This window comes from Oryza glaberrima, chromosome 12 (assembly GCF_000147395.1).
Source record: "Oryza glaberrima chromosome 12, OglaRS2, whole genome shotgun sequence".
In the NCBI taxonomy this organism is placed as follows: Eukaryota; Viridiplantae; Streptophyta; class Magnoliopsida; order Poales; family Poaceae; genus Oryza; species Oryza glaberrima.
Genome location: NC_068337.1, coordinates 9,658,372 through 9,730,083, shown reverse-complemented (window position 1 = coordinate 9,730,083; position 71,712 = coordinate 9,658,372). Strand labels below are relative to the sequence as shown.

Here is a 71,712-nt window from a genome sequence, read left to right as displayed (position 1 = left end):
TACTCTTTTCTTTTCACTTGTACCATGTTCGTCGGGTTTGTATTCTTTGATACATTTTTACTTAAAATCAATAAAGGTGCATTTTATTTCCTTTTCGCTTTTTTTGCATTGTCACTTCGCGTGCTTTCGTTGGGTCGAAACGTGTCGGCCCCTTTGCGTATATTAGCGAAATAGGTTTTGACTTTTCAGCTTTCGGCTTCCGTTTTCGATCAGCTTTGTTCTACGTTGTAGGAAGCACTCATGCTTTTCTTTTGATCGAGTGTAACGGTGTTTGGCTAGTTGTTTCCCGAAACAAGCTGTTTCGGTTTCAACGTTCGCCGAGTGATGCTTCGGCCGATTCGTTTCGCCCCCCTGGCATTTTTCGCTGATCAGGCATTTGCCTTGGGGTTTTTCCACAAATTATCAATCACACAAACAAACAAAAAGAAGGCGGAGGACACAGAGATTTTATACTGGTTCGGGCCTCCGTAGTGGATAATAGCTCTACATCCAGTTTTTTTTGTCTTTTTTCATTTTTCCTCTTTTGTTTCTTTTTCTTTCTTGCCGAAAGGCTTACATAGTGTCGAAGGGCTTACATAACGATATATACATTTTTACAAGTTGGCGATTTGGGTGCCACCCGTTCTAGACATAAAAACGCTTGAGAGAGGCAGCGTTCCAGGAATGGTCGAACTCTTCGCCTTCCAGTGTCGCCAGCGAAAGGACCCCGTCCTGGACCTGTGCTTGATGAGGTACGGTCCTTCCTACTTCGATTCAAGCTTGCCGACGGCTATCGGATTCGCCTTCTTCCTTAGGACAAGATGACCAGGCAATAGCTCCGTCGGTCGAACTTTTTTGTTGTAAGTTGCCGAAGTGCCTGTGGCATACTTGCGCATGTGCTCGAGTGCTTCGACTCTTACCCCCTCCAAGAGTTCGAGCGACACCTCGCGCCCCTCTTCGCCCCTAGAGAACATCACCCTTGGTGAGTTAGCCCCTAGCTCTGTCGGGGTCATTGCCTCATCGCTATAAAGAAGCATGAACGGGCTGAACTTGGTTGGTCTTGTGGGGGTCGTCCGAAGGGCCCAGAGAACAGATAGCATTTCCTCTGGCCATTTGCCCTTCGCTGCCCCCTCAAGCCTTTTCTTTAGTGCTTCTAGGATCTTACCATTTGTGCGTTCGGCCGCCCCATTTTTCACTCTCCCCGTGCTCTCCCCTTTTTACCGCTTGACACGTTCTGTGCTCTCTTCGCTCTCCTGTTTTTTAGCTTTTTCGCCATCGTCGTGCTCATAGCCTTTCGGCTTTTTACCTCTCTTTCCTGTGCTACGAGCCCAATGGCTCCCTGCAAGCCTACCAAGGCCGGATCAACTGGAGAAGATCCTGAAAGCCTTGGCGAAGGATGGTCGTGCTTCCTTGACAAATCACTTGTCAAAGAGGCCGACTTAGGGCGAACTGGTACCATCGGGTTCTCTCATAGAGGGCCAAGGATCATGCGGGGGCGAGGCCGTTGTTCCCTCGCCTAGGGATGGGCGAACGGTTGTCTTCGCCGCATACTTCGCTGCTGGGCTTCGCCTCCCAAGCGACAACTTCTTGCCTTCGGTGCTTTCGATGTATGAGGTTAGGCTTCCCCAGCTTAACCCGTCGGCGTTCCCGAAGCTGGCAGTTTTCGCTTGGATGTGCCGGACCTGTGGGTTCGCCCCTTTCGCCGAGCTATTCGCCTAGCAACACGCAGTGCTTCGGAGCTCAGCGGTAGGGGCGAACCCACAGGTCCGGCACATCCAAGCGAAAACCGCCAGCTTCAGGAACGCCAACGGGCTAAGCTGGGGAAGCCTAACCTCATACATCGAAAGCACCGAAGGCAAGAAGTTGCCGCATGTGAGGCGAAGCCCAGCAGCGAAGTATGTGGCGAAGACAACCGTTCGCCCATCCCCAGGCGAGGGAACAACGGCCTCGCCCCCGCATGATCCTTGGCCCTCTGTGAGAGAACCGGATGATACCAGTTCGCCCAAGTCGACCTCTTTGACAAGTGATTTGGCAAGGAAGCACGACCATCCTTCGCCAAGGCTTCCAGGATCTTCGCTAGTTGATCTGGCCTTGGTAGGCTTGCGGGGAGCCATTGGGCTCGTAGCACAGGAAAGAGAGGTAAAAGGCCGAAAGGCTAGGAGCACGACGATGGCGAAAAAGCTAAAAAACAAGAGAGCGAAGAGAGCACGGAACGTGTCAAGCGGTAAAAAGGGGAGAGCACGGGGAGAGTGAAAAATGGCAGGCCGTTTTGGGGGTATATATAACCCCATAGCGAGACCGTTCGCCTACCAACCAATCGAGCTCTGACACGTGTCAAAGGGCAGACGAAACGGTAAATTCCCATCGGGACGGTGCCGAACAGTAAAAAGCCCGATTACGGAGAAGGAAAAGCCCACAGGGCCCATTACTATTCATAGTAATAAAAGAGACTAAATAACCCCCCTTCGACGCTTTGCAACGAATGCGAAGAGGAGATTTTTATCAAAGAAATTTTTTCTAAGCGTAGAAACAAACAAACTTTACTTGCAGGAACGATATAGGTTTCGGCAGGAGCATCGGTCGAAAGGGGGTACCACATACCATACCACATGGTTTGTACGGTCTCGGCCGAAGCTCCTATCTCACGGTACTTAAAATTGCTGATAATGTGGTTTCTTACACGTCTTGCTTTATAGGAGTATATAGGAAGATATGATATGATAGGGGTTGGTTGGGTCGGATGGGTGGATTGAGGAGAAACAATTGGATCTGGTTAAGCATACACGAAGAAAAGTACAACCTCCTGCTCACAGGGTGAGAGGAAAGAAAGGAGGATTGTGCCTTTAAAATGGTAGGGATAATTTATTTAAGTTGATTTTTACTCTATGTTCTAAAAACAAAATACTCCATCTGTATCAAAAGGACTCGATTTCTGACAACTAATTTTATTTAAGAAAACCGATTTTGACAGCATGTAAATTGACAGGTTTTATCCTTTAATAACGCTTACTCTACCTACTACACCTAACAAAGCTATAACTTTGTAGTGGTCTTTTCCATCTAGTCTTTTGGAATTGAGGGATTAGTAACTATTATCACCGTCCTAAAATAAGTTATGTTTCACCCATCCTACACACTAAAAACAAAAGTATACTTTGATTTTGTCAAATATCAATGCAATTGTTTTTCGTCAATTTATCTACTTTCAATGTATTTATCCTCTACTTTTACAATATCCAATATAACGATTGATAAAAATGTTTTAGGACAAAAGTTAGGAGGCAAAAATAATCTTTTTTGGGACGGTATGAAATGTACTTCTTCCTCCTGACCGTGCAGGCTCCAGCTCGTACTGATTGGCTTTGGTGCCTCCTCTTGTCTCCTTGTCGCTTGTCCTCCTTGATCCCCGATCTCTGCTTTTGCTGTAGTGCTTACAAAACAAATGCTAATGGCTGTTCTCTCAACGTCTTAATCGTCGTGGTCGAGGTTAGTTATTAATTAGCGTAGAGTGTGCTTGCATTAATGGATTGTGGATGGATCTGCTTTGCTTTATTTGATATTTATCTGTTCTGTGATCTGATCCTTGATCTGGATTACGGAGGGCCTCTTGGGTTGCGTTCAGCTAGGCTAGATCGCATGAGTCATCCTAGCTGTGGTTTGGTCTTGGCTAGGAAGATGCAAAGTAGTTGTGTTTGTTTCATTGAATGGAAAGCACGATAAGATTGTTGCACAATCAATTCTGGGCGATGGCACTAGTACCAAATTGGTTTTTCATAGCGACACCATTTTTTTTTTCGCTGGTAGCCTTGTGTGCACTCCGCCAGCGAAATTGTAACGAGGGGTGAGGAGCTAATAATCGCAAGCGAAAACAACTCTTTTCTAGCGGTTGGGTTACGTAGACCGCCAGCGAATGGCCCGCTTAAACAACCGCCAACGAAAATCAATTTTTGTTAGCTAAAGTGCACTGCTTGCATAGTTATTAGGAAAAATTTGCAATAGGACAACATGACTTCACGGTTTAGCTATAGGATACCGCACGAAGTGACTTTAGGGGGAAAACACTCTATAAACGTGGTAATTAGCCAGCAGACACTACACCAATTAAAATAATAATTTTCGGTTGAAGGGGGAGAAAAATCGTGTGAAATATCAGAAATACCCCTGGACCCACATGTCAGCCCTCACATCTCTCTTCTCTCTCTATCCCTGAAAGTGCATCTAGGCCCCTAATGATTTTGGTGATTAATTACAATACGATTAGAGAGGACTAACATTTTTATTTAAGCAAATGTGTAGGTTGTTATGTCCTCAATGAGTTAGTATAATGCATATCCCGCCAAATTCATTGACGTGATGTGATGCGGCAAATGAGCCAATGGTATATTGTACCTTTTCTTTTCCTTTGAGTCAATAGGAAAGCCGCACTATTAAGAGGGATGATGCATTGACATACGAGGAGTGATCAAAGTGCTCAAAATCAATTTTTAAAAGTGTTTCTCCTCAGATTTTAGTGTTCTGGAGTTTTTCGGAGTTTTCCGAAAGTCATTTTCGGACTTTCCGAAAATGCACAGAACCAGTTTTCGCTTCTGAAAATTTTCGGATATGTCCGAAAGTGATTTTCGGACTTTCCGAAAATGACTGCGAGGGCAAAAGTGGTTCTGTATATTTTCGGACTTGTCCGAAACTGATTTTCGGTTTTTCCGAAAATCCTCAGTAGAGTCAAAATCGCTTCTGTGTTTTTTCGGACTTCCCGAAAACGTACAGAAGGTTGTTTTCGGACTTGTCCGAGAAGTTTTCAGAATGTCCGAAAAATCTTTAGTTGACTTTGCTGTTGGTGCTGAGCTGGAATTTTTTGACATATCCAAAAATCTTTCAGAATATCCGAAAATCACAATTATTGTGCATAACGGGTAAATTTTGGGCTATGGCTATAAATAGCTCCCTCCCCTCACTCGTGAGGGTTGCTGGTCACATTGGATATTCTTATGCCCTTGGCTTGCTCTTGTTGAGATTCACTTTTGAGACTTGCTTTCTTGTTTCCCCTCTCACCTGTGTTCAATTCGGATTTGGTGTGTGTGAGAGAGTTGTGGATTCGAGTTTGTGTGAGTGCTTGTTGTTGACTTCGTGAAGATTTGTAAGAACTTGCATCATCTCAGGGAGTTCATTGCATCATTTGTTACTCTTAGAGGTTGAGGACTCCTAGGCGGCTAGGTGTCACTCCCGAGCCACCGATCTACTTGTGATTGGTCGGGAGAAGTTTGTGAAGGTCGGATCTCACCTCCGAAAGGGAAGAGATACCTTAGTGGAAGGAGGAGCGCTTAGTGCAACCTCTTGAGGAAAGGGTTAGCTAAGCCTCGGCTCTTAGCGAGCTCCTTAACGGAGAGTAGAATCCCCTCAAGGATTCGAACTTCGGGAACAACTTCGTGAGCTTCATCCTTGGTGACTTTACTTCTTCCCTCTCCACTAGCTTTGCTTGTTTGAGCCGCTATAGGTCTAGTTGCTGTTTGTGCTAGCATATTCTTGTTATAGGCAACTAGATCTAGGATTTACTTTGTGTTTGTGCTGACTCCGAAAATTTTCGGATATATCCGAAAATTATTGCTTCCGCTTTTAATTGAATTTTTGAATTAGCCTATTCAGCCCCCCCCTCTAGGCCTACTTGACACTTTCAATCCCTTCTATTAGTGTCGTGGCCACCCTCGCCCCCACGACAGTCTCCACGCTGGCACTGGTGACTTGCACGCCCTTAGCCTTGGCGAAGAATGGATGGATGGTGATGAGCTCTCTAGTGAAGGCAACGCTCCACCGCTCGTGGGCGCGCTCCGGCGCTACGGCATTCGGCGGAGATGGCGCTCGGTGGCGCATGGAGGCAAACTCGTGGCACCACACCGAGCTCTGAAACAGTGGGAAGGCGGCGCTCGATGATGGGTGACATCGGCCGGAGTTGAGGAAGAGAGAGAGGGAAGCGACAGCGCGAAAAGAGAAGGCTTCGGCCTCGGAGCTTACCGGCAGCGGCAGCAACGACATGAAGTAGCGGCGCGTGGCTTGGGCCAGCTTGGGTCAGGTTGGGTCGGCGAGGTGTGGGCCTGGGGGCGACAGTGCGGACTCAGGCATGGCCTCCTCAACCTACAGCTTGAGGGAGAGAGGAGCTTTAGCTCCCTGTCCCAAGGTGGAAGAAGATGGAGCCGGTGCCACGTTGGGGAGGGTAGGGGAGGGGAGAGGAAGAAAGAGAGAAGAGAGATGGGGGACTAGCATGTGGGTCCAGGGGTATTTCTGACATTTCACGTGATTTTCTTCTCCCCTTTTACCGAAAATTATTAAAATAATAGGTGCAGTGTACGCTGGTAAATTACCGCGTTCATAGAGTGTTCTCCCCAAAAGTCATTTTGTGCATTGTCCTATAGATAAAACCGTGAAATCACGATGTCCTGTAGCAAAATTTGCCTTAGTTATTATCCTAAATAAATAGAAGACAATGGCCCACCAGGCCACCACCCACCCACCCACCTTGGTCCCTCCACCTCTGTTGACTACTGTTAAGTACCAAATTCACACCGTCAATACTTACATAAAACATCTAAATAGTGGAAGGGTATATTTCTAACAATTTCCACGAGTGTTGGTGTATATTTGGATGCATGTGACAAACTACCAAAGTTGAGAGGAAATATACATCAAGAAGGAGGAGAATAAAACTCATATCCAAACTTATAGAGTTTTGGACTAAAAACCCAATTAAACACCTCCAAATGGGCCTGTTGACGGTCGTTATCAATCAGTTTCGACCGTCAATATTACCAAAATAGAGGAGAACTAGTGATGCTTGCAACGCATATATCTATTAGAATAATAAACTTCCACTAGTATTAGGTATACTAACCTTTTGCAGAGAATGAAGTGGAGGAGAATCGACATCAACTCAGACGATAAATCAATCGGACGATGTCGAGAACCAGACTTGTGTATGAAAAGGGCCAAGAACTCAGAATTGACACGATGAATTGGGCCAAAATTCACAAGTCTGCAGAGAAGAGAAGTCCAGGAGGCCACCAGCCAAATTGTGGGCTGGTTGGGTCGGCCCCAGGTTCGGCCGAACCAGAACCCATTTCTCCACTGTTGGATGTGGGGTTTGGCAGGGACGCTCCAGATATTCTCCTGATAGCGGTTGCGGGGTACTTCGGACAATTCCCCTTCCACAACCGTCATAACTACCTCTATATAAGGAGCTCACTCTCTTCACTTCAACACACACCTCAAGCAATAGCTCTCTCATTTTTCTCAAGTTTAGTTTAGTAGTATCTAGCTAGTGGAATAGGAATAGAGTAGAAATCAGGAGTCCGGAAGCCTTCGAAAGAGTTCGGGTATGGCTCTATCAGCTTTCCTTTCCTCTTTTGTAAGCTTTGTACTTTTATTAGAATACTCTTTTAAATACATTTATGGTATTGAAATACTTTCCGAGTATATGAGTACCTACTTTACATTATGTTCATGTTATACTGAATATACGGCTAGCTTATCTGGGAGATGCTTTGGTGCGGGTATAATGTTTGCATATGCAACTACTCTATGTCATGACGATAATATTAGAGTAGTATCTGGTAGTTTAGACGTGGTGTCTAGATTACGGGATATCATTATTTGGGGTTATATATTGCGGATGAGAGGTGGGCCGCTGATGGTGACAGCTCAGTACGGGTATTCCTCTGCGCGGTATATAATCCTAAGTTAATTTCCTAGGGAGGATATTCCTCCGTATTTAGCCCCGGTTGTATGGTCATGACGGGCTGTCGTAAGGAACTCAGCAGTCAGAGGTGGCTTCTCGAAGTACCAGGACGGCATCGGATAGAGGGTATTAGCTATTATATCAGTTAACTAGAATGTATGTATACTATGTATATTAGAAATATAGGAATAGATTTTCTTTCTCTTTTCTTTCCACTTAGCTTAGATGATTTATTATGAGAATGAGTAGTTAATGCTTGTGTGTCACTCTACCCTTGGATTATCTTAACCCCTGTTTAGAATATGATTATCACAAGTAATATATAAATTATTAGTTGAGTTCTCTCTACATGATCTTCCCACGGGATAAAATAAATACGATACCCTTGGAATACTCTCGGGTGAAATGCTACAATGGTATATCCGTGCGCTTGCGGATAAACTCTGTAACCATAATATACCAGGAGTATTTCTGCGTCATTGCTGGGAATTATATTTCTAGTAATGTCGTTAAGAAATACCAACAGGGCCCAACTGCCATGGCAATGGATTGAGGGCTCCAAAATGAGTGTCCAGGCCGAAAACCGAGGCCAACGGAGCCGGCCAGGGTTCGGCCGAACTGTGACAGAGGCCGCTAACCCAGGCCCAGATTGCGTTCGGTAGATAACGACCTCCCAATGACGGTTGTGACCATTTCCGGCGCTCTAACCGTCATCAGAAGAGACACTTGGCACTAGGAGGATGAAGATGCTCATTGGATGCTTGGAAGAAACTCTATCCTCCCAAGGCATTTCCACCTATAAATACCCTTCCTCATCCTTCATTCTAAACACACAAAAAACATGAGCTAAATTGCAGGAGGCTCTATTGTACTCTATTGTATACTAGAATTGGGGAGAGAGTAGAGTAGAAGAAGTCGGAGGAATTCCGGAGTTGTCAGTAATCCTCTCTCATTTCTTATACTTTGTTAATTACAATGCTTTAATAGAATTATCATTATGAGTAATTAAGATTTTATCGGTGAGAATTAATTCTTGGTTAGTTCTTAATTAGCGTGCGGGGTCATTGATCACTATAGTCTAGTAAAATATAGTGATTTCTTTAGTGTTTGGCCGGCACTAGAGTAGTTATTAATTGTGTAGACGCGCTGTCTGGTTAATAAATTTCTGGTGTTTGCTCCGTATCTCACAGTAGGTTTGAGGTGGGTGTAGAGGTGGTGATAGCCCTCAAGTACACTAAAGTCCTCCCTGTCCGGGTACGCAGTAGAGCGACATCTGCGAGCAGCGGGCTGGCCAGTGCCTGAAGTATCGCGTTAGCATTAAATTGAGATTTTCGTACACTGTTTCTCACTAATAAATCATCTCTATCATTTGCCTACCTTTGCTTCGTGTCCTTGGATGAACCTGATGAGGAGCTGAGCACACACGTTCCCTGTGGAAAATCGATACCTTAGAATCCTCTAGGGTGAAGTTCTACATCGGTAACTTCTGTGCGTTTGCGGATTTTATATGTAACGTTAAGAAATACCAATAGCCTCCCTCCTCTCTCCCACCCTCCTCCCTTCTCTCTCCACCGCCGCCAGCTAGGGTTGAAACTGGTTCGGATAGTTTCCGTCCGTCCGGACCATTTCTCGGATTCGGATAGTTTCGGTCAGAACTATCCGGAAATTCTCGGATTCGGAAACGAATTCGGTTTTTTTCTCGGAAACAAAAACGAATACAATAAGGGTACTATCCGTCAGAATCGGAAAACAGTTAGAAACTATCTGGAATTTTTTGCGGATAAGAATTTTTTTCGGATATCCGCAGACATTGAGCAAATTTTAGAAAAAAAACACGTATATATACATAACATTTTCATATGGAACAGATGAAGACAAACTTTATATCAACATTGTAGAGCTTGATGAGATCTACAACTTTCTTATTGACTATTTTATTATTTGAGGTTATTTAAGGGTCTAAATATTCATTATAATATACCATATTAATTTTTACAAAATCTCAGATCTACAATTCAAACCATATCAAAGTGTTAGAGCTCAACGGGATTTACCACTTCGTAGTTTATAACATTTGTATTTGAAAGCATTTAAAGTATAAGACAAACATTACAAGTTTCGAAGATGTGAAGTTAAATAAATAACATCTCCAATTGATATAATGGCATGTAAGTTATACATCTAGTAAAAGGTATTGAGAATAGAAAATGATAATCATATTTGCATATGGATCTCTTAGAGGAACAGCTATGAAAATCGATCTTCACATACGGTTGTGAGACCGTCTACAAAATTGACGATATAAATGTTGGAGATGTTGAACTAAAATAATGATCAAGAAACTCAGTTTGATGTGTTTTTTATATACCAGTAAATATTCGCTACCGTATTCATTGCGTCTCGTATTCGCTCCATATCTGTATTTGATAATATTCGATTTCATTTCCGTATCCAAGTTTTCGATTCCGATTCCGATTCCGAAAAAAATATGAAAACAAATATGATAAAGCTAGTTTCCGTCCGTTTTCATCCCTACTGCCAGCCTCCCTTCACTCTCCACCGTCGCCGGCCATAATTGCCTCCACCACCGCCGGCCGCCGCCGGTTCCATCACCACCGCATCGGCCAACGGGGAGGCCGGGGCCTCCAGGTCTGGTGACCCAGCCTCCCTGTTGGTGGATCCGGCTGGCCGGAGTGGGCCGAGTCGGGTGATGATGACAAGGATGGAGGGGGCGGCGGTACAGGGAAGGAGGATCCAGCAGCTGCACGGGAGAGGGGCAACAGCAGTGGCTTGGAGCGGATCCGGCATCGACGAGCCTTGGGAGGGCGGATCCACTGTTGCCGGACCTCAGGAGCGGCACAGGGAAGGGGCGGCGGCAGCTCTCAGCGTTAGCTATACGGGGAGGGGCGATGGCGGTTCTCAGCGTCAGCGACATGAGGAGGGGCGGCGGGAAGCGGATCCCGCGCCAGTGAGCCTCGGGAGAGTGGATCTGTCGCCGGTCCTCGAGAGCGGCACGGGAGAGTGAGCGGTGGCGGCGCTCGGCGGCAGAGGCGCATGGGAGGGGCGGTGGGGAGCAGATCCGGCGCCGGAGAGTCCCGAGAGAGCGGATCCGCCGCTCGCCATCCACGGGTGAACGAATCCATCCCCACCTCGTTTTCTGTGATGTGATGTGAAATTTTTGTGCTCGTTCTGTGATGTGGAATTTGGAGAATTTGTGTTTTGTAACGTGAATGTGGAATTTTTGTGCTCTGTGATCATGTTCAAACCATTTTTGTGGAATTTGTGCTCGTCGTTATGGATTTGGGATTTGGGGATGGGCAGCAACATGTGGGTATATTCATTTTTACTTTTCAAGTTTCATCTTTGCTGGCGGCTAGAGGGCAGCTACATGGGTTTTTTTTTCCCAAAATCGATTATCACTGACTGGCGGCCGGTTTAACGCAATTGCCAGCGAAAACGATTGTCGCTAGCGGTTGAAGTCCCGCTTGTGAAGATCTTAGATTTTCACTGGCCTTTAGACGCACGCGATTAGCCTAGCCATCAGGCTATCAGGAAAGATCTTTTTTTAAGTAGTGTGAGGATTATTGAAAAATAAATGCATTTTTTAGCCTTTTTCTTTTGCACGTTTAGCCTAGATGTTTCTTGCGGTTTTTTTTAATGGGCTCGACCTGCTCGTAATTTTCGCACAGGTCAGCTCATTTTTGCACCATATAATTTTCTTATTAAAGTTTGTGGAAAAATATATACACTAAAACTTTATATGCCTATAAGAATATCGCTATATTAAAAGTTTCTACGTGTATAGTTTAATTGTATAAAGTTTCTATATAAGTATTTATATGTATAAAGTTTATACGCACAAATATTTCTATGAAAAATATTCTCATTGGTTGGTATTTCTCTTTCTCTTAATCTTTCTTTTTCCTCTGGAAAACCATCTACATATACTATGGGAACGATTGGGAGGAGGGGCGGGGAAGTGTGGTTGCAACGTTTTAGACGCGGGGTATTTAATTATTTGCCACTTTTAGTTTTATCGTTTAACTATTTGCTATCTATATATATCAATGAGATGTGAGTTCTGTGTTAGTTTAGCAACAAATACAGTTAATTGCCACGTCTAAAAATGGCAAATAGTTAAATACTACATCCGTCCCCGTACCAATAAAAAGCAAAAAGACTAGAATACCCCTACTTTATTAAATCTCAATGTCACTATTCATCACTTTATCTATTTCCAATATAATTATTTTATACTTTCACAAACTCTGATATAATGATTACTCTAAAAATAAATTTATTTTGGAACAAATGAAAAGAGCTAAAAATGAATTTAATATGAGATGGAGGAAATATCTCTTTAGACACACCATGTTTAATTAGGCTGATTTTGACCCAGCATTATTAAAGGAATAAGTCCACTTTCACTCCCTTAACTAGTGGCAGAATCCAATCAGTGTCCTTAAACCGCAATACTGGATATCTCTATCCCCAACTATTTAAACCAGTGCAATTTGACTCCCTCAGCGGTTTTGGACGGCGGTTTGACGTGGCGCATACATGACGATGTTGACATGGCTTCACCCAATGTGGCGCTTATGTGGCATTAGAATTTAAAAAATGTGGGATCCATTTATCATTCACACAGAAAAGAGAATATTGTGGGACCCACATATCTTCTCCCCATCTTCCTCCTCCCTCTCTCTCCCTTCTCTCGTTTTCTCTTTCTCCCCCTCCACGGAAGACGGCATCTGCGCCGAATCACCGCCTGCCACCACCGAGGACCTGCACAGCATCACTGACACCCCTCCCTGCGGGTCGGCGGTGGCCTCCCCGACCCTCCCCGCGGCGCCGTTGCCGGGACAAGTGGCGACGACGACCCCTTCGCTATCCCTCTCTTTCCTTCTCCAAACGGTGCGGTGATGAGGAGCAGTCGCAAAGCATGGTTCCGTCGATGGAGACGGCGATGGTGCGATGGAAATTGATCGATTTGCTGCCACAAACGCCACTGCTGCTCCGCGACGTGCTTCGTGGTGGTGACGACGGTGGTGGATACCGCCTGCTCATCTCGTTGGCCGCCGCCCTCCCGACTATCGTTGCCACTCTAGCCCATCACAGATCACTCCCTCGAGCTCTGCCGCCGCCCTACTATCGCATTGCCGCTGCCTCCACCGTCACTCTACGACGTGCTTCGTGGCGGTGACGATGGTGATGGCTGCTCATCTCGTTGGCTGCTGCCGTCGGATTCATCGCCGCTATGGCCCGCCGCCTGCCACCACCGCCGGTCTAGCTCCCTCCCCTACAGACCGGTGAAGAGGAGAGAAAGACTGAAAGAGAAAGAAAAGGGAGTGAGGGAGGAGGAAGAAGGGAAGGAGGATGACATGTGGGCCCTACATATCAATGACAAATGGGTTCCATATATATTTTTTAATTTAATGGCACATAAGCGCCACGTTAAATGTCACGTGAGACGAAGACTAGGTCAACACCGCCACGCTAGTGAAACTGCCCTCCAAAACCACCGAGAGAGTAAAATTGCATTGGTTTTAATAGTTCAGGGGTTGAGATATCCAATATTACGGTTCTATTCGGAAAAAGTCCAGTTAGACTCCCTAAATTGTTCACCGAATCTAATTCGTGACCCTTAACTGCCATACCGGGTAGGACGACTCTCCAAATTATTGAAACAAGTGCAATTTAACTCCTCTAGCGGTTTTGTAGGGTGGTTTTGCTGACATGGCACTGACGTGGCGGTGCTCACCCGATTTGCTGACGTGGGACCCATTTGTCAGTCAAACAAAAAAATATTGTGGGACCCACCGACATGTGGGGCCCACATGTCATCCTTTCTCCTTCCCTTCCTCCTCTCTCTCTCTCTCCCCCTTCTCTCTTTTCTCTTCCCCCTTCGGACGCATCGGTGGTGGCGGCGGCTGAGGGCTGGAGCCGCGACGGCAGCGTGCAGGCGAAGGCTGCGCCACCGCCTGCCCCATCATCGGAGGGCTCGAGGAGGACGCCGGCAAATCATGGGGAGACTGCAGGGGGACCCGCGGGACTAGGCGAGGGCGTCATGCGCGTCGCTGCGGCTCGCCACGCTGCTCAGGGCGGCGTGCCTCCCGCCGCGCGCCCGCGCTTGACGCGCGCGCTCCCCGCCGAGCTGCTCCTGCCCCCGTCACGATTCACGACCGCGTCGTCGTCGCCAACTCCGGCGACTCCAGTGTCGTCCTCTGCCGCGCCGGCGTCCCCGTCCAGCCGTCCCCCTCTCCGTCAACCACAAGGTAAGCAACAAAGCACTAATCCACGTCGTCTTCCTTGCTTGCTTCTGTGTATTCATGTTGTCTTCCTTGCTTGCTTCCTTGCTTGCTTGTCTTCCGGTGGTAGTCGGTGCGTGCAGGGGACGGCTACCTGAAAGCGCGCCCAGGGCGTGGGCCGCGCTCCACAAGCTCTCCGTCTGCTGCCCGGGGCTCCTCCACGCCGGCGTCCTCCTCGAGCCCTCCGATGACGGGGCAGGCGGTGGCGGCCATCGCCTGCACGCCGCCGTCGCCGCTCCAGCCCTCGCCTACACGCCGTCGTCGCCACTCCGGCCCCCAGCCACCGCCGCCACCAATGGGTCCGAAGGGGGGAGAGAAAAGAGAGAGAGAAGGGAGAGAGAGAGGGAGAAGGATGAAGGGAAGGAGAAAGGATGACATGTGGGCCCTATATATCGGTGGGTCCCATAATATATTTTGTGTTTGAATGACAGATGGGTCCCACAGATATTTTTTTTAATTCTAATGCCACGTAAGTGCCACGTGGAATGAAAACCGGGTTAGCACCGCCACGTCAGTGCCACGTCAGCAAAACCGCCCTCCAAAACCGTTAGAGGAGTCAAATTGCACCGGTTTCAATAATTCGGAGAGTCGTCCTACCCGGTTTTTCAGTTAAGGGTCACGAATTAGATTTGGTGAACAATTAAGGGAGTCTAAGTGGACTTTTTCCTATTCCTAATAGAAATCGTTACGTCCGTTTGGTTTAGGTGGGCCGGACCGGAAACGGATACCCCGTAATCAAATCCCGGCCCAGTAGAAAATGAATACCACCGTTCCATTCCATCCCACGCGTAACGGAGAGCTCTGCCCGGCGCTCCTCTTGCCCAGCTAGCGGCGGCGCTCACCCGCTCCGCGCGCATCGCCGCCACGGCTCCCCGAGCCCCCGGCGCCGCTGGCCACGCTCTCCCAGCCTCCCCCACCCTACCCGCGCGTCGCCGCCACCCCGGCGTTCTGCCCTGACGACCCGATATAGCGGGAAGAATATTTGTTGGGTTTTGAGCCCTAGATGCATCCCGTGGAGAATATTTGGTGCTATTGTTGTGCAGGGCTGCATCGCGCTGCTGGCCCGCCAAGCAAAGGCAAGCTTGATCTGTTTGTGCACTGACTTTGATTTGTTTGTGAGCTGAATTTTTCTCTTTCTTTTTTTTTCTGTTAAATGGTGTCTTTCTTTCTTCTTCTCGTTTCTGTTTTTTTTTTTCCTTCCAGCGAGGGAACTTTCTTTAGTTATATGAAGCATAAAGGACTAAAGAGTGGCTCTTCAGTACTCCAATTTTTCAATTTGTTGATGCATATTGTCCTACATTTACCTTTTAATTTAGTAATGTCATGCCCCATTTTATACATCGACGATGCTTCAAGACAATGGTTGTCTGAAATTTGTAATGAACCTGTATGCTAAGCACTGCTCAGTTAAGTAGGCTTTCCATACATAGTCTAACCAAACGCCGTAATGCAAATGGACAATGTAGCCAAACACATTTAAGTGGCTTTGGACATGTAAACAAAGCTATTATTCGGGCTCCATCCGATCAAATTTCTGCTGCATCTGATTTCAGTAATGTCATTGCTGCAGAAGCCAGCCAGTGAACAATGTCTGGGATGGACGGCAGCGGTGTGCCAGAAACCGCCGGAGTGGAGGCAGCCTCCAGCTCAGATGCCCGCGGGGACAACCGACACATGCCGTCTGAGGACTGTGTCGCCGGCATCAACTCGGCTCTCCAACGTATGAGCGTGTCAAAGTATATGTGTTTGCCATGGCATTGTGTTTAGTTTTGGGAGGAGGCGGGATGGGTAGGACTCATCCCTGCTTTTAAGGATGGGATGGTCCCACCTGTCTGTTTGGCATGAGGGATAAGATGATCCTACTTTTCAAGGGACGGCTCACATGTCAGCGAGAGAAAAAAATGGGTTGGATCAAAAAAAATGGGTTGAATTGGTCTGCCAGTTTTTTAAGGGTCAGGCCAACCCGGATCTGAGGGGAATATTCCCTGTCAGGGTCCATCTCATCCCACCTGTCCCAAAACCAAACACCCTGAAAAATGGGTTCAACCCAACCTGACCCATCCAAACCCTACAACCAAATGCATGCTAAGGTTTTTTTTTTCTTTGAAGATTTCCTTATTTGCATTGTGAACCAGATCCGACGGTGCGGTTCCTGAGGGAGCAAATGGAGAAGGCCGGTTGCCCGGTGCTACCGCGGATGATCAGGGCGATGAACTGCATGTCTACCAATCACAATGGTTCCTACGGTAGCGGGCTGGGGGTATGTGACTCTTTCCCCTTCATTTTTTCCTTCCAAACAATCAAGGTGTGGCACTGACGAGACTTTGTTCTGGCAATTTGCATTGCGGATATGGTTTGGATCTAGGAAGTGTGTATACATGTTTGTGTTTGGTATGGTGGTTGCGAAGTGTGTTTTTGCCTTAAATTGTTTCCTTCAGTTGTTTGGTATTGAGAATACTGTCCTGATTTTGCAATTATTTATGTCCAGATAACTGTGTGCTGTGATCACATGCGGTCTCAAGATGAGATAAATCAGCTATTAATTCATGAATTAATACATGCCTATGATGACTGTGTTGTCAAGAACATGGATTGGAAGAACTGTGCTCACCATGCTTGCTCTGAGGTAACAAAATACTTAACATGTAGGCTGGAGTTATCGGCTATTTGGCATGCTAGCATTAAGTACAAACCTTTACATTGATAATTGACAGTGCATTTTTTTGTTGTTAGATTCGAGCTAATCACCTTAGTGGTGACTGCCATTATAAACGTGAATTGTTGCGTGGCTTCATGAAGATAAAGGGGCACGAGCAAGTAAGTATTTTCACTGTCTTACTGTTGAGCTTGTGCCACCTATGAGGCTATGACATTGGTTCTTTAGACTTTACATGTCAAGCTCGGTATGGTGTCCTTTTCTGCTCTTAATCTTGCACGTGCAACACACGTTTTCCACATTATTCTTAGCTGCTCTATCATTTTGCGGACTCAAATGGCAAAGCACATGCGTATAATATCAAAATCTAACATACTAAAAATCAGTTATGCAAATGACTTGAGTGGATTAAAAGAAGTTAGTGCCTTAGCGGTGTTGACAGTTAACACAATGCGAACGAGCTCATGGCTTGTTGGTAGCTCTTGTGGCTATTGCCATGCTACCCGCCCATGCTCGATCCCTGGATCGAGCAGCGGATGTCACACCGGGTGATTTTCCCATGTGACTTCTGGGTTGAGTCCCAGATGGTTAGGGTACATACATGCTTGCACATTCAGTGGTACTGCATGTTTCCCGTGCACCTAAGGCTATAGGTCTTCCAAGTTTCTGGCTTAAAGTGTGTGTTGTACTTGCACGCGTGTGGAGTTGCATGGGTGTGGTGTGCATCCTCAAATATACCCTAAAAAAAATATTGTTGTGTTGTGTTATGAAATGAGATTCTAAAATGAACTTGATTTTAAGTGAACTTAATCTTTTTTTTCCTTTTTCAGCGACTTGTGCTATATGTGCATATGCTTTGCTAAACCCTCTATGAATTTATGTACGTTCTGACATTTTCTGCATTTCTGAAGGAATGTGTTAAAAGGCGGGCTCTCATGTCTGTCAAGAACAACCCGTACTGCTCAGGGACAGCTGCAAAAGATGCAGTTGAGTCTGTGTGGGATATATGCTACAATGATACACGCCCATTTGATAGGGTTCCATGAAGTATATTATTACAAAGAAGTCATGAACTAAGATTGTGCTTCCCTGCTGGGGATAATTTTGTTCCCTTTCATGCCTTGTTCGGTTAAAATCTCTCACAAGAGGATTGAGGGAGATTTGGAAGTGATTTATTCCAAACCTATTGTTGTGTGGAATTATTCCTCCTTAATCCTCTCCAATCCCTTTCTCTAGGGATAAACCGAACAAGGCATTAGTGAATTGTAGTTAAGCAAACTGTGACAAGAAAAGCCAGAACTTCTTTCGCTAGAGCAAAGCAGTATCTATTAGTCATGACTCGAGTTCATGAACATTGTAATGAATTAGCTCATGTGATGATTTTCTTATCTTTTGCATTACATAATTGGAAAAAGTTCAATAAGCTTCTGGAAAAAAAAAACTTGTGCCACTGACTACTTCATTAGGTAAATGTAGCTGTCTTTGTTTAACTGCCCCGTTCGATCTCCAGTTCTGGAGAGAGAATTTTGTTGCACGTAAAATAAGAAACCTCATTAGCTCATAATTAATTAAGTATTAACTATTATAAATTAGAAAATTGGATTTATTTGTTTTTAAAACAACTTTCATATAGAAACTTTTTTTAAAAAAACGCACAATTTAACAGTTTGAAAGGCATGCTAACGGAAAATGAGGAAGTTGAAGTTTGGAGTTGAAGAATAGAACAGGGCAAGTTGTTTTATGGTTTTGTTCTCTTTTGAAATCCAAAACACGTGTAAATGCGTTCTTCGCTGGTTTTGCTTCAGCTTGTCCCTGTACTTGATAATGGTTTTGACCTTTGTTTGTACTTCTGTCTATTGGCAATTTACATCATATGGTGCTGATCTTTTTATCTCATCATGTATAATTGGGACTTGTCTTGTGCTCTTCAGCAAACAATCTATTTAGCCTCTTGTTGGTCGATCCATAAATGATCTTCATTATCCTGCATCCACGGTGTTTTAGTATGAAAACTTACTATATAAAAGTTGCTTTAAACTATCGTATAAATCTATTTTCAAGTTTATAATAATTAAAACTTAATTAATCATACGCTAATAGTTTTTTCATTTTGTGTGTGCAACTTAATCTCTATCCAACGGCTTCTCAAACAGGACCTAATGAAAGAACTCACATCCTCGGTAATAAGCTCTGATAGGCATGCTAATTAGTATTCTGATAAGAGTAGGTGGCAAGTTTTTAAAAGGTTTACAAATTAAGTGGAGCATAATAAAATTTATGGAGGAGAGAGGTAAGGGAGGCGAGTTCTATTGGACCATTAGGAAGAAGATAAAAGGTCGGGCTTGGGCGGGTGAGAAGTGGTGTCCGACCTTAATCTGAATGCCAAGGCACCTTGCGCTAGGATATAAAGTTAGCATGAGGTCCATTAGGCGTCAATTAGTGTTATTTCGGCCTGTCAATTCTCTGTGATCACCATCATGTCAAGGGCAAGCTCTCCCTAATAGCCACCATGGCAGGAGCTAGTGCCAATATCGATGAGGGTCCGTCAACAAGGTGCATGCCCAGATGCCCTGATGACGATCGAAGATTGAATTAACGTAAACTTATTGATTCATGATAAATGTTAATGTAATCTAGTTTAATCGGTATACTCTCTTGCCTTGATCAATGAGTTTAACAATTCATCAGTCACAAGGCACAGCTAATGGAGGTGGTGATACCATACCAATCATGAGTTCAGAACATAACTCAATAGTTGGGGTGGCTAGAAGCATATTCCAATAGAAGTTTGTTGTGCTAACTAGGTTTCAACCCAACATATCTTCTTATTTGGTTTTTGGACGGCACTTTACCCAAACAACTTGATGAGGTACACATGTCAACCGCTCAACCGACAATGCAAAGGCCCAATAACCTTCGATGATTCGTTTCATCAGTGCAAATTGTCCACGGTCCCTCCACCGATCCAGATCGAAGCCCTCCACATCCCAGCACCAAACAAAGGTCAAGGTCGAGCCAACTGCTAAGGATGGTGGCATGGGGCATAGGTGGGGCCGTGGGGGCGTCAGTCGGTTGCTTGGGTGCAGATACACATTGATGGCGACGCCATCGGTGATGTATAATGCAGTAGCAATGGACACACATTTGATGGATGGAATAGTTGGATAAACGAAATGTTACACACCGATTGAATTTGCATCCTGATAACAAATTCTGAAAAGCACGCAAATCAAATAGCAAAAGTCCAAAAGGCTTACGAATTGAGTGGTATATAATGGAATTTCTCATAGAAGACAGAGGGGCAATGAAAGGTGAGTTTTGCTTGAGAGGGAGGAGAAGGAATAAATGATAGGACTAGGGGGGTGCATTGTGCCAAGATACTTGGGGCTAAGGTACATGATTAGCATGAGACCCATTAGGTGTTTACCATTGTCATATCGGCTCTTTAGCTTTCTGTGATCGTCATCATGTTAGGAGGCAACTCGCCCCGATAGTCACCGTGGTAGGGTCAATGCCAATGTCGATCAGGGTTTGCCAGCCGAGTGCATGCCCTGATGACGAACGAAGATTGAACCAACGCAATTGTACAGACCTTGTCGATTCATGATAAATATTGTAATTACCTAGTTTTGTTGGTATACTCTCTAGCCTTGATCGATGAGTTTAAAAAGACAAAAGGTACACGCTAATATGAATTATGATACTGCACCAAACATGTGTTCGGAGCGGAATGTATAAATTGGGGGTGACTAGAGGAATATTCGTTTCAACATAACGTATCTCGAATAATTTTTTTTCAGAAATCATATTTATTTATTTCCGAGACGACACATTATCCAAACAACTTTACTATACAAAACTTTATCTCTCGTTAATTGGCTTTAATCTTAATCTTATCTAGGTGGCATAATATGTATTTTGTGGAGTCTAGCAGTCTTACGAAGAATACGCTCATGCATGGGTTTTGATGCAACTAAGATAAATGACATCTGAAATAAATTAGTCATAAGCGAGAATCTAAGACGACGATGGCTCCTAACTGGAGAGTGGCTCTGGCGATAGAGGCTAGAGTCGACAATTACTAGCGAAGTCGATGTCGAATGTGGGATATAAGCGTCATTAGGGTCAATTTTTTAAACTTTATTTTTTGGCATGATTCAATTTTTAAAATACGTTTTAAAAGAATCAAAATAGCCGGAATTTCAGTCCCTAAAGACACCTGAGCTAAGGGCCTGTATAAGCGAGAATCCAAGAAGACGATGGCTCCTGACTGGAGAGTGGCTCTGGCGATAGAGGCGAGAGTCGACAATTACTAGCGAAGTCGATATCGAATGTGGGATATAAGCGTCATTAGGGTCAATTTTTTAAACTTTATTTTTTTGGCATGATTCAATTTTTAAAATACGTTTTAAAAGAATCAAAATAGCCGGAATTTCAGTCCCTAAAGACACCTGAGCTAAGGGCCTGTTTAGTTCCCAAAAACATCACATCGAATCTTTAGACATATATATGAAGCATTAAATATAAATAAAAAGAAAAACTAATTGCACACTTTGCATGTAAATCGCAAGACGAATCTTTTGAGTCTAATTAGGCCATGATTAGCCATAAGTGCTGCAGTAACCTACATGTGCTAATGACGGATTAATTAGGCTCAAAAGATTCGTCTCGCGGTTTCCAGACGAGTTATGAAATTAGTTTTTTCATTCATGTCCGAAAACCACTTCTGACATCCGGTCAAACGTCCGATGTGACACCCAAAAATTTTCATTTCACCTTAGGCCCTGTTTAGTTCTCAAAAAGTTTTCGCAAAAACATCACATTGAATCTTTAGACACATGTATGGAGTATTAAATATAGATAAAAAGAAAAAACTAATTGCATAGTTTGCATGTAAATCACGAGGCGAATCTTTTGAGCCTAATTAGTCCATGATTAGACATAAGTGGTACAGTAATCCACATGTGCTAATGATGGATTAATTAGGCTCAAAATATTCGTCTCGCGGTTTCCAGGCGAGTTATGAAATTTGTTTTTTTATTCATGTCCGAAAAACTCTTCCGACATCTGGTCAAACGTTTGATGTGATACCCAAAATTTTTATTTCACCAACTAAGGCCCCGTTTAGTTCCCAAAAAGTTTTTCCCAAAAACATCACATCGAATCTTTAGACACATGCATGGAGCATTAAATGTAGATTAAAAGAAAAATTAGTTGCATGGTTAGGGAAGAAATCGCGAGACGAATCTTTTGAGGCTAATTAGTCTATGATTAGTCCTAAGTGCTACAGTAACCCACATGTGCTAATGGCGGATTAATTATGCTCAAAAGATTCGTCTCGCGGTTTCCAAGTGAGTTATGAAATTAATTTTTTCATTCGTGTCCGAAAACCCTTCCGACATTCGGTAAACGTTTGATGTGACATCAAAAAATTTTCATTTCGCGAACTAAACAGGCCCTAAATAGGCCCTGAAGTGGCCCTAAAGTATTAAAAAATAGAGAGAATCCCTTATATGCCACTGAAAATTGGTCTGATCCCTTACGTGCCATTGAAAATTGGCTCTTCCCTTATATACCATTGATCCAAATTTGCACACCATCTCATGCCACTCCCGTCAGTTGACCGTGTGTTGTGTTAACCGTTAATTCTCAAGGAAAAAAGACGTATTTACCCTTTTGAGTATAGGGCATGCCTAACAACTCAGAGAGGACAAATATGTCTTTTTTACTTGAGAGTTAACGGTCAACACACGGTCAACTGACTGTAGTGGCATGAGAGGGTGCGCAAATTTGGATCAATGGCATACAATGAAAGAGCTAATTTTCAGTGGCATAGAAAGGATCAGACCAAATTTTCAGTGGCATACAAGATATTATCTTAAGAAAAAAAATATGCTGTGCACTTGCAGCGGTTTTACGCCTATCCAGTACCTACGCACACAAAAAGACGGAAAGCCCCAAACCCTCTCAAAGAAAGGGGAAAATAGCGAGGAAGGCATAAACCCTCGTCCCCCTCGCTGTCTCGCACCACCGCAACCGCCGCCAATGGCGACGCCGCCGGCGCAGGCGGTGAGGCTCCGCCTGGTCTTCGACAACCAGCGCATCCTCCGGCGGTCGCTGAGGGAGAGCGGCCTCCGCCGCTGCTGGCTCCTCCTCCCCCCGGAGCTGTCCACCGTCTCCGACCTCGCCGCGCACATCGCGGCTCGGTTCCGCCTCCGCCGCTCCTGCCCCAGCTGCGTCATCCTCTCGGTGCGGATTCCTTCATTTCTCTGCGTCCCCCTTCCCCTAACCCCTTGCATCTCCCGGGTTTTTTTTTTGATTGGGTGCCCTGAAATCTGTGTTGGATTCGCACGACATTGATTCGAGGGTTTCTAGGTAGATTTAGATGCTTGGTACATTTCTCATGTTTCTTGATCGCATTGTTCATATGACTATATGTGAACTATTTTGTATCATCGATTTGACGGCGAAGTGTGGTCTCTTTGTGCAGATAGATGGATTCGTCTTACCACCATTTGAGTCGACTTGTATCTTCAGGGACAATGACATCATAAGGTATCTGTTTCTGTTTGTGCATCGAAATTTTCTTTGGGCTTACTGTAGGATATGGAACGTGAATCATGCATGTGCTAATTTGTTATTGTGGTATATATATATTTTGAGAAAATCCATGAAATGCCATCGACAAGCACCCTAATCTCAGAAATGCCATCGACAAAGGCAACTTCCCAAAAATGCCATCACCATCAAATTGGTGTTAGCATCTTTCCGTTAAGTTGTATGAAAAGACAATCTTACCCCTAGACAACAATTTGCTCACACAACCATCCTCGCTGACTAATCGTCGCTGAAAAATAAGCGTTCAATACTAATCGATCAACAGTAGCCCGGATAGGATAATAATTACTTCCTCCGTTTCACAATGTAAGTCACTCTAGCATTTTCCATGTTTGTATTGATGTTAATGAATCTAGATAGATATTCATATTGATGTTAATGAATCTAGATAGATATATATGTATAGATTCATTAACATCAATATGAACGTGGAAAATGCTAGAGTGACTTACATTGTGAAACGGAGGGAGTAAAAAACTATCGGTATTTGACCGGGCTTAAAAAATAGTCTATCGGTTAGAGAAAAAAAAAACTTTCGCTGTTGTCGCCTTCCTCTCCGGCCCATAGATGGTGATGACAAGCAACCGTTGCAACCTGGCGCTGGCGACGCGACCGTCTTGCTGGGCTCCAAGCAAGCAAGTAAATTTCCGGCAGAAACACACAAATCAAGTAAAGCACTCAAATCATTCAGAAGAAGCATAAATCAGAGGAGTAAATTTTACACAATCAGAAGAACAATCTACTAGCAACCTACCTGTTGTCGACGTTGATGGGGAAGTTGTCAATGTGCATGCCGATGAAGGAGACAACGCTGCCAGGGACGGTGCTGGGGTCCTGCGAGACAAGGGCCGGTGGGTCGTTTTGCAGGTGGCGGGACTCGCCGGTGAGCTTCGTGAGGAGGACGACAAAGGGGTCACAGTGGAGGCTGCCGAGGACAGCCTACCATGCCCGGGCTGTTAGAACCTCAATGGTTACTCTCATTGAGAAGAGGATGGCACAAGAGATGGGGCAATTTTCTGGTTTTCTCTCATTCACAAACACAAAGCCATACCTTCCCGAGGAAGGTTGGATACATATATATAGCCATAGCTGGCAAAGGGATGCTGTCCTAGAGGGCATCCCAACTGAATAAAGCATAAAGGGGGGGCATAAAGGAGATGCTAACCGCAGCTGTCCTAGCAACTGAAAATATGCTAAAGGAGTAGATGCTGTCCTGAAAAGGTGAAACTACCCAAAAGCAAAAGAAAGAATCACAAACAAGGACCACAAAGACTTATCCATCATTCTCCCCCTAAGTCTTGTGCGTCGTCTTGTGGGGAAGTTGGGCCATCCCAATCCTGGAGCAGAGCTCGAGGAACTTGATCCTCCCAAGAGGCTTGGTGAGCAAGTCCGCAAGCTGGTCCTTGGTGTTGATGTAGCTCACCTTGATGCTCCCTTCCTCCAAGTAGCTTCGGATGAAGTGGTACCTCACTCGGATGTGCTTGCTCCGTTCGTGAAAAACGGGGTTCTTTGCCAGGGCCAGAGCGGACTTGCTGTCCACCCTGAGCTCTACCGCTCCAATGTCTCTGTCGAGGAGATCACCAAGCAGTCGAGCAAGCCAGAGCGCCTGGGTCGAAGCGGCGGATGCCGCCATGTACTCGGCCTCGCAGCTGGACAGGGCCACCACCTGCTGCTTGATCGACTGCCAGCTAACGAGGCACTCGCCGAGGAAGAAGAGAATCCCGCTCGTGCTCTTGCTGGTGTCGATGTCGCCGGCGTGGTCGCTGTCGCTGTACCCGACGAAGTGTGCCTTGCCAGGACACCTCGGGTAGTAGAGGCCGTGGTCGAGAGTCCCCGCAACGTAGCGGATGATCCTCTTCACAGCCTGCTGGTGCTCCGTCTTCGGTCGCTGCATGAACCGACTGACGTAGCCGACGGAGAAGGCCAAGTCCGGCCGTGTGTGGGTGAGGTAGCGAAGACTCCCCACAAGACGCCGGTACTGTGTAGCATCCACCTCCTCCGTCGTGCTATCGCGGCTCAGCTTCAGTCTCTCCTCCATCGGAGTGAGAGCTGGGTTGCAATCGGTGAGCCCAGCTAGCTCAACGACGCGCTTGGCGTAGGCGGTCTGTCGAAGCGTGATCCCGGAGTCGTCCTGGTGCACTTCGATCCCCAGGTAGAAGGAGAGAGGCCCCAGATCACTCATCTGGAAGGTGGCCTTCATCTCTTCCTTGAACGCCGCCACCTCCGCATCCTTGGTGCCGGTGATCACCAAGTCGTCGACGTAGACACCCACCAGCAAGGCATTTCCTCCATTGCCCCGCCGGTAGATGGCCGCCTCGTGTGGGCTTTGCTCGAAGCCCATCCCCTTGAGCGTGGAATCCAACTTGGCATTCCACGCCCTCGGTGCCTGCCGCAAGCCGTAGAGGGCCTTGTGCAGGCGTAGCACCTTGCCCTCCTTGCCGGGGAGCACGAATCCCGGAGGCTGGTGCACGTAGACCTCCTCCTTCAAGTCGCCGTTCAGAAACGCCGACTTGACATCCATGTGATGGACACCCCAGCCTTCCTGAGCAGCCAGCGCAAGGAGGAGTCGCACAGACTCCATCCGTGCCACGGGAGCGAAGGCATCGTCGTAGTCGATCCCCTCCTGCTGCACGAAACCGCGTGCCACCAAGCGAGCCTTGTGCTTGACGATGGCTCCGGCTTCATCCCTCTTCAGCTTGAACACCCACTTAAGGGTAATCGCGCGGTGACCACGAGGGAGGTCAGCAAGCTCCCAGGTGCGGTTCTCCTGAACCGCGTCCATCTCCGACTGCATCGCGGCACGCCATGCCGCGTGTTTCTCGGCCTCTGCGAAAGACCGAGGCTCACCGTCGTCGCACGCAAGGTGCAACTGCGCCTCCAGGTCGCGAGGCACCTGTCCCGGCACCGGCTGGTCGCCGAGAAGATCCTCCATCGTATGGTACCGTAGCTGCTCGCCGTCGTGGTACGCGTCGATGCGCTCCCCGTCGTGGGAGAGCGGAGTAGCGAACTCCACCGGGCTGCGCTCAACACTAGCTGGCGTCGGAGTAGACGTGCCCGGAGGAGTGGCTGTTGGTGCTGGAGCGCGTGGGGTCACCGGCTGGGGCGGTGTCGGCGAAGAGCTCGTCGTAGTCGAAGTCGTGGTCCGAGGATGTGTTGGTGTCGAAGTCGGTGGAGGCTCGGGGACTGGGGTAGACACGCTCGGTGAAGAAGAGCTGCCTACTCCCCCAGCTCCCTCGAAGTGGACGTACTCGATGGTGAAGTCGTCGTACGTCGGAGTCGAACCATCGTCCACCGCCTTGTCCCATACCCACCCTCGCCCTTCGTCGAACACTACGTCGCGCGCCGTGCGCACACGCTGTGTCTCCGGGTCGAGAATGCGGTAGGCCTTCGAGCCCTCCGCGTAGCCGATGAACACCCCTGGGGTGCTCCTGTCATCGAGCTTGCCGATGTGTCCAAGCTCCTTGGCGAACGCGAGGCAGCCAAAGGCCCGCAGGTGGGAGACCGCCGGCTTGCGCCCATGCCAAGCCTCGTACGGTGTCCTGCCATTGAGAGCCTTGGTAGGCGAGCGGTTGAGGATGTAGACGGCCATCACCACCGCCTCTCCCCAGAAGATGGCCGGCATCCCCCTCTGCTTGAGGAGAGCCCGAGCCATCCCCACAACCGTCTGGTTGCGCCGCTCGACGACGCCGTTCTGCTGCAGGCTGTACGGCGCGGTGTAGTGGCGCTGAATGCCCTCATTAGCGCAGTACGACGCGAATTCAGCCGCCGTGAATTCGCCGCCGTTGTCGGTGCACAGCACGCGCAGCTTGCGGCCACACTCCGCCTCTGCAGCAGCCTGCGCGTGCCTGATGGCGTCCGCAGCCTCTCCCTTGCTGCCCAGGACCATCACCCACATGTAGCGGGAGAGGTCGTCGACGAGCAGCAGGAAGTAACGTCCTCCTGGTGTGGCCGGTGTCACTGGGCCACACAAGTCCCCGTGCACGAGCTCGAGCCGCTCCTTGGCTCGGAAGCTCGTCTGCTGGGGAAAGGGGAGCCGCCGCTGCTTCGTCACCACGCAGACGTCGCAGAGCTGCTCCACGTGGTCAAGGCACGGCATGCCTCGCACCATCTCCTTGGCACTGAGCTGCTTCAGGGCCTCGAAGTGGAGGTGCCCAAAGCGCTCGTGCCACTGCCACGCCTCGTCGTCCCGACGAGCAGCGAGGCAAACTGGTTGTGCGACCTGCGCGCTGAGGATGTAGAGTCGATTAGTGCCTCTGGTTACCTTGGCAAGAAGGCGACGACGGCGATCCCAAATCCTCATGAGTCCGTCCTCGACCAACACGCGTGAGCCGTTCTCATCCAGCTGTCCCACGCTGATGATAGAATTCCTCAACGCAGGGATGTAGTAGACTCCGGTGAGCAGCCTGTGCTCATCGGACTTGGCGGTGAAGGTGACGGAGCCAACGCCCTTGATCTCCACGCCGGAGGCGTCCCCAAACTTGACAGAGCCTCGGACGCTGGAGTCGAACTCGGTGAAGAACTCCCGTCGGCCGGTCATGTGATGGGTGGCGCCGGTGTCGAGGTACCACCCATCAGCCTTGTCGTTGCTGGAGCCGTTGCAGAGGGAGACGAGTACCTTCGGCTCATCAAGGTGGAGAAAAGCCGTTGCGGCCGGTGCCGCTGGAGGTAGCTCGATGCTTGCGTGAGCCAGGAGCAGAGCCGGTTCTTCCTCCTCCACCCGTGCAACGTGGGCCTGGCCGCGTCGTGGCTGGCGACAGTCTTTGGCCCAATGGCCAAGCTTGCCACAGTTGCGGCAGGCGTCGTCTCGTGCCGGCTTGTGGTTGCCGGCGGCGCTGCCTTGGGCGCCTCTGCGAGCACCACCCTCGGCGCGTCTTCGCGCCCACCGCAACTGGACACCTCCGTGCCCCTTCCGCGGCTTGCGGCCGCCTGTCGAGGGAGAAGACTCCCCCTTCCTCCCGTCGCTCTGAGAGGCCTCCCACTGTTCTCGAGTGAGATGGAGCTTCCCGCCGATGGTGATAGGCCCCGAGAGAGGCTGTGGCTCATCACCATCGACGACCTTGAGGCGACCTAACGCCTCCTCTATCGACATCGTGGAGAGGTCCAGCAGAGACTCGATCGAGCGAGCGATCTGCCTGTACTTCTCTGGGACGCAGCGAAAGAGCTTCTCGACAGCTCTCTCCTCGTCGTAGGTGTCGTCGCCGTACTGCACCATCTTCTGCAAAAGAGTGTTGAGACGGAGGGCAAAGTCATCAACATCCTCACCCGGCTTGAAGGCCAGGTTCTCCCACTCCTTGCGGAGTGCCTGCAGTGTGGACTTGCGGGCGCGGTCGCTGCCGATGCGTGCCGCAGCGATGGCGTCCCAGGCCTCCTTGGCAGTCCGCTTCTGGGAAAGCGAGAACTGCATCTCGGGCGGGACTGCAGCGATGAGGGCATCCAGTGCCCGCCGATCCTCATCGTAGTCGACGTCGCCGTACCGGACTGCCTCCCACATGTGCCGCACCTGGAGCCTCACCCTCATCACCGCGGCCCACTCGATGTAGTTGGTTTTGGTGAGGGTAGGCCACCCACCGCCGGGACCAAAGTCCCTGACCACCGTCTGGACGCCATGGTGACCATGCCGCCGGTCAGGGGAGGGAGAGCCGCGCTGCCTACGAGGGCCGCGCGCGGGCTCCGGGCTGCCGCCGGCACGCCAGCGCCCGTCTAGGTTCCCGTCAGCGGGTGCGCGGTCCCTTGGACCGCCGCCGCCGCCGTGGGGGTGGGCTGCTGCCCACCGCTCTGCCCGCTCCCGCGCCCTTCCTCTTGCCAGCTCCTCAAGCTCCCTGTCGGCGGTGATGTCGCCGGCGGTGGAGCCGTTGATGCTGCTGCGCAAGGTCTCAACCTCTACCTCCGCCGCACGTGCCGCATCTTCCGCCGCCTCTGCTTCCGCCTCCGCCCTGGCTGCTGCCAACTCCGCTGCCGCCAGTCTGGCCGCCCTCGCTGCTGCTGCAGCGGTCTGAGCCGTTGCTCGCCTGCGCTCTTCTGCTGCGGCGAGCTCGGCGTCCTGCTGACGCCGAGTGCTCGAGGCGACCGAACGCCGAGACCGAACGTCGGACATGGCGTGCCTCCGGGAGGCTGCTGCGTGGAGAGGGGGAAGGGAGAGGGGAAGGAGCAGCCGGTGCTGCTGCTGCTGCTGTTGGCTGAGAGCTCAATCGAGCTTGGGAAGGAGTGGAACAGGAGATGTTTAGCCTACAGGAAAGTGTGGCTCTGATACCAAATGTTAGAACCTCAATGGTTACTCTCATTGAGAAGAGGATGGCACAAGAGATGGGGCAATTTTCTGGTTTTCTCTCATTCACAAACACAAAGCCATACCTTCCCGAGGAAGGTTGGATACATATATATAGCCATAGCTGGCAAAGGGATGCTGTCCTAGAGGGCATCCCAACTGAATAAAGCATAAAGGGGGGGCATAAAGGAGATGCTAACCGCAGCTGTCCTAGCAACTGAAAATATGCTAAAGGAGTAGATGCTGTCCTGAAAAGGTGAAACTACCCAAAAGCAAAAGAAAGAATCACAAACAAGGACCACAAAGACTTATCCATCACGGGCCGCCACCGCCTCCGTCCGCGACGCTGTGCCTACCAGGCCCGGGCCGCCGCCGCCACCTCTGTCCGCATCGACCACGTCCGGGGCGCCACCGCCGTCTCCGTCCGTGCCGTTGTGCCTACCAGGTCCGGGCCGCCGCCGCCGCCACCTCCGTCCGCGTCGACCACGCGCGAGGCGCCACCGCCGTCTCCATCTGCATCCCCGCGCCTACCACGCCCGGGCCGCCGCCGCCGCCTCCACCCGCGTTCCCCCCTTCATTGCAAGGTGGTGGGCCTGCGGGACCATGCCCCTGGCGCCGGGTTGCTTGCCGTCACCACGCCCTGCCGCGCCACTGCCCTGGTCCTACTCGCAGACCCCGTGGACCGCCGGCATAGCGGCGCCACCGCCTTGGACCGCCGCCAACGCGAAGAGAGCGCTGGATCGGGATCGATTAGAGCGCGTGGTCATTTTTCTTTGATAAAAACTGGGTATATTTTGCACGGAGGGCAAAATGGTCATTATCAGAAAAAAATGACAGATGAAACGGTGTGGAGTTGACGGTGATGGCATTTTAGGGAGAAACAGGCTTGTGCAATGGCATTTTTGAGAAGTTGCCTTTGTCGATGGCATTTCTCGGATTAGAGTGCTTGTCAATGGCATTTTATGGATTTTCTCATATATTTTTGGTTTCATCTGTAATACTGAGTTACTGACTGAGAGGAAATGTGGCTGCATATTTGTGTTTGTTCATCTTTCTTCCTATTTGTACAAAAACAGAAAGAACATAGCATATAAAAAAAAATTCCTAGTCACCTTATGTCTGCATATAACATAATTGGGGATACATGGTCCACCTGCATGGAAGTGAAATAGTATTTTGGATATGCATGACAACATTTGTTCAAAAAGTACATGGTCCACCTGCATGCATGTATGACAACATTTCTTCAGAAAGCGGAGGGATTAATACGCTCAGTTTTGTATGTTGAACCCCATATGTCTAAACAAAGTGGCACAGATAAAATGGAACATAGAAGTGGCATCCAGCGACATAACACCATCAAATTTAAGCCACTTATTTACATATTACATCCCATATAACATATCATGCAATCAACAGAGAGTACAACTTGTTCCTACCAACATCCTTTGCATCATCTGGGCTGTTAGCAGTTCACGTTTGCTCCTTTCCAGATTGTCCAGCATGCCACTGCCCCAGATAGAAAAGCTATCAAACCAATCCCCAAATACGTAAAATTGGAATGTACAGGGAATGTTCTAGCAGTAGAATAGAGGAAAGTTTCTTCACATGAATGATGAAATTGCTAGTAGCATGTCTTCATACTAAATTGTTCACCTTTTTTTGCAGACAAATGTTAACCATATATTGTAAAAATGATGTTACAGCTTTACATTACTTTTTTTTTATTATCAGGGTAAAACAGAAAGCTTCCAAGAAGATAACACAACATAATGATGTGCACTGTATTGAAGGTCCTGAGATAGTAGAAAAACAACCACTTCCAACAGACGATGAAATGCTCGCAATCGAATATAAGAAGGATGATGATAGCAATCAACAAGAAGGTGTACAGTATAATCATCAGAATGTAGTCAATGCAGCTTCTCACTACAATACACGAAATGATGATATAACTTTGAAGAGGAAATGTCAAGATGGAGAAAGAGGATCACCTGGGACCTCAAAGTATCCTCCTTTTTCATTCTTTTTACAATAAAATTACTTGATCTTTGTTTGAGAAAAAGGCTATTTAGTATCTATCATTCTACCTTCAAAACACCAAAGCTTCCTTTGTTCATCAAAAATAGCTATTTTATTTTCCTATTGAGGCTAATGCCATTTTGTGTTCTGTTAGAGCCTCAAACCATTAAACTTTTCCATTTGAATGATTGGATTCCCCATTGATGTGTTTTTGATGGGTTTTCCAATTGCTATGTTGAGTATGTTATTTCTGTTCATCCTGTTATCCATCTTTTTGACACAGAAAAAAGAAACTGAAGGTGGCAAACACTGGAAAGCACACCGGTTGCAGCAACGAGGATAAAGCCCACCAAGATCAGGATCATAGTGGTTCCAAAAAGTTGAAGTCACCATGTATCGATGATGCCAAGAAGGTGATGCTAGCTGAAGCCGATGTTACCTTGGAGAAAGAGCAGATATCAAAGAGGTATGTTAACTATGCCACTTCAATCAGGTAAACTGTTTTATCTGTGACGAACATGAATACTGGCCAGCAAAGTATCTATACAAGCTAATAAAACTACTTTCTGTAATTGGCTGCAAATATTTCATATTCTAATGCATCTGGCATACCAGGATCTGATACTTGTAGTCTGCAAACTGTAGTTGTTGAGCACCCTTTATTTTCTTCCTTCAATTCAGATTGATTTAATGTGACCATGATTTATAACAAATGAAAACCACACTTTAACTACTATCTTTATATCTTATATATGATGCCATATGATTCTTACCTTTAGCATGATAATTTTCTTACGAGTGAGTTTGATCCACCTTTCATAGCCAAAGTTTTGCTTTGGACCACCTTTGCCTAATCTTTCCACTTTGGGCTAGGTAATTTTACCTTTTTGCAATTTGGACCACCCCAAACCACTTATTTATCACATCAATGACCTCGAGCACATCGGCTCTGGCATGCTGGTGACCTGGCGTCTTCCCTCCACCAGGCCATACAAGATGCCAGAGGAATGCCAGGAAGATAGTTGGGGTGGTCCAAAGTGCAACAAACATAAAATTTGCTAATGCAAAGCAAAAAGATTGGGGAAAGGATGGTCCAAAGTGAAATTTTGGCAATAAAAGATGACCCAGATTGCAATTCACTTTTTTTCTTATACAGGATGTTTTTTCGGTTATCAACTATGTTACTTTTAGAAAGGAAACAATTAACTGCAATAGTTTTGTCACATTCATAGTTCAAATTAGACATTTAGTGTTTCTGCAGTTCAGTTACTTTCAACTTACTATGGATTTCCTCGATGTGAAGTGTGTTGTTAGCATACTGCTAAATGCTAATATTTAATATAAGCAATTACAAGTGTCTACAAAAACTTCTAAACACTGCACTGTTGCAAATTATAGTAATCAACTAAAATAGAAAGGTTGCATAAAATATATTTAGTCCTTTTAATTGGAGTAATTGGGTGTGATTTTGTGCTCTACTTAGGGGTGGTAATGGGTCAATGCCCATGGGTTCTTTCACAATCCTACCTAGCCCTTATATTTCTAGGTGAAAATGTATAAAAGTTCAACCCACCCCATTTTAGACCCAACCCTCAAATTTTCTAGGCTAAAATGTTGGGCCCTTTACCATCCCTAGCTCTACCCCTATCTTTCACTCGTAATCTTTTGGGGCATTTGTAGTAATGTGTATGTCGTCTATAAGTTTTTTTTTAAATAAAGTTGCATGCAATGCACATGTGAATCTGGTTCCTATCTCGTAGTATGTATATAATTTTTAGAGTTGAGGATACTTAAGATGAGCGCTATGCTAGTAGTAAAAAAATGGCAATTTTCTGATTGTACCACTTGATCACTAAATATATTACTTCTTGTCTTGATTGCAAAACTTTGATTTTCGTAATAATCTATTTGTAAAACAACCTGAAATATACTTTTGGAACGTATTTTTCAAGACAACTAATATACTTCTTGTTGTCAAGTGATATCGTTTGTTATTGCCTATAATAATGGCTAAGACTGCAAAAGGTTGGCTGCATAATCCCATGCCAGTTTACATATAATTACTGGGTGATTATCACTGAAAAATGACACTATTAATTTGTAAGCAAAATCAATCCATGTTTACATATGTGAAGTTGCACTACTCTTGTTTTAATGTTCTTCTAATCCTTTCATGTAGTAGCACATGTCTTATGAAGTTAATGAATGCTAGTAAAGGTCTAGAAGTATAAACTATAACATTTCTGCTTTTTTTTTCTGTGCATTTAAGATGTGTGGATTTGTTTAGCTAACTCCGCGTCCACGTCACGATAAGTGATTACTTATGTTATGATATTTCATATATGGTGAGAGGCTGAGGACATCGGTGTAGACCATAACAACCGTCCCATATATATTTAAGTCAATAATTAGGCATTCAGATTTTTTTCTTGAATACGATTAGGCATTCATATTATGTCTTCTATGCCATCCTTCGAACTCATTTGAAGCTATGTTGTTTATTCTATATATAAATTCAACATAATGCTGACAATAATTGAGTATATTCAAAATTTTGTATGTGATGTATTATTGTATTACTCACTTCTTGCCTCTACCATGTATAATGCAGCATTGCATGAAAGTATTCACATCTTGTGCAATGATTCAGGTTAAAGTATCGATTTCTTTATTCTAATATGTAACAGATTTTATGTGTGAAATTTCTTAGGGACAACCAAACCAAGTTGAATAGCGAAACAAAGGAGGATGATTGTAACACTCAAAGCGATATTAAAAAGGTTTCTGCTTGAGTCATAATTACTGCATGATTACTGTTTTAACAATCTGAAATCTTTTGGGCTTATTTTTCTCTATGGATGATGATTCTTTTTGTATGTAAACCAAAAGGAGAGTCTTTCTTTTAAAAAGAAATAAAAATCTATTCCCTCCGTCCCAAAATATAGCAGCTGATCAGCTACATTCCCTTCTCAACGAATCGAAACCTTCCACCATCCAATTCTCCATGTACTTCCTCTTGTCAACCAATCACAACCTTCTCCATTTAATTCCACCTACTCAATACCCATGTCCAACCCTAAAAATCCTTATATTTTGGGACGGAGGATGGAGGTAGTATTTATCAATTCTCTCTTTGTTTTTGCATGCTTTTATTTCTTATCATAGTGATTAATGCCCAGTACCAGACCTGTTTTGCATTGCTGCGTGGTGCTGAACCTAGTTAGTTAATTATCTGCTTTGGCTAAAAAGGATTTTTTAATGGGACAAAAACCATATAACTTCCTGACCTTCAAATGCCCTCTCATGTATCATTTTGTTGAAATAGTTTGCAACTGCTTTGAGTTATGTTCACATGCAAATACGCCATCAATAACGCACGTGAACACTATTTCTCGTGTTTTTTTTATTCTGTATATGTTTAAGATCTTTAAGGCAAATTGATATGTGGTGTTGAAAGTCCACGATTTTAGATTTGTAGCACCAAAATGACATAATCACTTTATTAGCTCCAAAAGGTGTGTCCATCCCTGTATTTATCACTTCTGTCATTGTCACTAATGCCGACTCATGTTACATGTGACCTTATTATCCTTACCTTGTGATAGATCCCTACACTGGCTCATCTGGATGTCTGAAACCGAATCATCCTGCGCCCTTTTACTGGTGGAAATCGTGTCATCTGCATCTCCCCACCACCTCCACCATTGCTACATGCCATTGCGCTGCTGTAGCTCCTCACAACTCCTACATGCTCACCCCTTGCTCTCATTTTTGTCATCCTCACTGGTGTGGCTACTTCTTGCACCTGCAGCTTCTCTGTCCCCTCAGCTCCTTGCCAACTCACACGTGCTACTGTGTTGGATTTGGACTGTCTTGTGGTTTGGGCTCCATTCGGTTGGTATTGGAATGATTTGGATTAGCAATTTGGTTTGGGCTCTTTGTGGTTGTGTTCAGTATGATGAATCGATGATTTTGGAGGGCACATGATTAAATACAGCACTATTTTTCACTCTGCAACTACTCGTTGATCCCAACTCCTCCTATGGCTCCCTCTTCTCCTCCCGCCCTATTGGTTAGGGATAGCAACGGGAATGGGCACACTTTGATTGCTACAAAAATAATTTTGTCAATCTTTGTGTAACTGATTCATCTATTGAGTGATATTGGTGCTTGTATAAGATTTGTAATTTTTCATTGATTTTTATTTCAAGTACCAGAACCACTCAAATCATGAGAACAAGAATGGAAATTGTACGATGTGCACAACAAATTAAAAGAAGTACCAAGCATTACAATCACATGAATTGGAGTTAAAATGTATTTTCCTGTTTAATTGATTTATAGTAAAAAGTTAATTCAGTGCTTTTAAAAGGGCTGCTCTAATGTCAAGCTCACCTTAATGTATCCATTGGCTAACTTATTGTTTAGAATTGGACTGTTTTGCAGTTGTCTTTATGGAATAGTTAGTTAAAGAAAACCACAGAAAATTTAATGAGCTTCTTCTGTTTCATTCTGAAGTAGTTGTTTGCCAATTTTAGTCTATAGAAAAAAGGGCATAAAGAAATTCTTTGAAAAAGCAAGCTCCATGCACAATTCCGACTGCTGACCACGCCACAAGTATAATTTCCTATAATTGACATTTCACACTTCACGTGCAGTGTAGCAACACTCAAATTTACCTGTGATGTTATGATATATAGGACTCAATTAACAAGTCATGCTTTTCTGCATGTGCATTTTATTTTAGTTATCACATGCATAAAGTTCACTTTGCTGTCCTGTGTTTTACCAGGTATCTAGAAGTGCTCGGCGTAAGAAACTCAAAAGACAACTTAGACAGAAAGCCAAAGAACAATTGAAAGAGGTAAATTGTTGCTGGATATGTCTGTATCTTATTTCTTGATTTATAGGATATTTTTATATCCCTACTACAAGGGCATAATGCTGTGGATTTTATAGATGGAAGAACATCTGGATTGGTTGCAACAATTGGAAAATATATAGGCTGGTTCAATCAACTTTCAAGTTGCAATCCCATATGGGCTTCCTTCTTTTTTTCCCCCAATGAAAACTCTATTCTTTTCATAAATTGTATAGCTTTTATAAGTTTCCACTACTGTGGCATTGCCTTCTTCATTGGTATGTCTCACTGTGGCATGAAAGCTTTCCGACTTCCTGTAATCTTGTTTCCTCTGATACTGAATCTTTTGCTGCTATCCATCTACTTCTCTTCCTCCAGCTCAGAACAGAGTAGCTACCTGATAGTCTTATCTCCATAGTAGGGACAAATAGTGTTAAACAAATATATTTATCTTCAATTTATATTTTTGCAGAAAGAGCACTGTCAAGAACAACCAACCGTGGCTGATTGTCCATCGTCAAACAACCGAGATGTTTTGCTGTCCCCATCAAGCAATCAAAACAACTCGAGCTTGCCATTTGTAAGGCATGAAGCAGATGAGGAAGAATCTGATACATCGGATGATATTGTTCCAGTTGTGGTTAGGCCTGGCCACATTCGCTTTGAGTCAGCAGGTATCTTCATCCAGCAAGAATCTGAATTATGATAATATTATTTTCCGCATTGCAATCCATTGTTTATCACAGACAGAAAACAAACACTGTCCTGTTCAGGAAAAAAAAAAAAGATAAACCAGAGTTACCCTGACTACCGTGTTAATTTACCATGCACAAATGCCATCATACTTGTCCAAGTAGACATGTAAGCATTAGGACATTTGTATGTATCAAACAACACATATATTTGGTATGTTGATAGTGGCATCTTTAGAAATATTCTTCAGGTCTTCTCTGGTTAATTTGTCTGTGCTAGTTGTGTCCTACCTTCAAAATTTAAGGTCATCTTTTTCTGGCCTTACCTTATGCTTGAAACAGAGAAGTATGTGAAAAATATATAAAAACATTTCATTCTTTTCTCCAAGAACAATTCTAGCTGTTTATGCATGAATATCCAGACTGAAAATATTATGTTTTGGTTGAAAATCACCAGTAAATTGTATTCTGAACCATTAATCTATTTATCGTTATATAGATGTAAATGGTGCGTTGGAGCATATCCAAACTATTCCATGCTGCTCCTGGTCCGAGAATTAGAAAATAAAACCAGGAATTTGAGCTCTATTGGCAAATAAATAAGAGAAATAGTCCTATATTCCCAGCTAAACCTAGTGTACATATATAACTCTCCATCTCATATTCTTGCAGCCTATGGGGATTTTAGTATGTGTACTACAGCTCTCGGAGATTTGCACCTGAAATCATCTTTTGTGCATTCTTGTTTAGAGGTCTTCAAACAAGTGAATATTTGAGACTGTTATGCTGTTATTTATGTCCGGCTTGTGTGCTTTTCTGATTTATGTTCTTGGGCCTCGACCCCTCGGCCCACTACCTATGACAGTTTTCTTGTTGAATCATTACTATTGTGTTACCCACATCACTACACATCTTCAGTTGGTAATATTCATTTATTGCATGTAAGACAGCTCAATATAAAGTAATTTTCTTTTGATTTTAGGCGGAGAATCAGATAAGTCACCGGTGAAGGAAATACAGGTTTATTGATGTGCCTCTTGTCTCTCATTCTTAATTATATAATAACTGATTTAATGATGCATTTCCTTTGCAACAGTTAGTAAGTTAGGCCACTGCATGAAATTATCAAGACTTTATTTTATATTCCACCTCCACTATATTTGCTATCTGCTCATTAGCATGTAAATAATAGAATTTGTTGTGACTTCCATTTTATGAATTTGTTTTTAGAGATATTTTAGGGAAGTGATAGCTTTGATTGTGGGGGTAGTTGTGGATTGACTAGGAAATATTTGGGGCTACATAAATGCATATTTCTTCCATAATTGTTAGATACTTAGATGTCATTTTAGGGAGATATTTAACTATTTGCCACTCTTATAAGTGGCAATTAAGGATTTGCCACTGGGCCCACATGTCATAGCACATGAAGGCCCACATGTCATATACTGTGAGTGGCAAATCTTTACATCTTAAAAGTGGCAAAAAGTAAATGCCCTAATCAAAAGACTGATGTTGGTTTTGCCACATTTTATGGATATTGGTTTTGCTCTTATAGATGTTTTAAGTTTGGAAAAAGTACGAATTACTCCCCCGAACTATCACGGTTGGCCGAATTCCCCCTTGAACCTGAAAACCAGACATGACTCACCCTTAACTTTTAATACCGGACGAATTACCCCCCTCGACCCAATCCAGAGCGGTTTTATCCAACGTGGCATACGCGTGGCAACCCAGTCAGGATTTTCTTTTTTTAAAACATAGTGGGGCCCACATGTCATATACTCTCTCTCCCCCCTCTTCCCCTCTCACTCTCTCTCCCTCTCTCGGCGAGCACGGCAGCCCGCGGCGGCTCCAGCGTCGTCGTCGTCGTGGTCCTGTGCAGTGTAGCCATCCGAGGTCGCTTTCGCCTCCATTCCACTTGCCACCTCCTCCACGTCCAAACCTGTCGCCGTCACCGTCGCCGTCACCTCCCCTTCTCCACCGCCATCCCGGGCCTCAGGTGCAGCGACAATGGTCTCGGGAGCCACGGCGTCCGCCAGCGGCAGCTCCTCGTCGGCGAGGGGAGGGGAGGGGCGGCAGGCAGTGGCGGTGGCGGTGATGGTGGAGTGGGAGCGGCGGGGAGGGGAGGGGGAGGGGCGAGCTTGCAGGGGCGCAGGTCGAGCAGCCCCGCTGCAAGCGGCAGCTCCGCCATGGCTCGCCTCAAGCAAGAAAGAGAGATTTGAAAATGGAGATGAGCTCGAGAGGAGGAGACGACGTTTTTGAGCTGGATGACGTTGCCGCCTCCACCATCTCGATCTCCTGCTGCTGCCCACCGCCAGCCCCTGCACCGTCCCCGATCTCGGCGCGCACTCTCTCCGTGCTCTCCGGCAACGTGCGCCGTCGGGTCCCACCTCTTTCTCCTCTTTCTCCTCCTTTTCCTTCCCCGCGCCGCCGCTGGCTCTATATCCCACGCTGCCGCCGCCGGTTCCGCATCCCACTCCGCCGGCTCTGTGTGCCACGACGACGACGATGCTGGAGCTGCCCTGGGCTGCCATGCTCGCCGGGAGAGGGAGAGAGTATATGACAGGTGGGCCCCACTATGTTTTTAAAAAAATGCTGACTGGGTTGCCACGCGTACGCCACGTAGGATAAAACCGCTCTAGATTGGGTCGAGGGGGGTAATTCGTCCGTCATTGAAAGTTCAGGGTGAGTCATATCTGGTTTTCGGGTTGGGGGGGGGGTAATTCGTACTTTTTCCTTTAAGTTTCTAGGTTTCATTTTCAGAAATAGGCCCTATAAAATGCAACAGGTGTTAATGTTGTTTATCCAATTGAACCCGGTGACAGCTATTTAAGAGCAAAGCTACACTTTAGTATGCTCTTGCCCTAGGATTGGATAAATCATAGCTGGTGACCAGTACTATGGAGGACCATTATTCAGAGATAAATCACATTTGATAGGGGTAAGCATGTCAAAAGTAAAAGAGTTAAGATCCACCTTGGTCATTGTGCTTTTGACTAAATTGACATCTAGTCATCTAATTCCAATTGAGGCAGTGTTGATGAAATTTAAGAAACCTGAATTAAAATAAATTATTCATTAGTTAAATAGAAGTGGTGATTTACTTCCCTTGAATAAATATATTAATACTAGTAAAATTATGCAAATTGGTATGTAATTGTTTTGATTTTCTTATTCCAGACAACTTTCCAGTGGAGTGGAACTACAAGCAAAAAGAAGGGTCAGAAGTGGGGAATGGACAACTCAAACAAGAAAAGCTCTGATATCAGCTATCATGGGAGGATAACTGGAACTGACACTGAAGTTAACCACCATGTGGCTGGCAACTCTAAGACTAGTGATAATGATTTTGGTTTGGCCAGTAATCAAAAGGTTGGTGAGAGCAGTCATGTTGGATCAGCAAGTGAAAAGATTGTTGCTGAGAAAGGGAAGTCTAGCAGTGAACCTTTAGATTTTGAGAGCCTGTATCCCCTAACACGACTTCCCAAGGTATTTTCTTTTCCTGTTATAAGATGTTATACAAGACTAGCTATATTTATTGGAAAAGAAACATGAATACAGTTACAGTTTTTCTCGTTGGTTGTGCACATGAGGGAGTAGGTAGAAATATTATGATATTCAATTCTGCATCCATGATAACAACAGCTCAATTCAAACCTTCATCTTCTATTCCATGCTTGTTATCAACCTCTAGTAACATCAGCACTAAATCAACGATTTAAATAAGCATAACAACAAAGCAAAATCTGTGCACCAAAGCATGCCAGGAACCATGTGACTGGGTCGTATTTAATGGTGTAGCCAACTGGCCACCTCTTCTGCAGTTCCACCAAATTTATTTTTTCCCCATGGATGTGAAACCATCACAAGATTCCAAAACATTTAAATTTGAGGTAGAGATGGAAAGGCCTTGCTTAAGTTAGTCCTAGACTGAACCCCAAAAATACATATTTTTACTGTTTGCATGGAATAAAAATATGAATTTGTATTATTCACCAAATAAAATATTAATGGTTAATGTCTACAATTTTTATTGTCTTTAATGGGCTGCGGCTGTAGGCTAAAAATTTGGGCCAAATGAAAAAAAAAGGCTGACCAGATTTGGGACTCTGCATGCCTACCCGTGGAGCATTTATCTATGAGCTTCTGTTCTGCCCTATAGATAGAAAAAGTAAATTCCATATATATTATTATTAGTGACTAACAAAATGCCTGTGGCTTTGGGTATGAATAAAAATAATCGTGCATATCTTGACATTGCTAAAAGCTAATAAATGTGATTTATTTTGTTGCACAGGTCCTTCATATTCTTGTTATATGGAGCAGTTAACAATTTTACATTATACTCACCTTGAAAGTTAAGATTTACACTACATATATCGGTCATCTTAGACCTTCTGGTGTTAAGTTCTTATCGTACATACTAGCTGATAAAGTAACGATATGTGCTACGATTAATACAGTATTGAAACACTTAAAGAGCAGATAGTACAGATATGTCACAGAATTTGTGGGGTGGCAGATTGACTGCCACCATCACCATTGACTTATTTTAAAAGGAGTATAGATTGCTAATCAAACAACCTCTTTGTCTATAATAACTTTTGTCCTAAGAGTTACTAGGTCAACCATTATCTGCGACATCTCTGAATGATCTTCTGCAGAAGAGGCACACAACTTGAGTTCGGCAACTGTATTGTTGAAAAAATTCTGTGGCAGAGTTCTTATACCACATAGTTTTGTTCCCAGAAAAGCAATACAAAGAACAAACCTTTTTCTTTCCATGAGGGCTAACAAATTGAGGGATTTAATACAAGCAATGGAGTAGCTAACGCATAGTTAGGCTTCATTATCTTTGAGGCTAAGTAGAGTGGAGGATATGCGTGCAGATTGTGTTGTCATGCTTGTGGAAGAACACTGGCTGCAGCCATACGTCTGACAGAGCAGGAGCAATGATGGAGAAAAATGGAGCATAGGTCGGAGAACATAAGTAGTTGTCAAACTAAAAAAGTTCTAGGTACATCAGAGCTTGAAAACCAAGGGTGATATTTATCTGGACCTAGATTATTTCACATCACAAATGATTTTTACGATGGAAGTGCACTTCAGTGGCAGTCACAAAACTATCATTACTAGCTTTACAGTCAGTTGCTCATTCTGTTGCTGTATTTTCCCCCTTTTTCCTTGAAGCTGTATTTCCTTTAGTGCTGTTTAATTCTCTTCTATGCTTACCTTCCTTTGTGTCTTACAGGAAGGAGATCTGATTGTTTATCGGTTGGTTGAACTGTCTTCCTCTTGGTGTCCAGAGCTTTCTTCATACCGTGTATGACATAGTTTCTAATACCAATTCATTCATGTGTGGCTAATTTTTTTTGAAAAGTGAAGACAATTCATTTTGCCATCTTTTGCATGCCAGCACAAACATGGAATGAAGTGTTGTTACCGATAGTATTGAATCCAGGCAATTCATTTTCACCTATTATTTCAGGTTGGCAAAGTTCTTATATATGATCCCATATCTTTGAGGATCATTCTCTTACCTGTTCCTGAGTATCCGTTCACTGCTGGAGAAAAGAATGGTGAAGACGAGTCAGAGATGCTGGTGGACATGTCACCTTACAAGGAAGATGGTTCCTTGGAGGTAACTATGTGTTCCCTTTAATCTACAATTTTGTCAAACAGGGTAGATATATCATTCTTGAATCTTGATATTTTGCAGATCGAGTACTCTTCGCTTCTTGATATTAGACTGCTCAAGGACACTGATTCCGTGCAACCGGCTGTTAGTACTCCCCTGACAGAAACAGGCATTAAAGGTGGATCCCATGCTCAAAAGCCAGCTAATTTAGATAATCATAAAGGTAAAATTCACAGCGAAAAACTGCCAAACAACACCAAAGATCCAGAAGCCACGCAAGGTATTGCCCTAGGCGTTTGCAAGCATTTATCCATTATTACCGAAGTTTTAGTTGTGGTAAACTGTAGACAATCTTTATGTGCAGAAAAAACACAAAACACGGTCTGGGAGGAAAATGGAGAGGTCGCAAATGACGAGCCTGCTGTTCAGGAAAATGGCTGGGGAACTTGGACACCAAATGCCAGTACATCTGCTTGGTCATATAGAGCACTAAGGAGCAGTGCCCTTGGTCCAACACTTGCACATTTGAGAGGAAAAAATACCAAGAGGGGTAGACCTTACAATCGGAAGTATGGCAAGTGAGGTTGCTGTATGTAATCGCCGCTTGGCCTGTTCTTTTGTAGTCTTTGTTTGTATGTAATGGTGGGCTGAGCTAGGATTGCTATGTTACTGCCTGTTCATGGCGATATGGGATCTGAATCTAAGACACCTAAATTAGTCCCTAGAGAAGGGTTCTAAACTGTTGAGCTCTGACATTTATGTGAAACTGGAGTTCAACAAGTCTGTTAAAGATGGATGCCATTAGGCACCTGGTTGGTAAGATTGCATTAGAAGCGTTATTGGCAACGAGCTGCAAATAAATTAGATCACACTTGGCTTAGAAACTACAGCTGAAGCGAACTACACTATCCATCTTGCTTCTAGATTGGCGACTTCAACTAGTACACTTAAATAAGCTTTTGTCCATCTACGTTATGTGTAGAGATTATAAGCTAAGATGGTGCGAAGAGTAAAAAAATAATCCTTGCTATCTTATAAGCAATTTATTTTTCCCAGTAAATTCATTATGCAAATGTAATATTCCTCGATGTCAAGACAAACTTTTGAGAATTTCACGCCAAGTGTCACGAAGGATAATAATATTCTGATACCACATATTAGCAAGGTCCAGGAGTGCTGTTAAGCTTCATTTTTCCCAAGGAGTTCGCTTTGCTAAACCTCGTAGTTTCTCACTTTTTATTTTTTACTAAAAAAATGCCTATGCGTTGCAACAGGGAAAAACGTTTTTTTATATAACTATTAGAAGCTGGTCAATAAATTGAACCATTAGGACTGCTATATAATCATAATTAAAAAAGTTAATAAAAAAATATTCTTTGTTTTAGGCTGAGCCCAGTCTTTTCTTCCTTTTTAGCCCTACCCAGTCCACTACCTCTCTCTCCTCTCGTCTTTTCTCCCTTTTTAGCCTTACCTAGTACACTACCTCTCTCCTCTCGAACTGCATCTCTTTAGCCTAGCTCACACACTACCTCTCTCTCCTCTCGAGCTACCTCTCTTTAGCCTAGTTCACACATCGAGGGGCGTTTTCAATCTCGGAAGACAGTCATGTGTCTGTATGCCCGAGCCAATCCTCCCCTTAAATCTGGCCAAATCTTTCTTAATCTCCTAAAGTTGTCCCTTAAATTCAGCCAAATCTTTCTTCATCTCCCAAAATTAGTTGAGGGCTATGAATCCACTCGATTTGATCCTCTTTCCGTTATCCCAAAATCGAGTGGCGGCGCTAGTGCTTGTCTCGAATCGAGTGCCCAAGCCAATCCTCCCTAAAGTCCGACCAAATCTTTCTTAATCTCCTAAAATTGGTTGAGGGCTATTGATCCACTCGATCTTCTCTTCCTGTTTTTCCTCGATCTCCTCTTTTCGTTTTTCCCAAAATCGAATGGTGACGGGAGGTGCGTGAGATGGATCGGATTGATCTTGAAAAAAAAAAGCGAAAAAAAACTGGTTGAGGGCTGTTGATCCACTCGATCTTCTCTTTCCGTTTTTCCTCGATTCTTTTTGTTTTTGCCAAAATCGAATGGTGACGGGAGGTGCGTGAGATGGATCGGATTGATCTTGAAAAAAAAAGGCGAAAAAAACAAAAGAAAGAAAAAAAAACCGAAAGCATAATAGAAAACAGCGAAAAAAGGATAAAAAAAATATATCGAAAGCTAGATGGGCTCTATGCTCGCCTCCAATGCGGACTCGAAGCTGACGTTGATAAAAAAAGATTGATCAATAGAAACTCAATCGGACTGAACGACTAGGACGGACTAAAAATAGGTAAACATAAAACTGACGTATCAAAAATCTGACAAAAACATCTTCAATTTTTAATAGTACTAGAGAATTAGAAATAAGCCTGTACACTAATCTCTAAATTCCTAAAAATCCTTTGAGAGGAGTCCTTGTAGATTTTTGGCGTTGTGTATATGTATAGTATGACGTTGTTGGACTTAGTGTTGATGAGTAAGTAGTCGTGTAGTAGGTTGATACTTCCTCCGTCCCAAAATAAGTGTAGTTTTGCACTATTCACGTTCAACGTTTGACTGTTCGTCTTATTTAAAAATTTTTTATGATTAGTATTTTTATTGCTATTAGATGATAAAAAATGAATAGTACTTTATGTGTGACTAAATATTTTCAAATTTTTCAAATAAGACGGACGGTCAAATGTTGGGCACGGATATCTACGGCTGCACTTATTTTGAGACGGAGGTAATACGTGGGACTCTAAATGGAGCTGCTAAAAGTAAACAAAGGAGTACATATGGTTTAGAAAAGGCTCAGCCGTGAGCCGTCTATAACTAAGCTTTTGAGAAAGACTTGTAAAAGGTCCATCGTTTTGACAGGTCTATCGGCATAAAAATCTTGGGTCCGTGCAGATTATATTATCTTTGCTTCGCTTTCAAAACTCGGTTACGCATGGCCACTCACTGGCCGTAGCGGGGAACCAGATATAGCTGGAGTCAACGAAGTGCCTCGAGAGAAAATCAATTAATATTTCCACTGAGCCATGCTTATCTGCAGGTTATATACGGGGTGATGCTAGAACCAAATAAAGAGAAATGTCAAACTCTCTTGCTTTACTCTATTTTAATTAAATTTAGACTGGTATGAGTGTCTTAGTTTAGATTGAGAGATACACATGTAATGAAAATAGATTAACTATAGCTATTTTTTTTAACTGGGTTACTGGGCACTCCGCTCTCCTACCTAGGTCGGCTCGTGGTTACATATGTGTATGTAGTGCTAATTAATTAATTGATAATAATCAATGTGGATACTAATCCAACCAGCAGCAAGAGACAAACAAAGTCGCTTAACTACCATATAGCTTTTCTTATTTCCACACCTAACACTACGAGTCCATGAAGACATAAACACATAAAAAGTGTGTTGTCTATGTAGTATGTATTTTTTTTCTCCTCTTTTTAAAAAATAATTTTTCAAGCCTAACAATTTCGTACGAGTGTTTTGATATAAATCATAAAAGAGAAATACAAGTTAGTTAATTTAATCTCCCATTCAAAAATGTTAGAGAATATGAAGTATTAGGATTATTCTATCTCCTATTTAGGAAGTGGTGGACACACGATTGGTTCCAATATGCAGTAGCGGAGGCAGCGTGGGGGTTTGGGGTCCTTAGACCCCCTACCCCTAATAAATCATTAGAGCCCCTATTAAGACCCCACTAAATTTAAATCCATATATCTATTACAATAGGGCTAAAATAGATTTTGTCTAAGATTCTTAGAAGGCCCAAAAGACTGAGGAACCCCCACTATAATTTTAACCTGGCTCCGCCATTGCCAATATGTGTCAGGTCTAGAGATGACAACATCTTATTTATCCTAATAAAAATAGGTGAGGCTTAGTTGAAATTAAATCATGATTCATCTAGCTGGGGGCAAAGGGAGGAGTAGGACAGCTTAAGGTTAGAGCCATACTCATACCCAAATAATCATCAAAATTACACATAAAATAATTCCATTTCTAAGCTCTGCCCCTACTATTTCGGTAGAGATGAGCATGCCCGTAATGTACTGATGTTGCTGTTCAGTATTCGAACCCATCAAAACCGTTATTCATCCATTCTTTTGAGGAAGCATCCACTGTTAACATCAATCACATGTACTCCATCCGTAAAAAAAATGACAACCTAGGTATGAATGAGACATCCAGATTCGTTGTCCTAGAATATGTTCCATTCATGCCTATGTTGAATATGTTTAGATTCATTGTCCTATAATATATCTCATTCATATTTAGGTTGTCTTTTTTTTTTAAGGGAGTATTCAGCAGCAGCCAAACAATTTATTCTTTCTCACAAAATTAAATTCGTGACCACGTCATAATTCGCCATCTCGACGCACGTTTAGTACACGCGACCCAGCCCAGCGGCACGCAGCCAACCCAAGCGGCAGCTCTGGAAAGCAACCCACCCTACTCACCCTCCTCTCCCTCACTCACTCCCGTGGTCGTCGTCCTCCTCCTCGGTCTCCTCGCCCCGGTCCACCCCCCCACTGACAAGTGGGCCCACCCCACCATCCCCCCCGGCTGCGTCCGCGGCGAGCAGCGGAGGCCTCCACCTCGCCGGCGGCGGCATGAGCGGGTTCTTGGTAAGTACTAGAGGCCTAGAGCTGAGCAAGGCAAGCAAGCGTGCAAGCTGCGCGCGCGAGATGATTCGTTTAGCTTATGAGCTCTCTTGATTTGGGTAGGCGGTGGTGGGGAAGGTCGGGACCTTCCTGCTGTGGCTGCTCTTCCTCGTGCTGCAGACGGCCACCAAGATCGTCGGCAGCCTCCTCGCCGCGGGGCCACCACCGGCTGACGCCCAGGAAGCCGCGGCGGCGGCGGCTGCGCGGCGCAGGTCGCCGCCGGCGTCGCCGCACAGCGGTGGCGGTGCCACGGACCCGTACCAGCCTCCGCAGCTGTGGGACCCGCCACCGCCGTCGTCTCCGTACTCGGCTGGCCACGCGGCGGACGAATACTCCTCGTCCTCCAGCTACCGGCGGCGCGGGGCGAGCGCGCCGCCGGCCGAGGACGTGGTGGTTTCCTCCAGCTACTCGCGCCCCGCCGCGGCGGTGGCGTCGGCTCCCCAGGCTCGTACCGTGTCGTCGGCGCCTCCGCTGAGGGCGGTCGAGACCCGGTCGCCGGCACCGTCCAGGGCGGCGGCGGCGGTTGGGGGTAAGCGGCCGAAGCTGGAGAGGAAGTATTCCAAGATTGTGGATCAGTACCGCTCATTGGATGAGGTATTTATGCAACTATGCAGGTGTATATACCAGTATAAGAACTCATTGTAATGCCCAAATCTACAACAATTACGCGGCTAGCATTCAAAAATCGCGTCGCGGAATATATTGCGCACGACATGAGCTGCATTGTCTGGGAAACAGTGACAATCTTGGTTAGTTTAGAGCTTTGGAGCATGCCCTGTTGATGCGGATCACATACATAGGTGTTTTGGTTGGTGGCGAAATCATGTGTTCATTATGCAATTTTAGTTGATGATAACTTGATAAGAACCTTTTAATGGAGGCGGTTTTTATGGCAGTATTGAGCTGACCTTGTAAGTACAGTTGACACAAGCCACCAATTTAAGTAATTTGACTTATGTAGTAATTTAACTAGTATTAATCAGATAGGTTGATTCATGGTGGTATAAACAAATGTGTCGGAGAAAGATCTCCATAAGTACTACCAGCCATTTTTATGAACCCACCCTCTGTCAGCCTGGTCAGGGTGTTAGGTCACTGGTTGGACCATGGATCATAGTCTAGCCCAACAGTCGCAGAAGGCCTAACAACTTTTCATGCCAAGCATGTGTTTCAAGGAAAAAAAGGGGCACATTTCGATTTTTTTTCTTAACTCTGCCCAATTACCCTGTGAAAATTTTTAAAAACCCACATAGTTTAGCTGGTTTTGCTGATAATGCAAGATAGAAGTAAGATCCATTTACTTAGCCTTGCAATTTGCATGCACCATTTCTATGCAACTAATGCTTAATTTTTTAGCTGGTTAAGCATACCCTTTGTGTGGTGAAATAGAGTATAAAAAGTATTCCTCTATCTGATAGTATGTTCATCTGTATCAAATGAATAAGAAAGGCATGATGTTACTTTGTCTTAGGATCCACTATTTGACTAGTCCCAGGCACTTCCATTGACATAACTTCCCCACCCAAGTACAGGTGTTACCAAAGAAAAGGTTTCGCACAATACTGCACACAACAGTCGTGCAAACTGACATCTGCCGTTGTTGTGTGCGTATTTGTTTTCTCTTATTGAAAGTCTGACCTAGTCCATGAACTATTGCAAAAACAACTTAATTACAACAATTCGCTATTAGCGGAATCATGCATACAGATTAACGCGCATACAAAATCATCTACTACAAAAAGAACATACTCTTGCATCTGCACATGCCTTTCTTTTCATGAAGATGTATTGGACTTCAAGATCAGTGCCATCAAATACAATTAGTCTTTATCTCCTATTGACACCAAACTGAAAACAATATTGGATGTGCAGGTTATTGAAGCACTAGCGCAAGCTGGTCTTGAGTCTTCTAATTTAATAATTGGAATTGATTTCACAAAGAGTAATGAATGGACAGGTAATTTTATATGTAAGATGAGTAGTTTATTGCAGACATATTTTTGATGAAAGAAAGCATTTGTCCAATGCTTAACTATGTGTACATTCAGGGAAGCGTTCCTTCAATGGTATGAGCCTACATCATATTGGTGATTCCCCAAATCCTTATGAGCAGGCAATCACAATTATTGGGCAAACCTTGTCAGCTTTTGATGAGGATAATTTAATTCCTTGCTATGGTTTTGGAGATGGTAATGCCATGCAGTTTTTTTATTTAATACATTAATATATCATAAAATTTTGAAAAAAAACTAAATATTACAGTTCTGTTTCCACTTTCCAACCGTGCAGCATCTACGCACGATCAAGATGTGTTCGCTTTCTATCCTGACGAAAGACCATGCAACGGTTTTCAGGAGGCTTTGGCCCGATATAGAGAAATTGTTCCTCATCTTCGTCTTTCCGGTAAGAACATTCACTTGCTTTGTTATCTTTTGGAATGTACAAACACCATCAATGTATAAATGTGTAATTTATTGTGTTTCTTTAGGTCCTACATCATTCTCTCCAATAATTGAAATGGCCACAACCATTGTTGAACAAAGTGGTGGCCAGTACCATGTATTAGTAATAATCGCTGATGGACAGGTATATTGTATATTCTTGTGTATACTTTTGCTTCAAGTTATTATTATTTTCCTTATTTTGAGTGAGGAAAATTATTTTTATTAGATTCTTTGGCCTTTTTTCTGATGCTATCATAAACTAGGTTACACGAAGTGTAGATACTGAATTTGGCCAGTTAAGTACTCAGGAGCAGATGACTGTTGATGCTATTGTACAAGCGAGGTAAGATTTATGTTATGTGACATTAAATATATGGAGTGAAAATTTGGCTATTTTCTACAAATATTTGCTTAAATGGGAATAAATGCCTGAATAAAGATAGATATGTGTTTTATGTTAATTTCTGCATAACTCTTTGAAACATATGATTTGGACATACAGGGGACTGTTTCAATCATCTAGAGAAGCAAGGGACTGGTTTATTATTTCTTTTTTTTTAACAATTGAAGCAGGAGATCTACCAATAACTAGTAGGACACAACTAAGACTGTGTCATGTTTGCTTAGAAACATTCGACAGGGACATTGTTTCAAGAATATTATCAACATCTGAATAATTTGAGGCCAACAAAACATATGCAGCCATCTTAAAGAAACAAAATCTATGCAGTGTGCACTACTTGAAACAGAAGCCTGTTATCTTAAGCTCATGTTTTCCTGAATGAATTTGAATACCTCCTGCAATATAAGTTATGTTGATTAAAAGATGCAACTATTCCTCTCCTTGAAATGTTTCAAAACATGTGGATGATTGCTCTATCAAAAATCTTCCCGAGTTCTTTTGTCACCCTCTTCCTTCATTTTTTTTCAATGATTTTAAGGGGATATTCACTAAAACATTGAGGCTTGCCTGCATTTAAGTTAATATAGTTGCTGCTTTTTACTGATATCTATGGTCAATAACTGGTTGTTTCATGAGTTTTGTGAGTTTTAAGTAACATCGGAGAATTTATACATGAAGGAGGATTTGGAGCTACAAGCTCACACCTTGGTTTTGCATGATTCATGTGAAAAATGTAACTATACGAGATCAGTTCATCATATAGGATTTTTTTTATACTACAAAAAACACAGAATAAATTGCAGTTTGCAGCAACAGGTCATTGTTCATGCCCTAGTCAGAAAAACGGTCATGACTAACCTGTACCTTCACTGTTGCAGTGAATTTCCCTTGTCTATAATTTTGGTTGGAGTTGGAGATGGTCCATGGGATATGATGAAGGAATTTGACGACAACATACCTGCTAGGTCTTTTGACAATTTCCAGGTATGCTTGAAATGAAAACTATAGGAGTTATTTTTATAGTTTGATCGAATTTCTAAACAAAATAATGTGGACATGTTTGCCATCCTAGTTTGTCAACTTCACTTCAATCATGTCAAAGAAAATCAGTCAGAGCAAGAAGGAAACAGAATTTGCCCTTTCGGCACTCATGGAAATTCCTTTGCAGTACAAGGCAACATTAGAGCTTGGAATTTTAGGGTATGGAAATGCTGAAGGCCAGTTACACATATACACTTTTAATTTATTAATTTTAAATTGATGTAATCCCCTCTATTTTGTTATTCTTGTTTGTACTAACTAGGCGTCGGTTCGCGAAGTCACCTGAGCGAGTTCCACTGCCCCCTCCCTTTGCAAGCTATAATACAATCTCGAGAGCAGCACCATCTCGAGCAAATAGCTTCCGGAGTATGCCTTCTCATCCTAGGGATGAGGCACCTGTAGATTCAGCAATCACAGCATCAGTTACATCCCCACCAAGCGTGGATGCTAGAGCAGCAGAACCTCAAGTATGAAAATTTCTATCTTGCTACCTTCGTGCAGATTAAAAAATTATTGTGCATTAGTATATATGAGCAGAATATGTTTTTGATTACTCATAAAGGTAAGTAGATACCTGGAACTATTCTTTGTTCAGAAATAATAGCAACAAAGGATCGCTCTATTGTAGTACATATGTAGCAACAGAAAACAATTTTGAATAAATCTTGCAAAGATAAATCACCTCTTCGCTTGCAACAAACATGATTAATATTGGATGAAATTCCCTAGTCAAAACACTGATAGTATGTTTCTAATTTCTTGAACTTTCATTATTTAAAAAGAATACCATATGAATCGGCTGAAATTTACCTGCCACGTGCTTGTATTTAAACTGAAGAGTCACATGTACTTGGGCAATCTTTTTTCAAATGTCCAGCTCTGCCCAGTTTGCCTCTCCAAACCCCGGGACATGGCTTTTGGTTGCGGACACCAGGTTAGGAATACTGCTTTCAGGTTTATCCTGCATTTTCCCAATTGATCGTTCAACAAATATTTTGTTTTCCTTTACTTGCAGACATGTGCTGAATGTGGACCGCAAGTCGAACATTGCCCTATCTGTCGAAGGCCAATTGATACAAGAGTAAAACTGTACTAATTTCACCATCTGTGATGCATAAAAGGTTTTCGTCGAAGGCCGCATGCTGAGTGTAGAATCCATGGAGGACTCTAATAGGCTGTTATAGGAGTGCAGTATGTACTAATGTTGATAAAAGATAGCGGTCAAATAATCACAATAAAACTTGTATCCTCTTCTGATGTAGGTGTGGTGAGTTAATTGTTATATTTGTCATTACAAGGAGTAACGGAATAATGTGGGACAGGGAGAAGTCACTTTGACTCCTTCCAGCTCTTCCAAATGGTTTACTCAGGAGGTATTCGAACGCTAACACGTTGCCGCTGTAGGATACGGTGTTATATTTTTTTAAGAGGAATATGGTGTTTTCGATGCCAAATTAGGGAAGGAAAATTCCCAGCTTCATGTATTGGTTAATTGGTACAATTGTAACTCGCAACAGCTACAGTACAGCGGCACGACACTAGGAAAGTGAAGTCAACAACTCAATACCAAAGAAGTTTCTTATAACATGCTACTAATAAGCAAATTATCTTTTACAACACCTACTGAAACAAAATCAAAAAAAACTAGTGAGAGACCCCGCGCGTTGCTGCGGGACTTCTGATAGATAGAAAATGTTAGGTGTGTAACATGCAAATGACTGCTTGTATATATACGTAGATATTGTTCTAAATTTGTACATCACTTCATCATTATGTGCAACTAATAGTTGTGATTTAAATACATCTCTCAACTCTTTTCAAAAACAGAAAAAATTATACTTGCTGGTTGGATTGGGTAATGTGTTTCCAAGTGCTCTTAGTTTGCAGCCAGGTCTTTAGAAAGAAAGATCGATGACATTCATCACTTCCATGCTTATAAAATTAGGCCTTTCAGGCCTTCTAGAATAAAAATAGCAAGACATATTACTCGAGAATTAATTGAAATATTATTTTATTGGTAGCAGTGATTAAGGTAGTGCTTCGTAAGGAACATTGAAAACAAAACATAAGCAAGATATATGTTTATGATATAAGCATTAGAAAAATTGAAGTGTGTCAGATTATGGTTGGAAGAACAGAGAAACAAAGAACACATGAGGAGGGGACAAAATAATAGCATGAGTATTTATTTATGAATAAAATTAAAACTTATTGGAATAGAGTAATAAGCCAAAGGAAGGAATAATTTACGCACCATATGAGGAGCAAACACGGTAGCCTGGCCTTGGCAGCGAGCGAAAGATATCAAGAAAACCATCAGTGACAGCCCGTGATGGTAACTTCAGTGTAAAGAACAATGCCTCGCGAAAACAAAGTAGAAGAGGTCACCAGTAAGGATAAAAACGGATCGAATACGGTCGGAAACAAGCTCTATCATATTCATATTCGTTTTCATATTTTTTCTCGGAATCGAAATCGGAATCGGAAACCCGGATACGAAAACGGAATCGAATATTATCGAATACAGATACGGAGTGAATACGAATCGAAACGAATACGGTAACGAATAATTATCAAAATATTAAGACCCTCAAAATAAGCTTATTAAATCGAGAAAGAGATGTAACCATTAGTTTTCAACAACAAAATATCAGCTTTTTCAAATTTTATCTCTATTTATAAGGGCAAGGGGGAGATAGAAAATGTTGTGTTTACTTTTCATACAAATTTATGTTATCATGAAATAAATAATTAATGTGCATCATTGAAATTTTCACAGGCACATTGAAATTTTTGAAAATTGGTTGAATATTTTAAATTTTGGGTTGAACATTTCAATTGAAAGTTTTTTAAAATTTGAGTGGTTATTTTTCATAATTGAATTTTTTATTTTTTTTATGTGGACCACTTAAGGACCCGCATGGAAAAATCAATTTTTCCATATAAAGGTGACTTAAGAAGCCGTATGCAAAAATAAAATTTGAAAATTTGAAACTAGTTTATCTCACTCATATGAACTCCAAATTGGATGATTCTTTTTTATAAATGTTTCTAAAATCATGCTCTATCATGTTATTATGTTCTTACTGCTATTATTTTGGCCATTTTTTTCTTGTGACTTTGTTTTATCAATTAAAAATTTGAATTTTAAAACTTCAAATAATATTTTGAAGCTGTAATTAATTGCAGCTAAAAAAGTTGTGAACATAAAAGTTGTAGATATCATCAAGACATACAACTTTTATTTTGGTCATTTTTTCATCCGATAAAGTGATAATAACATTGTTCACAAAGTTTACATATCTCTCTTGTAGTTTGTAGAACCAGATGAGATAGATGTAAATTTTGTGAACAATGTTTCTATCACTTTGTCGGATGAAGAAACGACCAAAATAAAAGTTATAGATCTTGATGAGTTATACAACTTTGTTGTTGATAACTTTTTCAGTTAAAATCATTTAGTATTTCAAAATATTGTTTGAAGTTGTTATATTTTGAAATTCAAATTCAACCGGTTCAAACAAAGTCATATAAAAAAATGACCAAAACAAAAGTTGTATATGTTGATGTGTTATACAACTTTGTTTTTGACAATTTTTTCATTTGAAATCATTTAGTACCCGAAAAAATATTTGAATTTCTTATATTTTAAAATTTAAATTTTATATAGTTCAATCAAACTCGGATGGAGAAATGACCAAAAGAAAAATGGTAGATCTCAATAAGTTATACAACTTTGTTTTTGACAACCTTTTCATTTGAGTTGATTTAGTTCCTTAAAATTCGTTTTAAAGAGCAACATGTAAAAAGAAATCGATTTTTACATTGAAAAAAAATCCACCATTTTTTCCCCAACCTTATCTTCTCTTGACTCTTCCTCTCCTCTCTCTCACAGACTCACACTTTCTACTCTCTCTCCCTCTCACTTCCTTCATCCACAGCGGCACGGGGCGGGGCGCGCGGCAGCCGGCGGCAGGCCGAGAGCGGCGCAACACGCGGCGGGCGGCGACGGGCGGGGGCGGCGGGCAGGCTCGCGCGGCGGGCGGCGACGGGCCAAGGCAGCGGGCTCGACTGCCGCGACGGCTTCGGTGGGTGGCGACGGCGTCGGTGGGTGGCAGCGGCAGGCGGATCCGGCGGCGCTGTCGCCGGATCTGGCCAGTCCCTCCGCCTTTCGGCCGGAGTGCTGGCGGCGGCACCGTGGGGCGGCGCATGTGGAGCGGCTCGGTCGGTGGTGGAGAGGGCTGCTGCGGCGCGAGGCGGCGGAGTCTGGCGCGCGCGTGGGTGGCGGCCGGTGCACGCGTGGCGGCGCGGAGGCCGGCTGTGGGCGGCGCGAAGCTGGCGCGGCCAGCTAGCGTTTCGGGGTTTTTTTTTTTTTTCTGAAAAATATCCCTTTTGCTAGCATGTAAACTACCGGATATCCGGTAAAAAATTCCGGATAGTTTCCGACCATTTTCCGATTCCGTCGGATATCACTCTTACTGTATTCGTTTCCGAATCCGAGAAATTCCAGATAGTTCCGACCGAATTTTTCCGAATCCAAAAATTGGTCCGGACGGACGGAAACTATTCGAACCAGTTTCATCCCTGGTCACCAGCTATTGCATTGCTAGCTAGCAACTGGTTTCACAATGAATTGTTCTGGGTATCGAGCTGGTACCAGGTATCAAACCTTGGTGCCTGGGTATTAGCGTGATACCCTAAGACATTTTATATATTATGGACATAAATATAAATGAGGACATCAAAAGGGAGATGAAAAGAAAAGTCACGGAAAAAAAATCATTTGATGAATATGTGTAACGGTTCATTTTATTGGTAGTGGTAATTAAGGCATAAACTTGATTAAGATAAATGTTAGGAAGGCAAGGGAATGCCATTAGACTTACATATAGAGTTTAATTAGCACAAGGCCGGCTAAAATTATTTTGGGCCAAACTTAATAGATTGGTGTCTACGTACTGTGCCTATCGATCGAGGTGGATGATAATGAAGAATTGAGAGAGGCTTAGGTGGAGATTGGAAATCAATAAATGTAATTAAGGATGACCTCTGATCTTCACATTAGTGATGACAGTTTTTTGTGCGTAATTCCTCTTTCAAGTGGCTTTCATGATGCACATTAGTGATGACAGTTTTTTGTGCGTAATTCCTCTTTCATGCTGGACTTCAATAACAACGGGCCAACGACAGGAACCTGTTTATTTGGGCCTGATTGGCGTAGATGGTAGCGCCATGTGCACTCTTGAAGCGTTGATTTAAGATCTAACGGTCTCAGTTAATTGGGGTGACATGGCTAATTCTCAAAGCAGCTTTATAGCTAGTGGGTACCAACTATATAGAAAGAAGGGATGGGACGGCATATCGACTCAATAAAATAAAGCCCATGAGAAAATTTCCCGAGTTTTTACTCTTATCTTTTTTTTACCTCTAGTTTTGCCTCCTTTCTGGCATGCCACAAGTTTTCATTTTCGATCTATTCTATTCTCATCGCGTTAGATTTATTCCAAATTTACTACTAGTGTATTGCGTTCTCGTACTTGCATGCTAGTAGCTTCTTAATAAGGAACATAATTCTGAAAATATTTCATTTATGAACAAAAATAATCAAAGGGGATAAAATGATTTGACCCTAAATTTCAATCGTTGCTGAATGCACAGATCTGACCGTATTTAATTGCTCACCACACCAATAGTATTTCCTCCAACTCAAATTCTCAGTGCATCTCTTTCTCATGATATTTCATCATCAAACAGCTAATGAGCTCTTGGCTCCTCTCACCTTCTCATATGTACAGGAGTAAGACATGGCTCCGTTCTTCTCGGCTCATGGAATTATGGCAAAAAACTTTCTATGCTAGCATCGTCCAGATAATTTTGTATAAGCTATAGGTTCATATTATGTGATATTTAATTCATATGTATAAGCAATTGCCCACTCTGGCCAATTATCCCAATAAGAACACCCCTAGTATGGGCTACATGGTTAGAAGAAGATTCATAGCATCAGAAACAAACATAAGCAGATTACGTGACTCAGAGAGACTCATCGCCTGACATGACAGGCTTGTTAATGACTCATGAGTCAATACTGTGGACCAACTATTGTACGCAACTTACGTGCCCTTCTGGCTTCTGCTATATATACTCTAAACCCACATCTCAATCACATGACCTCCAAGAACTAAGATTAGGTGCTATCTGGTTTTCAGCTGCCTATCTTTACAAAGTGCACATGTGAGATCAGTATTTGGGGATAGTATAGTGCTTTTAATTCATCATGCTTTTTGCATTCTAGTAACTGTTTGGACCTTCAATTCATCGGCTTGTATCAACTGAAATTGCATCCGAAACTCAAATTTGGTTTAGACTTGTTTGCTGTCTATGAGACTACTTTTTTTTTTTTTTTTGAACCATGAGACTACTTGTATGATGCACATCAGATCATTCATAATAGACTTAGGTGGTGTTTGGATATAGGGACTAAACTTTAGCCCCTGTCACATTGGATGTTTGGACACTAATTTGGAGTATTCAATATAGACTTATTATAAAACTAATTACATAGATATAGGCTAATTCACGAGACGAATCTATTAATCCTAATTAATCCATAATTATCACATATTTATTATAACACTACATTGTCAAATCATAGACTAATTTGGCTTAATAGATTCGTCTCGCAAATTAGCCTCCATATGTGTAATTAGTTTATGTTTAATACTCTAAATTAATGTCCAAACATACGATGTGACATGGACTAAAGTTTAGTCCCTGGTATCCAAACATGCCCTTAGATAACGTGAGATAAAGTTTATCCAAGCCTGGCATCGAACTCGCACAAGCTACCATTGAAACAATTTCACCAGAAGGGGTACCTACAACTTCCATCGACTCACATTCCTGATGTATTAAATTCCCAGAACTGATAAGTACTGCCATTGTAATGAGCTAGCTATGTTGAACAAAATGTGAGGGTCCACTTCAGAAGCATCGTAGAAGCTCTTACAACCTACGGCTGTGTTCACCCTATTTTGTTCATGTAGTGTTAACACCAAAACTTGGTTCGATTCTTTAGTGTATTCAGTTTAGGAAAAAACGATTGGTTGATTGAAGTTTATCTAGATAAGGCCGAGTTCATGGAGGAATCGTGATGACCACGGCAAGACAATTTCATATTTTCTTAGTGTATATCTTAAATAGGCATGATTATTATTTTCTTTTATGTTAGGAAATCTTATTTCGTGTCCAATTTGGACTTGTACAAACCCGAGGATATAAATATATACAGCCGGGGTCTTTATAATCATCTCCACATATCAACACAATTATATTTTAGTGCATCGCCACCCTAGTTGCAGTTTTGACGGGTTCTTGCATGAGCCATGATGCATCGGTTAAGTTTGATCTTCGGTGAAGGGGTAAGTATTGTCACCCTGGCAATCGTATCGGTTTAGTTAGAACTTTCTCGGGTTTCACTCGATATTTTGATTAATTTCTATGGTCGTCGGTTTATATTGATATAACGACTTTTGCTAAGGCTGTGTTGCTTCAATCTCTTGGTTCGATCTGGTATATCCATCACGTTTGTATAGATCTATCAGCTAAATAGATTTTTCTTAGAGTAAAATACATGGAGGATCACTTACCTTGTTTAGGTGTGTCATGTAGGTCACTCTACTTTCAAAATACACATCTAGATCACTAATATGAGTCAAGTGAGTCACTTGTTCATCTAACTATCCATATGAGCATACCTTGTACACATGACATGTTACCTATGATTGAAAAAATTTCTTTCACATATGTAGAAAATCACATGTGTATTCTTTCCCATTCTCACAGCACTACCACTTGAAAATACACGAAATTACGAGATCCAAATCATTCCACTATGATTTTTTATGAGTTATTGTACAATCTTAAACAACAATGGAGGCAAAATCCTATGAGGCAATGGCGGCGGATGCCCAAACATTTTTTTCGACCCTAGGTGACATGCTATATGTACGAGGTGTGCTCACGTGGATAGTTAAATGGCTAAATGACTCACTTAACTTACATTAGTGACCCAGTTGTGCATGTTAAAAGTAGAGTGACCTATATGACACACCTAAACAAGTTGGATGACCCTCCATGTATTTTACACTTTTTCTTATTATCTTTAATCTTAGGAAAAAGTACGAATTACCCCCCCCCCCCCGAACTATCACGGTCGTCTGAATTACCCCCCTGAACCACAAAACCGGGTATTCTTCACCCCGAACTATACAAACCGGACAAATTTCCCCCCTCGACCCAATCCGCGGTGGTTTTGGTCTACGTGGCGTACGCGTGGCAGTCCAGTCAGCACACTAATTATTAAAAAAAAGTGGGACCCACCTGTCATCCTCTCATCCTCTCTCTTTTCTCTCTCTCAAATGGGTCAACGGAGGCGGCAGGAGAGGACGCGACGGCGGCGTGCGGGCGGTGGCGGAGCGCGGGGAGGACGCGGCGGCGGCGGGCAGCGCCGAGCAGCGCTGAGGAGGTGGACGCGGCGGCAGGGGAGGACACGGCGGCGGCGGGCAGCGCCGAGCGGCGCGGGGAGGACGCGGCGGCGGCGGACGGCGCCAAGCAGTGCCGAGGAGGGGGACGCGGCGGCAGGGGAGGACACGGCGGCGGCGGGCGGCACCGAGCGGCGAGGGGAGGATGCGGCAGCGGCGGGCGGCGCTGAGCGGCGCGGGGAGGACGCGGCGGCTGCGGGCGGCGCCGAGGAAGGGGGATGAGGGCGGCGGTTGCGGCAGGTGACGCGGCTGCGGGTGGCGGCTGCAGCAGGTGACGCGGCTGCGGGCGGCTGCGGCAGGTGACGTGGCGGCGGCAGGCGGCGCCGAAGAGGGGGGATGAGGACGATGACGACGAGGATGGCGTGCACGGCGGCGGTGGTGGGGCGGGGGGAAGGGGGGAAGCCGCGCTAAGCGGCCACCGCCACCTCCTCGGTGCCGCTCGCCGCCGCCGCGTCCTCCCCGCGGTCTACCTCTCCGGCATGGCCGCCACAGCCAGCGCCCGAGCGTCATCTCCATTCCTTCGTCGCCATCCTCGTCGTCCTCCTCCTCATCCCCCGTCGACGCCGCCCGTCACCTGCCGCAGCTGCCGCCGCCGCGTCCTCCCGGCGCCGCTCAGCGCCGTCCGCTGCCGCCGCGTCCTCCCCTGCCGCCGCGTCCCCCTCCTCGGCGCCGCTCGGCGCCGCCCGCTGCCGCCGCGTCCTCCCCACGCTCCGCCACCGCCCGCACGCCGCCGCCGCGTCCTCCCTGCTGCCGCTGCTGTCCCGCTGACCCGTTTGAGAGAGAGAGAGGAAGAGTGAGAGAGAGAAAAGAGAGAGGATGAGGAGGATGACAGGTGGGTCCCACTTTTTTAATAATTAGTGTGCTGACTGGACTGCCACGCGTATGCCACGTAGACCAAAACCACCGCGGATTGGGTCGAGGGGGGTAATTTGTCCGGTTTGTATAGTTCGGGGTGAAGAATGCCCGGTTTTGTGGTTCAGGGGGGGTAATTCAGACGACCGTGATAGTTCGGGGTGGTAATTCGTACTTTTTCCTTAATCTTATATTGTGTTGTTCAGGTCTGATCTATTAGATTGCCGCTAATAATTTTATTTCTACTAAGTCGATAGGTTTTTTTTTTTGCAACATTCAACGGAATTCTAGCCGATGGATTATCATTATCCTAAGCTTCAGCTATCAGATGTATCGGTTAGTTATCTGATGTATATTTTAATCTACCTACATCAGAGCTCCAGCTAATGTATGCTTAAACTATCGGATATGCATCTACCACATTATATCAGTACTAGCCGATTGGTTCATTGGTTCAATTCTTTCTATCATCCTTGTTAGTTGCAAAATCAAACTAACTGGCACACCCGAACCTCATCAAATTAAGGACCTGCATTAGAGTTAAGCAGATTTCTCAGACCTTTGGGTGTTGAACAAATTCTTTGGCAATAGATAGATGGCTTGAAAATGGAACCTTTTTTTTGAAATGTCTCCTTATTTGTTCAAATTAATTGCTAAGAAGGTTGCCCAACTCCAACCAAGCATGGATTGCGGATTCTCACTGTCCAAGTTATTTTAGAGTATCTTCGGATTTGGGAACTAGTTGGTGGTGTGGTCTTTCATCATGGCACCCCGGATCTGCACAGATGGAAACTAACAGGATAAGGTTTATACACTAGTAAATCAGCATATGATACCTTTTTCATCGGGAAGATTAGATTTGCTCCTTGGAAGGAATTGGAAGACTTGGGCTCCGCTGAATTACAAATTTTTCCTATGGCTACAAGTGAACAACCATTCTTGGACGGCCGATCGCCTCTCCAAGCGAGGGTTGCTACTTGCCACACCCAGCGGCCTGCCCCCTATGTGATCAAGCCAAGAGCACAACATATTCTAATCACTTGCGATTTCAGCCAGCAGGTTTGTTCGTTGGTATTACAAAAGCTAGGCTTCTTTTTCCATCTCTCCAACCCGTGACATACTTCAATTTTCTAGCTGGTGGTCTAGATCTGTAAAGAGTGTCTAGAAGAATCAAAAGAAAGGGTTAAACTCGCTTATCATATTGGTGGCATGGAAAATCTTGAAGCATAGAAATGATTGTATGTTTAATGGTGCATCTCCGTGTGTGGCAGCATTGATTCAATCAGTAGCAAATGAAGATGCTATTTGGTGCTTGGCTGGAGCTTCAAAATTTTGAGTGTTTGCTAGGTCGATAGCCATTGTGGCTTAGTTGGTTCATTTAGTTAGTGCAAGATGTGTCGGAGTTTAGGGTGTGGGTTTTTTTTCTTCTAAGTTGCCCTCCATGTGTATTTCACCCTTTTCATTCTTAATAAAAAAGACAAAAATACCTCTCTTTTAAGATTTCTAGAAATGCATGGCGGGCTAGCCTTTTAGGATGCCCAATATTTAATTAGTGAGTATTTGCACCTATTAGATGGAGTAAAAATTGAACTAGGTGAAAGTTGAGGAGTTTGTTGACTCCCACAGGTAAAAGTAAACATAATGTCTTTTTTCATGATAAAAATATGGTCTTTTATAGGCGAAAGGAGTATCTCTTAAGGATTGTATAATTTCCTGACTTAGATTCATGTATACTAGCAAAGCATCTCACCGATTGTTTATCTTGTCATTAAGATAGGCACAATTAGATGATGATGCAATAGATCGATCAACTATTGTTTCAAGTAGATTCTGGCGAGACTCTTGAATTACTCTCCATAGAACCACCACCACAACCTCCAATCAAGCCTAAGCCTTGCCCCCTGGCCCTCAAAATGTTATTCTCGACGGTTGTCAAGAAACAACCCGGATCTTGCATGATGTATCTCTTGGGAAGGAGAACCTTCAGGCCATGGACAAGGTTGAGACATCGACTCTGGAGGACGAGAGAAAACATTCCACAAATGAGTATGAAAGTTTCTCTTTCAAAACTCCCCAGGATTCATGCTCACATAAGGAATCTCCAAAGTCCTGTATGATTAGTGCAGCTTTCTTGTGCGGGGACCATAACCACCTTACGGTCCTCATTTCTAACATGTTTAGAAGGGTGGTTGTGGATGCTTATGTTTATCATAAATACTGCAAATATCATATGTGTATGTGGTACTAATCTTGCAGCACAATGTCTCCATGGTCGAACTTGTGACCATAAACAAAGCACTGCTGGGAGGTAGTCTGTATTATCATGGTAAGTTTTCATTCCAATAAAAGCAAGAACAAGCTTCTAGGATAGTATGCACCTTTAGGTATTCTTGGTTGCTAACCATCAGAAGTTGAGATTAAGAACAAGGGTCATACGATATCTAAGTATATGGTAGCTACATCAACTGTACACTTTGGTGATCCTTGGTGTTGCAACACCCTCTATAGGAGACTCCAACATCACACACTTGGTTTGTGATGTCTTGGGACACAAAAGTCCAAGTTGGGGGGGGGGGGGGGGGAGGGAGATCGACGAGCTTATCATGACAAGTTCCATTAACCTAGGCCATATTGGTTTAAAGTTAGTGTTAGTCCTACCTTGCTGAAAAGAAAGAAAGAAAGAAAAGAGAGAAAATATAAATGAAAGAAAGGAAGAAAAATATGAGAGAAGTGGAAGAGAGCTGATGAGCTACATCTAGTCAAAGACCACATTATGTGCGTGTCTTTAAAATGTGGCTTTACACCCTGCTTATAGTGATCATGTTGCTGTCTGGCTCCACCCAGTCCCTCTCTCGAGCTCATATGCCGCCTTGGCTTAGCCTTCACCCACTCCTAGCTATGCATAACTTCTCGCTCCCGCAGCACCTATGCGCATACAAGCAAGAGGAGATGCCCTTTTCTTTTCTAGGTGTTTCTTGTTTCACTTCAGTTGGCACTTGCACATTTGTCCAAAAAAGAAGCATCCTACGTATTTATAGCATTGTGCTAGCGGATCATGTCTCCAAGGCATAAGGTTCTTGCTCCTGAGGTGTGTGCATAACCAAACCGCTCGCTTGAGTTGGTATGGTCAAAGTGCTTTCCTTTGCTACAATACGCATCAAGATGGAGGAAAGATTGACAATCATATGTGATCTTGCCACTGCTCTAGAGATTTCAACATATCTATCATGATGACGGTAAAAACACTCCGGTATGTGAAATATATAACAAAGTTCACCAAACCTTTACTCATTAGTACCATTTGTGAATATGGCTTGATCATATATGACCTGGTTTGGGTGTATTATTGATGTGCATCCATAGGCCTTTTGAGTTAAACATGGTGCTTATGTTAAAATAGTTTGTTTTAATCAAATTAGACATAGTGTCGAATTCGATTAATGAACCGTTAGAGCTAGTACTTTCATGGACATTGGATGTATATCTTCTATGGACTAACTCCTGCATGAAAGTTTTCAAATTGACAGGTAGATCATGTTCAATTCACATTGGAGGTAAGTCAGGGCCTAGGAAACAAATCAATAAATTGCTAACATGCAAAGGAGGAACACATCACTTTCCAAGGTGCATGGTGAGTCTACTATCAAATGCTCCTTTGTTATGTTTGCCCAATTTTATTTTAAGCCTTGTATGAGTTTTGCTTAAAACGAAAATTTGGTGAACAATAAAAAATTTTTAAAAAAACTTTTAAGAATAAAAGAGTCTACTGTCAAATGCTCCTTTGTTATGTTTGCCCAATTTTATCTTAAGCCTTGTATGAGTTTTGATTAAAACGAAAATTTGGTGAACAATAAAAAATTTTTAAAAAAACTTTTAAGAATAAAAGAGTCTCTCGAAAAAAAGAGAAAAATATATGACAAAATAAAATAGATGGCAAACTTTTGGGATCCATGATATTTGAGTTTTGGAATTTTTTTTTCCTTTAGCGTGGATGTGAACAACTAATATTGAGGCCACGATAAAAATCTTTCCAATTCTTTGTGGTCCCTCGGGTATTTGTTGTCCACTAACCTCTTGCAGGAAATAGAATGACAACCAAGGAGCAGTGTACAATAACTCCAACACTCAAACCATGCTACCTGGTATATGAGAAAATAGATGCACAGGGAACCTAAGTAGAACAAATACAAAACTTTGTGCATCCCAAACATCTTGTGCATCCTCACCTCATATCTCCACCCTGCTAAGTTACCCATCACATCCAATGTTGCCACGAAAATAAAAAAAATGACAAAATACAATAAAATAAAGTAAAATAAAGTAAATTTAGGCACTTCATGCGCCTAGATTTACTTGAATAAAGTTTGGCTCACTGTTGACGGTCGTTATCGACCAGTTTCGACCGTCAATATTACCCAATGTATGAAGACTATCTATGCTTGCAATGCATAAATTCCAAATAAAATATCTACTTCCACTATATACTATGCTACTGACATGTATGTAGGAGAAGTACATATAAATGGAGGAGAATCGACAGAAAATAGACGAACGATCAATCAGACGTTATCGAGAAGTAGACTTGTGGATAGATGGGCTGATAATACAGAATTAACATTAGAGAACAAGCCCATAATTCACATCACTGGGCTGAGGAATAAACAAGGAGTACACCTGCCAAGTTCTGGCCAAATGGACCAGACCAGGGGCCGAACCAAAAGCAGCCCAGATGGCCCAAAAATTCCATAGGCTGGTAATTCTCGACATCCAATGGCGGTTATGACCATTTCTACCTGAAGCAACCGCCGTGGACACTTGTCACAAGGAGGGAGAAAGATGCTCCTTGGATGCTTCATCATGCCACTTGTCATGAGGAGAGCAAAGATGCTCCTAGGATGCTTGGAGCATCTCCACACTCCCAAGGCACCTCTCCACCTATAAATACCCCTCCTCTCATTCATTCCCACACACACTCAAGCAAGGATCAAAGCTCTCTACAAAGTTAGTAGTAGTGTTAGTGGAGTAGAGTTAGAATAGTTCCAAGTTCGCAGAGGCTTCGGGGAGTTCGGTAAAGGTTCTATAGCTTTTCCTTTCTTCTTTGTAAGACTTCCATTTATCAATATAATATTCTTCTTTATACAAGTTCGGTACTTTATTCCAATCATAGAGTATGAGTACCAGTCTTAGTTTATTCATAAGTAGTATAATCTGTATGGTTAAACCTTCTGGGATTTGCATTGTTGCTGGTATAATGTCTGATTACCGGGTCATAAGTCTGCTTTGGCTAGGCCGAGAGCTATGGCTCGGTGACAGCTCAGTATGGGTGTGTCCCCCGTAGTTTATATTCCTACATACAATTTCCTAGGGTTGGATACTCCTCCGTATCCCGCTTCGGTTGGCGGGTTATGATAGGTTGTCGTAAGAAACTCGGCAACCTGGGGTAACTTTGCGATGCATCGGGAGGGTATAGCTAAGTTCCGGCTTAGCTATGCTGCATTGTTAAAGGGGTTATACTACATAGAGTATACTAGTTAGAATAGACTAAGATGTTGCATACTAGGAGTACATGAATAGAACATATCTAACCTACTACCACTTAGCTATAATTAGGAGATGTAGGAGTTAGCTAAATCCTTAGCTGTGTGTCACTCTACCCTTAAGCTTAACTTACCCCTGCATAGACTTTGATGTATACAAGTAATATATAAACTATTAGCATAGTACTCTCTTATCATATCTTCCCATGGGATAAAATAAATACGATACCTTGGAATACTCCTGGGTGAAATGCTACAATGGTATATCCGTGCGCTTGCAGATCACATATATAACCATAATATATCAGGATTATTTCTAGTGCTATTGCTGGGAATTATATTCCCAGTAGTGTCGCTAAGAAATACCAACAAGAATTTCTGGCGCCGTTGTTGGGGAAGATAAATGATTAAGAGTTTACTACATGCTAATAATTTTATATATTACCTCTGTATAGTCATTGTCCCTTGTAGGCAAACCTTGTTTGTTTTCTCTTTTATGTGAAAACAGCGTAGTACAGGACTGGTTCTGATCTGCCGACCAATTTCATATCTAGAGTCACCGGTGAAGTGAAGCTAACCCGCGTCGTTCATTCTCAAGGTTACTCTATCGGCAACCAGACCAGCCAATTTCGCACCATCAGAATTGCACGATATGGCTAAGAAGACCCTTTGCAAGTTCGTTGCTCCCTCTGCTGGTAACATGCTAGATGGAACCCACGCCAGCATGGGAGATGGTGACTTTGATCTGAAGATCAGCTTAGTCAAGATGGCGCAGGCTTGCCCGTTCTGTGGCAAGCCTAAGGAGGATGCAAGTGCTTATTTGCAGCAATTCCTGGAAAGCTGTAGCACGTATACCGTCAAAGGAGTCAGACTCCAACTGTTGCCATTCTCCCTTCTCGGGAGAGCAGAACAATGCTTCTACATCAACCGTGCAACGGTGAATACCCGGAATAAGTGCTCAACGGCATTCCTCTCAAAATTCTTCCCGATGTGCAAGACCAACGCTCTTCATGGAAGAATATCCAGCTTTCAACAGACGAGGGATGAAACCATTCTTGAAGCTTGGGAAAGGCTGCAGGAGTACGTCACCACCCGTCCTCATCATGGGATGGACGAGTGGCTCATCCTGCAGAATTTCTTCAAAGGATTAACCCCCTCGTCCCGGGATCATCTAGATGCTGTTGCTGGAGGGACATTCTTCTCAAGAACAGTTCGATGCCAATCGACCTGATTGAGAAGAAGGTCACAAATATGGGTTGGAGTGAGGAACGACTCCAAACCTGTCAGCGCGGTATGCACACCATCAATGGGACGAAAATGCTAGCCGCTCAGTTGGATCTCCTTATGAAGAGATTGGACAACAATGAGAAAGATGCCAAGATGGGTACCGTTAAGGCCCTGGGCTCTCACATGGCATGTGAGGTCTATGGCAATGACGGTCACTCTTGGACGGATCGTCCGAAAACCCGTGAGAACGTCATGCTCATGAACAACAACAACGGGTATCGTCCACAAGGAGACCAAGGATGGAGCATTACTCCATGGGGTAGATCAAGAACGGAACGAACCCACAAGAAGGTCAAAGTAAAACCCCAAAGGACGGATAGCCTCAACGCTTTCGTGATGAACTTCCTTGAGCAGGAAGAAACGAGGAACCGTCAGCACCTTAGGCCGACATCCAAGAAGCTGGGAATACAGGCCGGTCAACTTGTGTTCCCAGCTACGAAGAGGCCGCTGCCTGCACCTAAGACAAAGAAGGTGTGGCGGGTTAAGGAGAAGACACCCATTCCTGTACCTCCGGAACTGGGTGCCTCATCGAGCTAAATGCGTCGGAGGTACGGTCGTGCTCGTCAGACCTGAAACGACGTCGCCCTTGCCAACAGGTAAATTGGTAGTTATCTCATATTTATTTTCCATTGCATCAAAGCATGTTTGAATTTTTCAAACCCACATTGAGATTTGAATTTGAGGCAAATTCTTCAAATGAATTTTTGTGAGAAAAATAAAATAAAGTTTTTGGCAAACTTTTGCACAGCCACCACCACATTAGCCGCTGGAACCCAACAGCTAAATGTGGGGCCGGTTGGGTCCACCAGGGCTTCGGCCGAAGCCCTGGTTTGGCCGAACCGGCCTGGCACCGGCTGGCTGTAAATTTTTGCAGGGTAGCAGCTAGTGGGGCCCACATGCCATTACTAGCCATTATCCATGCACTATATATGCAGCTCAGCTGGGAGAGGAAAGTCACTCCACTTTAACTCATTTTCACTCACTTTCAAAACTTTGCTCTTAAAATTCATTCAAAGTTTTGCAAGCTTGCCTCAAATTCACATAATTTGCTGCATTTAATTTAGACACTGTGCATATACAAGTTTGCTTTAGTTCGGTGCAAGGTTAATCGGCGAGTATTTGCTTAACCCCCGTCCGAGTATTCTTGTATTCTTGCTCTTTGTTGTAGCTATGAAGAAACGACTTTCGGGCATATTCAAGAGACGATCAAGCTCACGGACAAGCCGACATGATAAGCCGAGTACACCTTCTTCCACGGATGCATCCATGGAGGAGGCGCACATTCCACCAAGGCTGTACGACAACTCCGATCTCGACCTCGTGGGCGACTGTGAAATGCAGGCCTATCATATGGTGAAAGACCAAATGTGTGCTCAGACCTGAGCATACGACTCGACCTTCTGAAAAGGAAAGGTATGGATGCTGAGTTTCATACTATTTGGCGTGCTATAGGTTGGGATAAATTTGCATGTGTAGATGAGCCGGGTTCCCGTTTGCTTAGCATGCAATTTTTATGCGCCTTACTAGATGTAGGTGACGGCATTTCTTTCGGTTATTCCACAAGGAATATCACCTTTCTTGGAAAGACCTTATCTTGCATCTAGGCTTTGACAAAACATGCAAAATTAATTTTAGGAAGGCATTTCCTGATTTTGACAAACGTATGTTTTGGCAAAGTATTTCGGGTCCCTCATCCTGTAGAAAGGCTAGAACTAATGACATCCATAATCCTACTCTTAGGTTTATGCATAAGTGGCTTGGTTTTACTCTGTTTCCAAGAGCTGATATCCGGATAGTGCGATCTAGTCCTCTTGTATGCCATGGTTAGAAAAATCAGAGTTTCACCCGTGTTGACGGTCGTTATCGATCAGTTTCGACTGTCAATATTACTAAAATAGAGGAGAATTAGTGATGCTTGCAATGCATATATCTGTTAGAATAATAATATTCTACTAGTATTAGGTATACTAACCTTTTGCAGAGAATGACAATAAAGTGGAGGAGAATCGACATCAACTCAGACGATAAATCAATCGGACGATGTCAAGAACCAGACTTATGTATGAATGGGCCAAGATCTCAGAATTGACATGATGAATTGGGCCAAAATTCACAAGTCTACAAAGTGAAGCAATAGAGGAGGCCGCCTGCCGAAGATGGGCCGGGAAGGCCCTGCCCATGGTTCGGCCGAATCTGGTGGTTCGGCCAAACCCATCCTGGCACCGTTGGATGTAGGGTTCGGCATGGACGTCCAGGATTGCATCCCAATGACGGTTGGAGGGCACTTCGGACAATTCCCCTTCCACAACCGTCATAACTACCTCTATATAAGGACTTCACCTTCTCACTTCGCTCACACACCTCAAGCAATAGCTCTCTCATTTCTCTCAAGTTTAGTTTAGTAGTATCTAGCTGGTGGAATAGGAATAGAGTAGAAATCAGGAGTTCGGAAGCCTTCGAAAGAGTTCGGGTAAGACTCTAGTAGCTTTTCTCTTCTCTTTTGTAAGTTTTGTACTTTTATTAGAATACTATTCTAAATACATTTATGGTATTGAAATACTTTCCAAGTATATGAGTACCTACTTTACATCATGTTCATGTTATACTGAATATACGGCTAGCTTATCTGGGAGATGCTTTGGTGCGGGTATAATGTTTGCATATGCAATTACTCTATGTCATGATGATGATATTAGAGTAGTATATGGTAGTTTAGACGTGGTGTCTAGATTACGGGATATCATTATTTGGGGTTATATATTGCGGATGAGAGGTGGGCCGCTGATGGTGACAGCTCAGTACGGGTATTCCTCCGCGCCGGTATATAATCCTAAGTTAATTCCCTGAGGAGGGTATTCCTTCGTATTTAACCCCGGTTGTATGGTCATGATAGGCTGTCGTAAGGAACTTGGCAGGCAGGGGTGGCTTCTCGAAGTACCAGGAGGGCATCGGAAAGAGGGTATTAGCTAGTATATCGGTTAACTAGAATTTATGTATACTATGTATATTAGAAGTATAGGAATAGATTATCTTTCTCTTTTCTTTCCATTTAGCTTAGATAATATGTTATGAGAATGAGTACACTGTTATATTATTATAATATATATATATATATATATTGAATCTATTCTACACCCCTCCCCTAGAATAACTATTCTACACCCCCCCTCCCATGGGCTAAACCCACCTCCCCCACCCTCCCTAGGGCCCAAAACCCCCCTTCCACCTCGGTCAAAGCGTCCTCCCGCCGGTCAAACCCGCCCACCACTCCCTCCCCCGCCCACCACTTTGCTGCTCTCGTCTTGCAGGAATCGTGCAGTAACAGGACGGTCATCGTGTAGTTTTTTTATGAACTTCATGGTGCAAACGGATTGGAAATACAAGATATGATGTGAGAGATATTGCTCTCTAAAGATTGAGATTTACCTCTTTTTTAGTCCTCGTCTCACTGGAACAGCGTAGTAACATGATAGCCAATATGTAGTAACACCTCTGCTTTTCGAAGTAACAACGTTAAAAAATAGTTATGATGGTTCTAGTTTCGTTAAGCACTTTTTTTTACGAACACCATGATGCAAATGGGTTAGAAAAATAAGACATGACGTGTATGTTAGTATTCTCTAAAGATTGAGATTTAAAATACTCTAGATCTAAAAAAATTACTACTATAAGGCCACTGTTACTATGCATGTTCTCTGTTACTGCAAATTTCGTCATATTGTTACTGCCAAAAGTGCAGTAACAACCTATAAAGTTTACAGTAACAACCTATACATTTTTGCAGTAACATATGATGTTACTACCCTTCTAGGATAATGTTACTGTCGAATCATAGTAACAAGGTATGATTGTTATAGGTACATAACTGATTTGTTCACAAATCATCATATGGTGATTTGGTTAGAATTTCTTGTCATGAACCATGAGATCATGAGTTCAAGTTTTGAATTCACTAATTTATTTTTAATTTTTCTAAAAAAAGAGAGAAGAAGGAGGAAGAGAAAAAAAAAAGGAGGAGATCATGGGTTCAAGTTTTGAATTCACCAATTTATTTTTAATTTTTCTAAAAGAGTGAAGAAGGAGGGAGAGAAAAAAAAAGGAGGGGGAATCGGAGGGAGAAGTGACGGGAGGGAGAGGGGGCGCTGG

The 71,712-nt window shown here is 43.9% G+C and overlaps 3 protein-coding genes and 1 non-coding gene across 4 annotated transcripts; 3 read left to right on the top strand and 1 right to left on the bottom strand.

The window, feature by feature from the left end:
• Window positions 1-14,793: 14,793 nt before the first annotated feature.
• Window positions 14,794-18,181, top strand: LOC127756819 (mitochondrial inner membrane protease ATP23-like). Its single transcript, XM_052282196.1, has 6 exons — window positions 14,794-15,086; window positions 15,581-15,730; window positions 16,146-16,270; window positions 16,499-16,636; window positions 16,744-16,827; window positions 17,578-18,181. The coding sequence occupies exons 2-6, from the start codon at window positions 15,598-15,600 to the stop codon at window positions 17,710-17,712; spliced, it is 615 nt and encodes a 204-aa protein (XP_052138156.1). The 5' UTR covers window positions 14,794-15,086; window positions 15,581-15,597; the 3' UTR covers window positions 17,713-18,181.
• Window positions 18,182-22,641: 4,460 nt separating this feature from the next.
• LOC127756941 (coilin) lies at window positions 22,642-43,920 on the top strand. The gene is made up of 13 exons (XM_052282324.1): window positions 22,642-22,915; window positions 23,157-23,221; window positions 31,284-31,556; window positions 31,855-32,037; window positions 34,282-34,351; window positions 36,364-36,435; window positions 36,905-37,106; window positions 38,107-38,144; window positions 40,308-40,616; window positions 42,379-42,450; window positions 42,616-42,768; window positions 42,847-43,045; window positions 43,130-43,920. Exons 1-13 carry the CDS (start codon window positions 22,712-22,714, stop codon window positions 43,345-43,347), a joined length of 2,058 nt encoding a protein of 685 aa, XP_052138284.1. The 5' UTR covers window positions 22,642-22,711; the 3' UTR covers window positions 43,348-43,920.
• A 3,291-nt stretch (window positions 43,921-47,211) lies between these two features.
• Window positions 47,212-52,774, top strand: LOC127757784 (E3 ubiquitin-protein ligase RGLG2-like). Its single transcript, XM_052283359.1, has 12 exons — window positions 47,212-47,423; window positions 47,523-48,053; window positions 49,332-49,416; window positions 49,508-49,648; window positions 49,749-49,862; window positions 49,948-50,045; window positions 50,167-50,246; window positions 51,185-51,290; window positions 51,379-51,506; window positions 51,610-51,814; window positions 52,225-52,281; window positions 52,363-52,774. The coding sequence occupies exons 1-12, from the start codon at window positions 47,409-47,411 to the stop codon at window positions 52,441-52,443; spliced, it is 1,641 nt and encodes a 546-aa protein (XP_052139319.1). The 5' UTR covers window positions 47,212-47,408; the 3' UTR covers window positions 52,444-52,774.
• Window positions 52,775-67,283: 14,509 nt separating this feature from the next.
• Window positions 67,284-67,389, bottom strand: LOC127758290 (small nucleolar RNA R71). Its single transcript, XR_008013712.1, has one exon. It is a non-coding gene; the product is annotated as a small nucleolar RNA R71 (small nucleolar RNA).
• Between the last annotated feature and the right edge of the window lie 4,323 nt (window positions 67,390-71,712).

Coding starts and splice junctions, on each gene's coding strand:
- LOC127756819 (XM_052282196.1), top strand. CDS start 15,598: ATGTCTGGGATGGACGGCAGCGGTGTGCCAGAAACCGCCGGAGTGGAG. Junction 16,637..16,743: donor CTCACCATGCTTGCTCTGAG/GTAACAAAATAC, acceptor TTTTGTTGTTAG/ATTCGAGCTAATCACCTTAG. Junction 16,828..17,577: donor AGATAAAGGGGCACGAGCAA/GTAAGTATTTTC, acceptor GCATTTCTGAAG/GAATGTGTTAAAAGGCGGGC.
- LOC127756941 (XM_052282324.1), top strand. CDS start 22,712: ATGGCGACGCCGCCGGCGCAGGCGGTGAGGCTCCGCCTGGTCTTCGAC. Junction 37,107..38,106: donor CATTCGCTTTGAGTCAGCAG/GTATCTTCATCC, acceptor TTTTGATTTTAG/GCGGAGAATCAGATAAGTCA. Junction 43,046..43,129: donor AGATCCAGAAGCCACGCAAG/GTATTGCCCTAG, acceptor CTTTATGTGCAG/AAAAAACACAAAACACGGTC.
- LOC127757784 (XM_052283359.1), top strand. Junction 50,247..51,184: donor GATGCTATTGTACAAGCGAG/GTAAGATTTATG, acceptor TCACTGTTGCAG/TGAATTTCCCTTGTCTATAA. Junction 51,507..51,609: donor TTAGAGCTTGGAATTTTAGG/GTATGGAAATGC, acceptor TGTACTAACTAG/GCGTCGGTTCGCGAAGTCAC.